Raw genomic sequence first — 72,089 nt, 5'->3', positions numbered from 1 at the left:
GATAATTATGATAAACTCATCAAATAATCTATCAAGAGCTTCCCTAATCCTTGATGCAATATGCTCCTCCCATATTTGCCCCTAGGCAATACCCAATCCATATACCATGCCATCTACCTAAAACTGGGGGTTAAGGACAACAACTACATATAACAAAATATTAGCCTTATCGAAATCTCCCCCCAATACTTGTCGCACTTCTCCCTCATCAACAATACAATCTCCCGCAGCCTAGTGTGTCCGCCCACGGAATCTCATCTAATTCTTCTTTTACGTTATATATTTGTTGACAAAAATGATGGGATTTAATATACAAAGAACCAGATAAAATTGTGATAATCTTGTAGAAAAGCCTAAGAAAATCTACGAAAGAATGTATAACATCTCAGTTCTCAGCCATAGGCTTCCCCAATCCCCCGTGATCATCAAAATATTTTACATATTGGATCTCTTCATCACCCAATAATGCAAATGCCAACTTATGCTCTTGGACCGCCTCCAACATAAAAGGCATTGAGTTCCATCGTGTAGTCAAATCAATATAAAACCCCTTATTTGATGTTAGGCCTACAGACCTTGCAGCCACCTTGAATTTATCCAATCTCATATGAGAAGATCTCACCCATCTCACAACAGTCCTGACCCGACCTGAGCAATCTGTGCCACATACCTCACATGCATATAATCACCACCCAAGATTGTCTTATTTACCTCTCTAAGAAAGATCTTAAAATATCCTAATGCGACATCGTTAGACGAGGCATTATCAACTGCGCATGTCACAATGCATATCAACCCCTACGCCTTTATAGCAGCCTCCAAGGCCATTCCAATCTTCTTACTCTTGTGATCAATAATTTGACAAACTATAAGAATTTTCTTATGCAATGTCCAATCATAATCAACAAAATAACAAGTCAAAGACATATAATTAAAATTTTGGACCGATGTTCAACTATCAATGGGGAGGCAAATAAACTGACTCACCAAAAAACCCTTCAACTTCTCTTTTTCAGATCGGTAATATTTTTTTACATCCTTTGCCATTGTGTGACGAGAATGAAGTTTAAACCTTGGTTCCAAGTAGTAAGAATATGCTTGGAACCCTTTCCCATCCATAATTTGAAAAGGTAGCTTGTTCATGATGACCATACGAGCTAGGTGTATCCTACACTCCTCAATATCATATTTCGTGTACCCCTTCGATGTTGTACCCTCACTACTCCCATTCGCCATTTTTTTAAGTCCAATTTTTAGCCTAGATTGGCTTTTCTTTTGCAAAGATCTTAGAATTTGACTTTTTTTTACATTACTCTTCTAAGTGTACCTTTAATTGTGAGGTGCCATGTTTTCTATAGTGACATCTATAAATTTTACCACAATAGTTACACTTGGCTTGGGGATTATTGGAGTCACCACCCTCTAGTTTGGTGAAGTGAGACCAAACTATAGAAGCGGATTTCTAAACCAGGTTTTATACAAGTTTTAAAACAGGTTATATTTTATAAAATAGGTGTTAATGAGTACATGACTAAAACAGGTTATAAGCCAACAACAAACTACTAAATAATTTCTTTATAGTCAAATTTTCAATCTTCACAATATTTATGTACATACAGGTATATATCTGTATCATATATAGATATATGTATTATATACAATCTAGGCCAGGAAAATTAAATAATAAATATATATTTGTAGGCCAGGAAAATCTAGGCCAAATATAGCAACATTTGTCATTTTATACAAGTTTTATACAAGCTGTGGTGTGAAAATTAAATAATAAATATATCAAGAAAATTAAAAAAAAAATCAACATTTTATACAAGTTTTATACATTCATAACTATAAGTAATTATTCTCTTCAATGTCTTCATCAAACTAGTAAATCCAAAACCCTAATAAATCACAATCACAATCCAAACATTCAATCATAATCGGCTTCATCACACACATTCACAATTAATAATCCACAGCACACAATTCACAATCATATCCTCCATCTCCATTAATATCATCCTCTATTTAATTCCATAAAAATATAAAATTACAAAATGAAAAAGAAAAAAGAAAAAAGAGATGAGAATCGAGATATTCAGATTTCGGAGTCTCGGACTTAGCTTTAGGCGATGACGGCGAACACAGACGGCGATGAGGTTAGTTGCAACGGCGACTAGACAAGGTCACGAGGCGTCAAGGGCTGTGATGATGGCAAGCGACAACTGAAGGCTTTGGAAAGGGGGGGAGAATGATGGGCACATGGTGGACCGAGTCTTAAAGATCCCTTACAAGTTTTAGATAGGCCAATCATAAGGTCAAGAGCTAAGAAGATCAAGAAAGTAATATAAGGATTAGTGCAATCCACTGGGGCCGAGTTTGCAAATGTATCGAGCAAAACTCCAATATTCAATATGAGTTTGAAAGAAGAAGAATCAGTTTTAATCAATGTGATACAAGCTATAGTGGGGGGCAGCATAGCTTAGTGGTTTTGTGCAAACATTTTATTTCATTAAGTATAGACGTGTGGGCCTATTTTATGTTTCTATGGTTGCAGGCGTTTTGACCTATTTAATTCATTAAGTGGACTTCTTTATTAGCTATAGGCGTGTAGTTTATGATGTTCTGGGGTTGAAAATGTTCAGCCCATGTCTTTTAATTGCTGTAGGCCTTATTCGGCCCTAGGGGGAGGGGTTCAAAAACAGTTGTAGCCACATTTTGAGGGTTGTTGAACTTGAATGAAGTTTCCTTCATAGAGAATTTTCAGTTTTCTCTACTTGTTCTTAATTGAACTAAGAACTTATCAAAAGCAAAGCGTTTGTGGTGTTCTCACCGAATCTAGGTTCTTGAAACAAAATTTCAATGTGTCTAGATCATCTTGACTTGATTCTTGGATTTATTGGGTAAGTTTTCAATTTGATTGTGGGTTCAAAGAATTTCATTCTCACGAGTTCACATCACTTCAGATCGAGGGGGGATTTAAGTCAATAAGTGTCCTTTTGGGTTTACTAACTTAATTAAAAAAAATCCCGAGTGCCAAAATCAAAATGATGCAAGTAGAACTGTGGGGACATAGTAAGTTCTAAGTTGCTTCTTTCTGTTTGGATTATCAAAACGGATTTGTCAATGTCATCTTATGTACGCCTTTAGGCCTAGCCGTCAGCAGCTCAGGTCTTTGGTCTTGGGCCTGTGAACACAAAGAGAGTACCGAGAGCCAATGGTCATGGTAGTGGCAGGGGAGTCTCTGATGCCAAATTCAGTATCGTCTTTTGAAGTATATGAAAGAGTAGAGAGAGTTTCAAGAATCTAGAGAGTTTTCTAATACTTGGGAGTTATATTTTATACCTAGCCTCAATGATCAGGCGACTATGCCCTGTGGCTGGGGGGATGTCCTCTCGCAGCCCCTTCCGCCATGCCCATTTAATGTGGTGTGGCCCTCTGGGGGATACATTCAATGCTGCATGATCCTCTGTTTCATCCTAGGGTTCAGTCCCGTCAATTTCTCGCGCTTCTTGGGTAGTAGACCGGTCCCTACTTCGAGGCATCAAATCCTTTTAACCTGGTCGAAAGCCCTTTAGTCGAGTTGGCAAATAGCTTGGCTGATATGGGCCCCTATGGATTGGGCTTGGCCTCTGGGCTTTTGGTCCGGGGAAAAAATCTCTTAACAATTATCCCATCAATTCTCATAGGGTTAGGCCGATAAGAATTTCTTCTTCTTCCCTTTCCTTTTATTGTTGCTACCAACTTAGAGGGTCCGAGGGCCCATGGGCACCCCACCAGCCCTCGGTTTTAGCTCTTGTACATAGTACTCTCGCGCCAAGACTTGTTCTCCCTGAATTTTCCTACCCCTTGAGCGGTCAGGAACTTTATCTTCATATGGTAGATGGAGGTGATTGCCTTAAAATTATTGAGCGTCGGCTAGCTGATGATGGCATTGTAAAAGGAAGTGGCCTTCACGACTAGGAAGTCAATCGTGACGGATAGAGTGTAGGGAGCGCTACCCGCCAGGGCGGATAGAGTGATCGTCCTGACTGGCTGAACCATCTCCCCAGATAAGCCCTTGAGTGGCATCGGTGCCGGTTGGAGTCGGGCAGCGTCTATTCCCATGCGAGCGAAGGCTTTCTAGAATAGGATATCCATTGAGCTGCCACTGCCGATGAGGATCCTCCTTATGGTGAAGTTGGCAACTTGGGTAGAAAACTCATTCCTCGTTGCCTTCTTCAGAGGAGATTACAGGGGCAGGCTCGCCCCTTCTGTACTTGGTCGGGCGGTATTAGGCCGAATACACCTCTCGATATCAAGCCTCCCTTGCCTTCATTTTCCTCCTAGACGAGGTCGTGCCATCGCTGGCAAACCCCCCTGTTATGGTTATGATTTGCCCTAGTAGGGGTCCTTCTCGGCGTGGCAACTAGGGGGGACGGGGCAGAGGTCTTCTTCACTCAGTTTCCCTTCATTGCGGGCTCTCTACTCTCTTTTTCATCTCACCCCTATCGGAGCTTCTTTCCCAGGACCACCTCCTCCACCCTCGCTCTTCCCATCAGGTAGGGGGATATCCCAATGCTCCCCAATCTATCAAATCCCTTCCTCCCCGAGTGGAGTGGCAATCTTCCATGTTGTGGGTGGTCAAATGGTGGTAGCTTTAGTAACGGCACACTAGCTGGTTATCCTTATAGGTGGGCTAGCGTTCGTCTTTTTGGATAGCGAGCCCCGATCCGTCTATCCTAAATCCCATACTCTTCAGTGAAGGTTCATCCCTCCTTCCATCACACAACCTCCTTTTTGCCTTCTCGTGAGTGGGGCCCCTAGCAAGTGCCATCACTTTCTTGTTGGTTCGCTTTACCTCTTTCTTCCTTGGTTCGATCAATGGGCGAAGTGTGTCCTAGGCGTTGATGAAGTTATCTATTTAGTCCATGAACTCTCCCAATGTAGCGAGGCTTTTTCTGGCCAACTCTGCCATGAACTGGGACCTGAGCCATACCTCCTAGAAGCACTGCTAGGATGATCTTCTTATCCTGGTCTTCTATTGTCATATGCTCTTTATTGAACCTGGTTAGGTATGCTTTTAATCTCTCATCCTCCCCTTGCTTGACAGTGAGGAGGAAAATAGCAGGAGGCCTCCTCCTCTTGTTGCCATAAATTGCGTAAGGAATAGGTGGGCTAGTTTTGCGAAACTATCTACAGAGTCAAGCACCAAGGAACCAAACCACACTCTCGTCGATCCCTTCAAAGTCAACAAGAAGGATCTGCAAGCCACTTCTTAGGGAAAACCACGCAAGGTCATGTGTGCCTTGAAAGTTTCGAAGTGCTCAACTAGGTCCCAAGTCCCATCATACATTTCCATAGGGGCACCTGAAATTTTAGTGGCAGGGGAACCGCCATCACTTCCGTGCTGTATGGCAAGCCTAAGCTAACGACTAGCTGGTCTACTAACGTTGAGGTGCCAATTTTCCTCGCCATCTCCTCATACTTTCCCCTGAGGTTACACAGTTTGTTCAGCATGTTCTTCCTTTCCTTATTTGCGTCACCGTCCTCCCCAACATTTTTGGACCAATGATGCTCGTTGTTGCTGGGTTCCTCATCATATCCCCATTCTTGGGCATTATCCTTGAGGGCCCAGTTTTCCTCTCTGAGGGCACCCACCTCAATGGTCAATTTCTCCACTAGTTTTTCCATCTCTACTAATCTCAACTCCATGTTCGTTGATGTTGCTTCCTCCTGGCCCCGAGTTGTCTGAGAATGGGTTCTTGTAAGCATATGAAGGACACGTAAAATTTTTCAGAGTCTTACAGAAGGCACTACTGTTAACATTGTGTTTCGTATGCCTTTGGATTGGACCCTCAGCAGCCCTAGTCTTCAGTCTTGGGCCTGTGAATATAAAAAGAGCACCGAGAGATGGTGGCCGTGGCCGTGGCCGAGAGAGTCACCGATGCCAAAGTCAGTATTGTCTTTTGAAGTATATGAGAGAGTAGAGAGAGTTTCGAGAATCTAGAGTCTTCTGATACCTAGAAGTTATATTTTAAACTTGGCCTCGAGGATCAGGCGACCATGCCCTATGGCTAGGGGGATGTCTTCTCTCTGTCCCTTCTACCATACTCATTTAATGCGGTGTGGCCATCTAGGAATGCATTTAATACAGCGTGATCCTCTATTTCGTCATAGTCTCATCGAGATTGCATATTCCTCCTTGCTTTGCAATGGGGTGAATTTCCCGCACTTCCTGGTTAGGAGGCTGACCTCTGCTTCGAGGCCCCGAATCCTATTAACCAGGTGGGGAGCCCTTTAGTCGGGTTGGCGGATGGCTTGGTCGATATGGGCCCTGTCTATTCGGCTCGGGGGGAAAAATCCCCTAACAAGATTCATTCAACTACAAGACATAATTAAGGATAAATAAATAGTAAGTCAATGGTCATTCTAAAACTTTGATCTCAAGAAACATATGCCATAGCCTTCCTATGTCTTTTAGTAACACTGCTATGTTTTTGGTGCTGCTTTGTAACAGTTACATGGCTCCAGAGTATGCAATGCTCGGGGAATTTTTTGCGAAATCTTATGTGTATAGTTTTGGTGTCATAGTCCTAGAGATCATCAGTGGGAAGAAGAACAATAGTTTTGAATCAGAGCATGTTGATGACCTCTTTAGCTATGCGAGTATAAACCAGATATTTGTTTTTTTTTTATCATACCCTCCAAGTGCAAGGAGATATTCTGACCAATAGTACTTGATACAACATCCAGGCTTGAATACATTGGAGAGACGAAAGCGGCCTGAAATTGTTGGATCCAACAATGGAAGACTCTTATTTGAAAGAGGAAGTCATTAGATGCATCCATATCTAGGGGTGCTACCCGCATATGCGGGTGCGGGGGCACCCCTTCCCCGCACCCCGCCCCTGCATATGCGGGGGGATGGAATTCCATCCCGCACCCCTCCCCGGTGCCGGGGGGGAGGGGCGAACCGCCCATTGCTCAAGTAAGACTCTTGTATGGCATTGGAGTTCTATATAATGTGGCCTAGGGTGCCCATGCCATTTGCAATCTTGTGAACAAGTCTCACTCTCTTGTGACTCTTGTGAACAAGTCTAACAAATTGTAATATATATTTATATATATACAATTTGTAAAATATAAATATGTATTTATAAATATAAATATATATTTATAAATATAAACTAAAGTGCGGGGCGGGGGAAAAGCAGGGCGGGGTTGAGCCCTGCCCGCCCCCCGCCCCCGCTTAGTATATTTCTTGCGGGGCGGGGGACCCCGCCCAGGCATGTGCAGTGCAGGGTACCCAGTTCGCCCATGCGGAGGCGGGGCAGACGGGGGCGGGCCCCCGCTGCCCACCCCTATCCATATCGCCTTATTATGGGTTGAGAAAGATCCAGCGGATCGACCCACCATAGCATCAGCCGTTCTCATGCTTAATAGCTACTCTGTCACTCTTCCATCACCTCAGCAGCCTGCATTTTTCCTTGGCAGTAGAACTGACGCGAACATACCTACAATGGGGATGGAGTCTACTCAATCTATTGGCATGACAATGCCATGGTCTGTTGATGACGCGCCCATTACCGAACCACAGCCTCGATAGTTGTGAGGAAACAAGGCATACGCAAATATCGTGAAAACGTGTCAGCTTGAGTGCAGATGTATGTAGTTTAGAAAACTCAAGTAGCCTTCTGATGGTATTTGTCCGTCTCTTAAGAAAAACAAGCCTAGCTAGAAGCAGTCCGGCTCTTCCCTAAGACAAATTAGGCAATTGCTTAACGCCCAAAGAAGAGGCCCCCTTCAAAAAAGTCTCAAATAATTTTTTTTTAATAGAAAAAATATTTAATTAAAAAATTAATTAATCTAATAAGATAACATTAAAAGTATTAAATAGATGTTATGTCATTATTAGTTTTAAAAGTATCCCAAATAATAATTATTTCAAATATTCTTCTGCTAAGAAAACACTTCTTTTTTATCATTATTAGTTTAATAAATAATGTAAAAATTATAAATAGAAAAATCTAATTTTTGAGTGTTGATAAAAAATTTAGTATGATCTTTGAAAAGGCAAGGGCCTACTTTTTCCCAAATGTGTAGGTTATTTATAGAATTTTATTGACAATTATAATTATACTTGCTTTTAGGGCTTGTTTATATATTAAAAATATATGTGAATAGTAGTGAAATAGTTAGAGTTAAGATGTTTTATTTGGTTTTGAGAAATGAGCAAGAAAATTTTGAATTTGAGAATATCTAATAATACTTGAGAGTAGTTGTGTTCCCAAACGGCCCCTAATAATCTAAAGCACGTCTTGTTAAACTAGATTTGATAAAATTCTCTTTCAATAAAAAATTTTCTAATAAAAATTAAGTCTGTTGTTAGTTGAAAATGTAGTATAAAATCTTAAACAGTAATTTTACTTAACAAACAATTAAAATTATTTATAAATAAAAATATAATATAAAAATTAAAATAATTTTATTTAATTTAATTTTTTAAAATAAAAAATAGCCACAATAAAAATTTTGGCCTTAGGCCTTCATTTCTATTTAGCCGACCCGACATCTATGTCTTGGAACCGTACTGTTGTGAACAGGCGTGATAATGGATGAATTAAATCCCCCCATTACCCATCTGAAAAAATGGATACTGTTGTGATTTTGTAAGTTGGCATGTCCGGTCAAAATGTTAAGTTGGATTGAAATAAAAGTTTAAAATTTAATAAAATATTATTAAAATATTATTTTTTAATATTATTATTATTTTAAAATTTAAAAAAATAATTAATTTATTATATTTTATGTTAAAATTTTAAAAAATTATAATAATTAGATAAGATGAATTGAGATAGAATAGGAAACTAAATTGGTCTGGGTAAGAGAGAAACAAGGTATGAAATTATCACTATTTAAAGAAATACAAGTAATATCTAACAAATATCGACTCTGAGCGTGAGTTTCATTGCATACAATTTACATATCTTAAATAATAATATTTAATTTGTAAATTTTAAATTTTAATTTTTTTAAAAATTAAATTATGACATGTAAATATTATGCTAAATGTGTTATCACAACTGTTTACAAATAGCAAAAATCTATATTAAATAATATTTATGTGGGTTATTTTTTTTAAATATGATTTTTTCGTGTATTTGACATAAAATTCAACCATAATTATTATTCTTTTAAAATTATTAGATTAGTTAAGTAAAATCATCAAATTATCTTATATATTTTATGCGAATTACCCCTTTTCCTCGCAGTCACTCTTACCTTATTACGATCCACACACCATAAATATGGCTCTAGTAACAAGTTTGTTATAGCTCTCTAGAGTAGCTCTAACTTATTAATACCCGACCTAGGGTATTGATCAGCCTCCAATATTTCAACCTATGTTTTTGTTTTTTTCTAATCAAATCTGAAATCACCAATATGTCAACCTATGTTATCTCATCACCCACGTATTTTGAATAGGAATATCTTAGTCAGCTGCTTGCTTTAATATCGGACCATCTTTTCCGCTGGTTTTGAAATGGATCCACAGTGATGCAGCCATTTTAGAACTATGCTAACAAGACGTTCCTCGGTAAATACATACATACATACGTACACGCTGCTTTCCAGCTCCCCGGAAGACGCCAAAAATCAAAAGCATGGCTCTGAAATCTGAATTATGAGCCTTGATTGCGACCCAAGAAAAGTAGGCTCTTTGAATTACGGGAATGGGAAAATCTTTAGAGAAGCCCCTATTTCACAGCAGCCGGAATACACCCAACGTGGCTTAATGTGAATTTTTCTTTCTGTCCCTGCCACTTCCCACGCTTCCTTCTCTGGTCTCAAGTTTTCAACATTTGAAATCCTCTCTCCCCCCAACTCGTCGCCCAGCCCCGTCTCCCCGAAATCCTCTCTTCCCTCAACATTTAAAATCCTCTCTGGTATTCACTCCCAACCCCCCTCGGCATCTCCTGCACCCTAACCTGTCGGCATCTCCCCAACCCCCCATCATCTCTGTACCCCAACCCGTCTGCATCATGTCCCCAACCCCCCATCATCTCCCGCACCCCAACCCGTTACGCATCTTCTCCCCCCTCCAACCCGTTAGGCATTCACTAATCCTCACAAACCCCCATCCTCTCCCGCACCCCAACCCCGTTAGGTATTCACTCATCCTGTAAAACCCCATCCTCTCCCCCACCCCCGCGTCGCCCATCATCTCCCCCAATCCAACCCGTTGTCCAGCCCATTCTCTCTGCCATCTGCCTTTCTCTTACTTGCCGTCGACCCTCCCTCTACTGAAGGCGAATGTATTTATTCATCTCCATCTTTATGAAATTGCTTTGGCATTTTAATGTTTTGCATGAATTGATTTTATATACTCTGTAATGCAAGTATACGGTGGGAATTTTGGTTTAGTTAGGATAAAACTGGTATACACTTTTAGTGGGCATTAGGAGGGATAACACAATGAACTGCTTCGGATAACAATTGTGTGGAGATCATGAATAATTGTCCTCAAGGAGTATTTTATGAGCACGTATTTTCTGGAAATTTCCTGTACACGTGAACTTGTTAGATTAGTTAGTTGAAAGTCTTGTGAGATCGCAACTTAGCTAGACTTGTTAGATCAGTTACTTGCCTTCTTTGCCAGACTGTTTATTTGCTAGACTTGTTAGACAATTAACTGCTTGAAACTGTCAAGTGCAGTAACCACTGTTATTGAGAAGCCAATATTGCCCAATCTAGTCCTGGAAGCAGAGGTTAAGTTGTTATTTAATAAAGAATTCTGCAACTTAAGCCATAAGTTGTAAATAATTTGGTACAAATTGTGTGACACCGTGTCAGTTACTATGTTGCTTATTGAGTAAAGTTACAGTTATACTTCTTGGGATTTTTTTGCTCACATGAAGCACTGGTTTGGTAAAGGATTTATCATCATTTAACAAGCTTATGAGTTGCACTAATTGGCTTCCTTGAAATCCAATTATATTTAAATTTTCCTCAATCTTAGTTGGTCAGACATTCACTACGCTTTATTAACATGTATTCAATTATGTAAATGAGACAGACTCTTGTGTTTGAACTTATCTTTCATTTTTCAGAATCGCACATGGCATCATCTCAATCTTCATCATCAATTAATGATTTTGTAATAGAATCACCAACTTGTTGGTGTGAGTTGAAAACAACTGTAAAGACGTCCCACACATCAAAAAAACTTGGAAGGAGATTTTTTGCTTGCCCGAAATATGATACGGTAAAGCTGGTATATATTTGTTATATAAACTAATCTATACTTTTTTTGCTTCGTGTACTTTATAATGGTAATTGGTGATCGGTACTTTGTGCAGCGAGATGCAAGGTGTGAATTCTTCATTTGGATGGATATATACCATTTGTTAGATGAAAACATTTGTACAAGAGAGAATAAAGTTTGGAAGATGTGGGATGATGTAGTGATGCACGAGTATGAAGTTCGGAAAAGAGAAGATAAAGTAATAGAGAGAGAGAGAGAGAGAGAGAACTCTTCAAAACCAAAGTCGTAAATTATTGTGTTTGTATTGGGTTGTCACAATTATAATAGTTTTGGTTTGGTTTGAATAAATTGTATGTAAATTTATTCGAACCAAACAATAGATAGTTTGTATTGGGTTGTCACAATTGTAATAGTTTTGTAACGGTTTGGTTAAATTGTATGTAAATTTTCCGAACCATATGGAGTAGATCGTTTTTAAATGTCTCCAAATGTAATTGTACTCCCTCTATGTTTTGATAATGAGGAGGAGATGGTGGGAGACCCTTCTTAGTTGTTTTGGTTCATAGTTGAGTTCCTTCACTGTTATGATGTATAGAACGTGGAAGAATTCAAGGCTGTAAAAACTCATCAGAAAATGTAAATGGTTCTAGTTTTTCAATCTAATTTTTTTTTTTTTGGTCATTAAAAACTATAGATTATTCTCCAGGTATTAATTTTGACCAGCTTATTCTCCATGCCCAAAGTTAAGATTTTAGGTATCAAATCTTCAGCACATTAATAATGCAACTTTCTGTATAGACTGAAAATAAAATGAAGACTAAAATCCCCTTGTAGAACCTTATAAAGTTCTTTACGCTGAAATTCCTGGAAGAATGTTACAAATGCAACGCCAAAGTAAGGCTCACCAAAAATCAACCAAATTCTCACTACATGACAATGAGATTAAACTTAAAATATTCAGGTGTCACAATAGAAATTCAAGGGCTTCTATCTCTCGACATATACAAATGATACTGCATGCTTAGCATGCACTAATCTATACAAATATTTGTTGGTGATTCAAGGACTGCGTAATTTACATGAACTAAATAATAAATATGGTGCAAATTTAAACTGCCCGGGGTCTTCACTTCCAATCTTGTCAATCTTGTATCGAAATAGCTAGCTGTTTGCACCACAAAGACATTCACGACCAGATTTGGAAATTGACGTCAGAAACATACACATCAGATTTGTAGGTAACACATCTTTCTCTTCCCCCATCTTTATCTAAAACTGAGAATAAAGCACTTAATACATCATCTTAAAAGTGAAAAAAAGAAAAATAGTATAAAATATAGAGAAATTCTACAGGCAATCGGCCTGCGTCCCCACCGCGGCCTCGTTGCTGATGTGGCAACTGAATATTTAAAGAATAAAAAAATAAAAGACAGAAACCCAAATATTTTGCAAGTGTTGAAGAACCAGTTCTCCCCTATCTTCCATTACAAAGCTATCTTCCATTATAGGGTTGAAGAACCCCTTTGACTGCCTGTCTGCCTCTATGAATTTGAGCCCAAAGACAAACTCAGGTTGTTGCCAAGTGCTATTGGAAGGAGCAAAAGAGAGAGCTTCTCCGTTTCAAAGATTTGGCTCAGAGGGAAGAAGGAGAAGTCGAATGCATCAGCAGATGCATCAAGGATGGTGGTCCCGTTCTGGTTTCCGATGCACCGGATTGTTGTACTTGAAGAAGATTTGAAGGCCAAGAATGGAGATGGGGGTGCAAGGAGGAGTATTTCTGAGATTAAAATTGGGACGTGCGAGAATGGAGGGAATGAATTTTGTTGTGACGAGGAAAAGCAGAGCTGTAACAATTTGGATTCTCAAGCAAAGGTACCATCTTTTGTGAGGCGGACATTGCTTTGGCTCTCTGGAAAACAGAACAAGGTCGTTCACTCGTCCTCGGCATCAAATGTCTAGTTTCATTCTATTTCTTCTTCGATTTTCTTTCTTAGATTAATTTAAATTTGATTGCCTAATCATAGAAGGTATAATTAGAACATCTGCAGTTGAGAATAGAAATAAGAGATTTCAAGCATGTAAGAGATCTGAAGCACTAAACTGGACACAAGACTCTCTACATTTCACTGATAATTTTTTTCTCTGTTTTTTTTTTAATGTTCTCCCAAACTCAGAAACAAAAAAGTCTCTGCCATGGAAAGTGTGCAAATAATATTTTTTTTAAATATTCTTTCAGTTCTATTTAGAATTATTTGTCTCCATTATTGTATTGTATCTGTTCTTTGAGTTCATCGGTTGAACACATCTAACTTTTTGCAAGTATTTTCTATAATTATGGAATAACTAGGAAATACTTGCCAACATTCTTTAATGGTGATAGAAGTCGTCATCCTTTGTTTTAATGAATGAAGTTCTGAGCTTTATTCCGTCTTCATTCTATCATCCCGAGCAGCTTTATAGACGAAGAGTTTTATACTGAGCAGCTTTCGTTGTTTCTGTCTTTTATATTTTTTATTTTTTAAATCATTTGACTGCCACGTCAGCCGCGAGGCCGCAGTGGGGACGCAGGCCGGTTGCCTGTAGAATTTCTCTAAAATATAACAGTATAAATATAACAGTGCATAGATATGTTGTTTCAGCACATTAAAATTGTACAAGAAGCAAAAGATACACTTCGGTGGCATGTTATATGGAAATACAGTCTCTCTTGAAGCCACAACTGGTCAAAGAATTACAATAGCACTTTCCTCAGATTTTGGTTGGTTGACAAGAAAGTACGAGAATAAACCATGATCAAACCACATTAAATTCAGTTTTTTCAAATATTATAAGCTTATTCATTTACAAATTTAATAGCAATTTAACCAATACAAGTTTAACAACTCTTCAAAAAAAGTCAATACATTATTGAGAAGCTTCTTCATGACAGTGTTGGACCAATTTATTCAAGTTGTTTAACAATTTTAACATGCTTCTTCATGGCATTATTAACTATGATTAATTGGTTATGGGAATAGTTAAAACATGGAGCCTAAATGCAGATCCGCATCAATTCAATACTTTAAATAAGTATAAACTGCACTAAAGTGACTATCAAATACTAATTTATTAACCATAAAAACTTCACGTAATTTTTGCCAAGATTTGGATAAATTCGATCTAATTAATGGTTGACCAAAGAATCAAAGACAGCTAAGTAATGCATGCATCAACCAGAGAGAGAGGAGAAGACTCATCCTGGAGGCTGGAAGGTAATCTTTATAATAACTAAGCATAATTGATTTATTCTTTACAAAAAATAAGAATTTTGCAAAAAAAAAAAAAAAAAAATTCCACAAAGTTGATTCTACACGCTTTCCTTTAAAAAAAAAAAAAAACCTTCAAATGACATAAGTTACAACAATAGATGGAAATCATTTTTTTTTTTTTTTTTTCAATTTTGCTAGACTCAGCAGGTTGATGGCAGGTTGAGCAAATGTATGATACTCAAAAATTACACAATCAACTAAGTAAACACCAACATAACTTTATAAAGCTAAAGCCAAAAAAATGAGAGCCATTCAACTAAAGCCAAGAAAACACCAACATAAGAACGAGAGCCAAAAAATAAAAAATAAAAACTAAAGCCTCCAAACGTGATTTATTTAGTCCCAGTGAATCAAAATGAAGCATTCAACTTTCTATAATGGGATTCAATCCCTCTTAGGGAAGCATTGAATATGAAATATACAAAAGTAAAAGAACTAACTAAAAGGAAATCTAGAGACATTCGCAAGGTCTATTATCATCGAAAGCTTAAAAAGATGAAAGCTTAATCAAAATGTTACAGCATTCAGTCATATTTTTTATAGATCAAATAGTAGTATCATATACCTCTTGGGAATTCGTTGTTGCCCTCAAGGTTTGAAAGACTTGTTAGATCAATTTGACCTATTGTTGCCCAGATGACTAACACAAGAGGGGGGGTGAATTGAGTTGTATTAAAAAAATAACAATTATAAATCAAATATATAATATAAAATATAAACAAAATATGAAATAGCAATAAATATAAAGAATAAGGGTAAGAGAGAAGCAAACTCAGTATGTTAACGAGATTCGGCCCCACTGCCTACGTCCTCGCCTCAAGCTACCCCTTGAGGATTCCCGAATTCACTATTCAATCTCCTTCAGGTGGCGATAGAAACCTATTACACCTTTGAACAACACCGCTACAAAGGATCCGTGTAGAACACCTTCTACACTTGCAATCACCTTACACGTGGTGATTCAACTATTCCCCGTGTAGAATACTTTCTACACGCACAAGGGTTATACACACCCTTTTTCTTATACAAGAGCTGATAGTGGGTAGGTTATCAGAAAACACTCCTCAATGAGTGAAATAAGAACAATACAGCGCAAACTATATCTCTCAAAATGAACAAGAATTAAGGCTCAATCCTTAGAAAAGAGAGAATGAAAGTTTTGAATGAATGTTGTATGCTCTGGATGATGTAAATGTGAAGCTCTCAAATGATCTATTTATAGGCATATAAGACTTCATATTCAAATTTAAAAAGATTCACATGTCAAACACAACATCATTAACTTTTTCAAAAAATTCAAATAAAAGGCCCTTCTTTTTCAATTGTCAAAGACAACATCATTTATTTTTCAAAAACTTCAAACCTAATCTTTTACTTTTGGCATATGACAAAAGGAGCACACTTTACTTTTCAAATATTTCAAACCTAATCTTTTACTTTTTGCATATGACAAAAGGAGCACACTTTACTTTTCAAATATTTCAAACAAAAACATCTACCTTTTGCATAAGTCTAAAAAAACATCAATCACTTTTGAAAATATTCAAATAAAACATGCACATGTGAAAGATGACAATCAATCATCTTTAATATTTTCAAAGTTCAACCCTTTAATCAAAGTATGCACATGTGAAAGATGACAATCAATTATCTTTCAAAATTTTCAAATTTAATTTTCAAAATATTCATGCACATGTTGAAAATGTATTTTAATGCTTTATGATAAAATATTAATTTTGAGCCTTAATCCTAATTTTGAATTTAAGAGATTTACAACATTACTCTATGACTTTAATGTGAACTTGTTCCCTTCTTGCTCATACTTATTTCCTTGATGTGCTTGACTCCATTGTGTAGACAACTTGAGCTTGAGACTCCTTTATTCTTTGAATTCATTTGTTATCATCAAAATCCATGTGTAGATATATAATTACACAAAACTTGAAACCTTGGGTTCAACAATCTCCCCCTTTTTGATGATGACAAATACTTGATAGAACCTGAAACCTGTATTAATACTTAAGCTCCCCCTGAGAATGTGCATTAGTTTTTCAAGCAAAAGTATGAATATAATTCCAAGCACATATAACAAATTTAGCAATTCAAACAATGTTAATGTTCTAGTTTAACACTTCTCCCCCTTTTGGCATCATTAAAAAGGATCCGCAACAAGTAAATGGACTGAAGAAAACGGTGTGTTAGTAAACACTGTATATAGTTGAAAAAAAAAAGGAGCCGTCCGTGACCCGACAAGTGCTGCAAAGGCTTAAGGCCTAACTTTATGAATTTAGTGCGGCTGGAGATTTAAACAATCGCCTGATGTTGTTGACAAAAGGCTCTGAGTTTCTATATAAAAAAAAAAATGATCATTTTTACCCATCGGATACCAAAAAGAAATACATCACTTCTTGACCTGAGTTCTGTTTTTCCATAACGATAGAATGGCCGAATAATTCTCTTCCACTAATGTTCCAGACTTGAATCAGGAACCCTTGACACATCAACCATCAATCTTCTCTCCTGAGGCTGTCAATACCATGATAGGAGCAGAGAACCGTTTTTCTAGTAGGGCTGATTCTGAGATTATTGCAAAATCAAGAATGCTCAGTAGTCAATATGCTGCCTCTGTTACGATCATGTCTAAGAGGTTAATGGCGAGGGTGAGTGAGATTGATCATCTTGACATCCAAATATCTGAGTTACGACAGAAGCTTGCTAATAAGGATAGAGAGAATAAAAGGCTAAAGTTAGAAAACAAAGAGTTGAAAAAATTTGCAGATTGGTATGCTCATGATCTACAACCACGAATAGAGGAGCTGGAACGAGAAATGGTTCAAATACAAGGTCAACATCGGCAGATAACAGCAGAGGTTCATCGTTTACTAGAAAAATAGGGACAATCTACTGTTAATCTCGCTGGCTTAGTAAGAAAACTTTTGACAATGTGTGTCCAGCATATATTGTATTTCTTTTGACTAAATAAGATTTGAAGAGATAATAGTTTGTCTTATTCTTTATGCTATTTCTATAAAATCAGTCTTAAAGTTTATCCGATTTGCATCAAATCTTATTCTCATCTCTATAACTCATCTGCATTCCTTCAACATTCTCACTTTAAGTTTTCAATTCTTTTCTCAATGGCTCATTCTTCTAACATTCCTCTAGATCCATCCACGAGGTATTCTACACCTCAATCTCCTGTCCTTTCTACAGCTACCATTGGTGCCATGTTGCAGCAAGAGAATAATAGTTTGGCTAATAAGTCAGACTCCGATGCTATCTATGACTTGGTGAGTCTTGGGACTCGCTACTCATCCTCTATTGTTGTTTTTTCCCAGCGGGTACAAGCCAAAAACCATGAGGTTGAAAGGCTTAAAGAACAAATTGTTGTACTTCAACGAATTGTTCAAGAGTCTCATACAAGGGAATGAATCATTCGGCAGAAGAATAAACAGTTAAAATCTCTATTAGATTCTTCATTCCGCTTGCCAGTTCCCACGGATAGGGATGACATGATATTGTATGAAGAGAATGAGCGTCTCAAACATGAGGCTAAGAACCTCAAGTTTATGTAAAAGTACTTAAAAAAAAAAATATCTCTCTATTTTTATGAACTTTGGTCTACCTTTTAAGAGATATTCATAACATGCATCATACCTATTTCTCTTCTAATCATACACAATCTATCTTCCGATAAAGGTTTTGTGAATATATCTGCTAACTGATTGTGTGTATTTGTGAACTCTAGTACTATATCACCTTTCTGCACATGATCTCGAAGAAAATGATATCTTATTTCAATATGCTTAGTTCTAGAATGTTGTATTGGGTTCTTTGAAAGATTTATAGCAGTTGTATTATCACATTTGATTGGAATGTGAATATACATGAGTTTAAAATCTTCAAGTTGTTGCTTCATATAAAGAACTTGAGCACAACAACTACCCGCAGCAACATATTCTGCCTCAGCAGTAGATAGTGCAACAGAATTTTATTTTTTTACTAAACCAGGAAACTAGTGCATGACCTAAGAAGTGACATGCTCCACTAGTGCTTTTTCGATCTATTTTACAGCCAGCATAATCTGCATCTGTGTAGTCGATTAGATCGAAAGATGTGTGCTTAGGGTACCATAACCCTAAGTTAATTGTACCACTAAGATATCTAAAAATGCGCTTAACTGCAATTAAATGTGATTCTTTTGGAGATGATTGAAAGCGTGCACATAAGCACACACTAAACATAATATCTGGTCTACTGGCTGTTAAATATAATAAGCTACCAATCATATCTCGATATATTTTCGAATCAACTGGCTTACCGGATTCATCTTTATCAAGTTTAGTTGATGGGCTCATTGGTGTTCCAATTTCCTTAGCACTTTCCATCCCAAACTTCTTCAGTAATTCCTTAATATATTTTGATTGATTGATGAATGTCCCACTTTTTGCTTGCTTAATTTGCAATCCGAGAAAGAATGTAAGTTCTCCCATCATGCTCATCTCAAATTCTTCCTGCATAGTCTTAGCAAAAACTTGACACATATTTTCATTAGTAGCACCGAATATTATATCATCAACATAAATCTGAATCAAAAGAATATCATTATTTTCATATTTAATGAAAAGAGTTGTGTCGATTTTTCTTCTTGAAAAACCTTTTTCAATCAAGAAACCATTGAGTCTCTCGTACCAAGCTCTAGGAGCTTGTTTGAGTCCATATAGTGATTTTGTGAGTTTGAAAACATGATTTGGGGAAATATGATTTTTAAAACCTGGAGGTTGCTCAACATATACCTCTTCATTTATAAAACCATTTAAGAAAGCACTTTTAACATCCATTTGAAAAAGTTTGAAATCTTTATAACAAGCATATGCAAGTAGCATTCGAATAGCTTCTAATCTTGCGACTGGTGCATATGTCTCATCATAATCGATTCATTCTTCTTGATTAAAACCTTGGGCTACAAGTAGAGCCTTATTTCTAGTAATGATTCCGGACTCATCTTTCTTGTTTCTAAAAACCCATTTTGTTTTAATAATGGTATGATTTTTGGGTCTAGGAATAAGTGTCCAAACATCATTTCTTTCAAATTGATTCAACTCTTCTTGCATAGCTAGAATCCAAGATTCATCAAGAAGTGTTTCATCAATATTTTTGGGTTCAATCTGAGATAGAAAAGCAGTATGATTGCAAATATTTCTAAGAGATGATCGAGTACTTATACCTCGTGAAGGTTCTCCCAAAATTTGTTCCACTGGATGATCTTTCACAAATTTTCACTGTTTGGTTGCATCTTGTATTAAATTTTGATGATCTTTCCTGATGGCTCCATGTTGAACTTCCTCTATTGTGTTCTCTTTGTTGAGATTGAGACTTTCCGTATTATTTATACCTCTTGTTTCTTCATCAATAGATTTCTTGGAGAGTGGAGAATTAGATTCATCAAATACTACATGCATAGATTCTTGTATAGTCAAAGTCTTTTTATTGAATACTCTATAAGCTTTACTATTAGTAGAATACCCAAGAAAGATACCTTAATCAGATTTTGCATCAAACTTGCGTAAATTATCCCTGTCATTCAAAATAAAACATTTGCATCCAAATACATGAAAGTAACCAATGTTGGGCTTTTTCTCATTCCAAAGCTCATAGGGGGTTTTATCTAATTTAGACCTTAGCATAACTCTATTTATAACATAACATACAGTACTTACCGCTTCGGCCCAAAAATAACTAGGCAAGTTGTTCTCATTGAGCATTGTTCTTGCCATCTCTTGAAGAGATCTATTTTTCCTCTCTACTACCCCATTTTCTTGAGGAGTTCGAAGAGCAGAAAAATTATGCACAAAACCATTTTCATCACAAAATGTTTCAATATTTTTATTAACAAACTCTTTTCCCCTATCACTTCGGATACTTGAAATAGTATATTAGCCCTTTTCATTTTGAATTCTCTTGCATAACTTGGTAAAAGCATTATGTGTCTCATCTTTATGAGCAAGAAAGATGACCCAAGTATATCTAGAGAAATCATCAACAATAACAAATGCATAATATTTTCCTCCTGGACTTGCAACTCTATTTGGTCCAAAAAGATCCATGTGTATCAGTTGCAATGGTCTAGTAGTGGAAATATGTTTCTTGGTTTTAAAAGAAGTTTTTGTTTGTTTACTGACTCGTCGTCAACGTCGCCAAAAACTTGGCTCGTTTCGAGAGTTGTATGCTTCCAAGTGCAGAAGTGTCAAGTTGTATCAAGGATAAGTCCAGGATCGTATTCCACAGGGACAATGGGTTATCAGAGCGTACATGAGCGATTTGTGGGTGACAGTTGTATCGGTTTTGAGAGATGAAAACAAAATCAAATTGCAATAAAAAGATAAGTGAAATTGAAATTGGAAAAACAAACAAATTAACGAACACTTGGGTTGGGTTTGAGACTCTCTTTATTTCGGATTCTAAATAATTTTCTCGATTAACAATCCAGTCAAGGCATTGCTAAACGGAAGATAAAAAGATTAAGCTCGAGTTTTTGTTGCAATATTTTCCTAAGGGATTTTCTATTTTACTAGCCGAACACACATTAACAAACAATCGAGAGAAGCCTTGATAATTTTCAAGCTTTTGATGTGCCTTACGTCAACAACAAAACAAGAGCAAGAGCTTCAATCTATTGTTTTTGAATCCTAAACAAATCACGTTCCGTTCAAGCTTTTGCTGTGCCTTACGTCTACAACAAAACAAGAGCAAGAGCCGTAATCTATTTTTAATTTAAATCCGACTAGTAATACAGTGAAATCATTAATCAATCACAAAATCTTGCAACGATCTAGAATCTAAAATAAATTAAATCTCATTCCACAACCCAAGGAAAATGCGTAAAAGTTAAACTTACGAGAAACAATAGAACAAACACTTGGGACGCAATTTTCGCTCATTTCTAATTTGAAATTGGCTTTACCTCGAAGGTGCTCGACAGATCTTATATCAAGTGTAAAAATGCAAGAAAGCTATCAAAATCTTGTTACAAGTTCAAGCATCAATCGTGCCTTCACGTCTACGACTGATCAAGTTCGAGAACATAGAATTTCAATCCTTCCCAATTGTAAAATGAAATATAATCTATCAAGTTAATCATTTAAAATCCATAATCTTGAAGAAAATCCAACCCCAAACAGTTATGAACTACTCATTGAATCCCAAGCTAAAAATCAATTAGACATAATGCTTCTAGCGATAAAAATAAAACGAAGAGCAAACAGAAAATAGAATGAAAGTCAACCATGAAAAATAAAGCGAATAAATAGCCGAATAATAAAAACTGAAACGTAATTTGCAGAAAATTAGAATAAAGAGTAAGCATGAAAAATAAAGCGAATAAATAGCCGAATGAAAATAAAGATACTGTCTGAAACGAAAATGATATAAAAATAAAACTGTTGCAATTAAACCATACAATAACATAAAACGAAAGAGAATAAAATAAAATTCAAACTTATTTAATACAAATACTCTAGAAATATTGTTCCGGATAAAATTAAAATCAAATACAATGAAACCACACAATAACATAAAACGAAAGACAATAAAATAAAATTCAAACATTCTAAGCTTAAACACTCTAAGAAAATAAAATTCAAAACCAAACACTCTAAGCTTAAAAAAAAAAACAATTGAAAGAACATAAAAAAAACTAAACTACACTACTCTACAAAGTGAAAGAAAAATAAAAACAACTCAAAACTTAAAAACTAACTACTCGGCTCTTCCTTGCTTAAACAACAAAAGAAAACAATTGAAAAATAAAAAGAACCTAAACTACACTACTCTACAAAATGAAATAAAAACAACTTCAAACTAAAAAACTTGCTAATCTACACGGCTCCCCCCTCCTCTTTTCTGCTTCTGCCCCGAACTCCCTTTTATAGCCATGTTATTGATCTTCAGCTGTTGTGTTCTGTAGGTTTCTTGCTGCTGTCCGAGAGCTTGGTGTATGTGGTCTGCTGCAAAGTTGTCTGCTGCATGTTGTTGCTGTCGGCTGTTTGTTGTGATGCATGTGCTTGATGTGCTGTTGTATCCGAATGAGTGCTGCAAGGTGTCATGAATTGCATTTCTGCTTTGCTGTCCAAGTGAAAGGTCTGAAATGAAGCTGTCCATGTTGCTGCACGTGAGCTTTCCTTGCTGCAGGTTCTGGCCGAAACTTGTTTTTTTGTTGTGCATGTGCTGCTGCTTTATTTGCTGTCATGCATGTTTGCTTTCTATATGAAGCTGTCGAGTGAAGTTCCTGCATGTGCAAGTGCAGTTCTTGTCCAGCTGGTTGCATGTGTGAATGAGTTCTGCATGTGGCTGTGGGTCCCATGCATGGTTGCTGTCCGAATGATGTCTGAATGCATGTGTGAGTGCTGCAGGTTGTTGTGCAGGTTTCTGCTTTGCTGTCCAGCTGCTGTCCTTGAGTGCATGTGTAGTCCGAGTGGTGTTCTTTCTGCTGTGTTGCTTGTTGTTGCTGCAGGTTGCATGTGCATGTGAGTCCTGCTGTCCGAATCTTGTGTGCTGTGATTGTCATGAGTCCGAAAACTTCTGCAGGTTGTTGTGCGAAAGTTTCTGCTGCACGTGAGCTGGATGCTTTGCTTGAGTTGAGTTTCCAGCGTGTGTTGTCCATGTGTGTGTGAGCTGGTTCTTGCATGTGAGAGTATTGTCCGAATAATGCTTGTGTGAGTGTTGTATGTCCATGTGTCCAGGTTGCTGCATGTGAGATGTTGTCGGCCAGCTTGCTTTGATTGCTTAGTTCCTTTTCACCTTTTCACCCTTCAATCGGCTGCATCATCATTTCTTTAATGAGGCACTAACATCTTTTCTTTAAGGCACTAACAACCGGTCACTTCATCACCCCTTCAATCACTCAAATTAATGAGGGCCCCTTAGCTAACACACTTCCACTTTCCGTGTCTTCCCCCATGTGCTCAATGTGTCGTCCTCCTCAGAAAAATCAATAGCCCCACTTGCTCTTCCCGTATGCTTTCCTAATCTCTTTGTCCAGCATTATATATTTATATATATATATATATATGCCTCACACATCAGTGGATTATACTTTTCAATACAACACCAAAGCAAACACCCACTCTCCTTACGGCACCTATCTTCATTTCTAATAAAAATTAATTCATTTCTCCACAAGTCACCCATACGTCCACTTTAACTGCACAGCACCGAAATGTTGAAACCACGTGATCCAAGAGATGTGAAGATGTGAATTTCCGTATACGTCCAGCTCTATTTCCTTCACTTTTGCAATTGGATTATTTGAATTTTATTTGAACTGAAAATAGAAATAACACTCAAAATTAAAAGGAAAATAAATGATCACAAATGAACTATATATGTGAGGAAATATTGTCCCATTAAATCATAGTTATAAAATTAAGCATAAACATGATATTAATCTATTAAAAATCACAACTCGTATTTATGCTTATTAACTATTTTTCCATCTAAAACCAATAATAATGTCATGAAGAATTTAAAATATATTGGTTTTAAATAACTAAAACATGCAATATTTCGGCTCAATCATTTACCAAATTGGCATGCATCACAAATTTTGTCTTTAAGAAAAAATGTTTTTGGTAAACCTCTCACAAGATCATTTTTTGAAAGTTTGGAAATAAGTTCCATGTTGGCATGACCTAATCTTCTATGCCATAGCCAACTAGTTTCATTTTGAACTGAAAAGCAAATAGCATCTTGTGAGGTAATTTCTTCAAAATCGATTGTATAAACATTATTGTTTCTAAAAGCAATAAAACAAATATTACAATCATGATCATTCAAAATAATGCACTTATCCATTTTGAAAGTAACTGTAAATCCTTTATCACATAATTGACTTATGCTCAAAAGATTATGTTTTAGACCTTCAACAAGTAGAACATCTTCAATTATGAGAGAAGATTCATTACCAATTTTACCTATTCCCACGATCTTCCCTTTCGAGTTGTCTCCAAATGTCACGTGTCCTTCTTCTTTAGATCTAAGATCAAAGAATTTAGTCTTGTCTCCCGTCATGTGTCTTGAACATCCACTATCTAAAAACCACTTGTTTTTGCTTGTGGATGACTTCATGCATACCTATAAAAACAATTAAAATGATTTTTCTTGGTACCCAAGTTCTTTGGGTCCTTTATTTATTAGTATTAGAAGAAACAAGATTTTTAGGTACCCATATGGCCCTAATAGTCATTGTATGATTTCTTCTAATAGGACAAGTATGATAATTATGACCATTTTCTATTACAGAAATTGCAAATAGCATGTGACATATATGAAGAACTTGAATGATTATAATAATATCTTTTTTTGACAAAATTATTTTTATGAAAAGAATTTTGAATATTGGTCTTTGATGTAGAAGGATTATCAAAGAAATTTTTATAAGGTTTGTATTTTTGTTTTGGTATATATCCCAAACCTGCCTTGTCAAAAACACATCTTTGACTACCAAGAAGTTTTTCAAAATTTCTTTTTCCATTCGTAAAGTTTTCAACAATATTTTCTAAATCGGTTTTCTTCTTATTCAACTCAAGATTTTCATCTTTCAAAATGATACTTTCTTTTCTTAAAATATCAATTTCGTTTGTTAAAGAAGAATTTTTCTTTTTCAAAGCAGTATATTTGATACCCAATTTTTCAAATTCCTCATAAACCTCTTCTAAAACATTTTGTAATTCTTCATATGAAAGATCTTCAATATTATCAAGATTTGTTACCTCAATGTCATCTTTAGCCATAAGACAAAGATTTGCTAATTCTCCATTGCTTGCTTCACTATCTGAGCTACTTGAATCATCATCCCATGTAACTTTCATTGTTTTCTTGCCCTTGTTTCGATCTTTCTTTAGCAGAGGACAATCTGACTTGATATGATCAGGCTTATTGCATTTATAACAAATTAAGGTGTCATTTTTACCTGAATCTTTCTTAGAAAACTTTTTGAAGGATTTCCTCGGAGGAGTTTTATTTTTCTTTAAGAACCTCTGAATTCTTCTTGTTATCATCGCAACTTCTTCATCTTTGTCTTCATTTTCCTCATCGTCATCGCTTTCACTTTCATGAGGAACAGCTTTTAGTGCCAAGCTCTTCTTTGGCTTTCCTTCTTCTTCTCCTCTTTTCAATGTGTACTCATGGGTGATAAGTGACCCGATGAGTTCATTCACTTCGAGCTTCTTGAGGTCTCTAGCTTCAAGAATCGCTCTCACTTTTGATTCCCAGCGTTTTGGTAGAGAGTTGAGAATTTTTCTTACTATCTCCACCTTGGAATAAACTTTGCCAAGAGCTGTCAAGCTGTTTATGATGCTAGTAAAACGAGTGTGCATACTAGAAATAGATTCATCATCATTCATCTTAAACATTTCATATTCATGAGTAAAAATATAAATTTTTGATTCTTTGACTTGCGAAGTTCCTTCATAAGTAACTTCCAAGTTATCCCAAATTTCTTTTGCCATAGCACAAGTCATTATTCTATTAAACTCATTTCCATTGAGAGCATTAAATAATAAATTCATAGCAGTTAAATTCAAAGTATAAAGTCTATCGTCTTCACGATCAAACTCTTATTCTTCCTTTTTGACCTTTACTCCATCAACCACTTTTGTTGGAATATAAGGTCCATTTACAATACATTTTCAGATTTCTCGACCTTGAGCCTGAAAGAATATTCTCATTCTAACTTTCCAGAATGAGTAATTATCTCCACAAAAGAGTGGAGGCCGACTGCTAGATTGACCTTCACCAAATGAAGCTGAAATGTTAGCCATAAGATCTTAACTCAAAAGATAATTAATCTTATAATAGAGCTCTTAGCTCTGATACCAATTGTTGCCCAGATGACTAACACAAGAGGGGGGGTGAATTGAGTTGTATTAAAAAAATAACAATTATAAATCAAATATATAATATAAAATATAAACAAAATATGAAATAGCAATAAATATAAAGAGTAAGGGTAAGAGAGAAGCAAACTCAGTATGTTAACGAGGTTCGGCCCCACTGCCTACGTCCTCGCCTCAAGCTACCCCTTGAGGATTCCCGAATTCACTATTCAATCTCCTTCAGGTGGAGATAGAAACCTATTACACCTTTGAACAACACCGCTACAAAGGATCCGTGTAGAACACCCTCTACACTTGCAATCACCTTACACGTGGTGATTCAACTATTCCCCGTGTAGAATACTTTCTACACGCACAAGGGTTATACACACCCTTTTTCTGATACAAGAGCTGATAGTGGGTAGGTTATCAGAAAACACTCCTCAATGAGTGAAATAAGAACAATACAGCGCAAACTATATCTCTCAAAATGAACAAGAATTAAGGCTCAATCCTTAGAGAAGAGAGAATGAAAGTTTTGAATGAATGTTGTATGCTCTGGATGATGTAAATGTGAAGCTCTCAAATGATCTATTTATAGGCATATAAGACTTCATATTCAAATTTAAAAAGATTCACATGTCAAACACAACATCATTAACTTTTTCAAAAAATTCAAATAAAAGGCCCTTCTTTTTCAATTGTCAAAGACAACATCATTTATTTTTCAAAAACTTCAAACCTAATCTTTTACTTTTGGCATATGACAAAAGGAGCACACTTTACTTTTCAAATATTTCAAACCTAATCTTTTACTTTTTGCATATGACAAAAGGAGCACACTTTACTTTTCAAATATTTCAAACAAAAACATCTACCTTTTGCATAAGTCTAAAAAAACATCAATCACTTTTGAAAATATTCAAATAAAACATGCACATGTGAAAGATGACAATCAATCATCTTTAATATTTTCAAAGTTCAACCCTTTAATCAAGATATGCACATGTGAAAGATGACAATCAATTATCTTTCAAAATTTTCAAATTTAATTTTCAAAATATTCATGCACATGTTGAAAATGTATTTTAATGTTTTATGATAAAATATTAATTTTGAGCCTTAATCCTAATTTCGAATTTAAGAGATTTACAACATTACTCTATGACTTTAATGTGAACTTGTTCCCTTCTTGCTCATGCTTATTTCCTTGATGTGCTTGACTCCATTGTGTGGACAACTTGAGTTTGAGACTCCTTTATTCTTTAAATTCATTTGTTATCATCAAAATCCATGTGTAGATATATAATTACACAAAACTTGAAACCTTGGGTTCAACACCTATCAACAACGTCAAGAAGCTGCAACTGAGAAACAATCAAGAATTCCCAAGCTGAAAAACAATCAAGAAACAAGTAAACTATAATCAACAGAAAGGAATTCACTTTGTAAAAACAGAGGTCAAAAGCAGAGGTCTTATGCAGAAAGCATTGTTTTTCCTCCATGCCCTAAGCCACAATACCTATCTCAAAAAACCCAAAGCTCACCTCTCTCAGTACACAAGAAGAACGTAATCAAGACGGAAAATTGGTCATTTAAATGTTTCCTACAAACCTGAGCAGGGGCGGCGGCGAAACAGAGCTCGACCGGAGCGGAGCAATGTCACTAATTTTACGTTAAATGAGCTCGTGGGAGGGGCGGCGCTGGGCACACGGATGAGCTTCTCGGGGTGGTGTTGAAGAGAAGAACGGTGTCGCGTGGTGGCACTCACCAGAGGTCAAAAGCGTTGCAGGTTGATTGGCGATGGAGGAGGGGGATCTTCGCGAGATGTTAATCTCATTTGCTCCGTCGGAGTCGCACTCAGGGAGTGGTAGTGCTGTGCAGAAGGAGGAACGTCGCTTGGCGTCGCTGGACAGAGAGACGGCGTCGCTAGGTGGCACTGGGCAGAGGAAGGTGGTGCACGACGCGGGCGAGGGAGCAGGTCTTTCCCGAGTCACGGGACAAATTCGAATGTGAAAGAGGAAAACCAAATGAACTGACGTCCAAATCAAAATGCACGTTTTGACTAAAAAAAAAATAGCAGCAGCCACGTAGGGTGTGCGATGTGTACACTACTACAGTGGCTGCTCTATAGCATTCCTCTTACGGGAATTCATGGTAAGTAGGGTTATTACTTTTTTACTACTTATTCACTATTTTTTTTTTTATATTTGATTTTTAAAAAAAAAAAATTATTTTACTTAATAGTTAAAGAAGTGAATATTAATAAAATTATATACTTTTTAAATTTTTTCTGAATTGTTAAGGATGTTAAAAAAATACTTAAAAAAATGATAAAAAATAAAAAATTTCTAATACTTGATAATTAGTAAATAGTAAGCCTATCACTACCCGCTCCATAAATGTTCGGAAAATGATTGAGTGCCGCCCACATTTTTTAATTTTTTTAATTTCATAATTAAATAAGTATTTTCTAATAATATTAAAAAATTAAAAATATATTTAAAAAACACACTTAAAAAAACCTCACTCATACCTAACGGTAGCTCTAATGGCAGTTAAGAGCAGTGGACATGACACGGTCCTAAACGTTTTTGTCTATCTCTAAGAAAATACTTAGGTTTTGATTTAGAGTAGTGATTAAATGAAATAGTTTTAGATAAAAAATAAAAATAAAATAAAGTATTATTATTATAATTTTAAAATAATAAAAAATTAAATTATTATGATATTTTATATTAAAAATTTAATAAAATTATAATAATAAAATGAGATAATACCATACCATTTTCCAATCCGAATCACGCTTAAATCTTTTTGGGCTTGGTAATTTGGTTACGGCGTATTATTTATTATTTTACTTTTTATAAAATATTTAACATCATCTCACCGTTCAAACCTAACTGATTCTATAACAAACTTTCTAACGCCCATCCATCCATGATCCATCTATCAACGATATCTTATCTCCTATCCCACGATATCTTATTTTTATTTTCTGATTCCACCTGATCTCCTTTGCTACGAAGAGAGAGAGACATAAAGGTTGTCTTGTCCTGCACCAGCTCGGTTGACTTGGATTAACAAGGCCCCAATTCCCGACGGCAAATGCCCTGCGTTTTCACCGCTCTATTCCAGGCTTTGGCTTATATCTATTCTGTTTCCTGTTTGATTACACAATTAGTACTACAAATTTTGCACAACTTCAGAGTGGAAGAGATTCTTTCATCAAAATGCTTCCCTTCAATCCTTTCTTTCTTTCCGTCGTGTTAATTCTCATGCTTGGCTCCCTCAACCTGACCACACATGCCGCCGACCCAGTTCCTCTCTACCACTTCTGTCGAAACACTACCTTCTCCCAAAATAGCCTCTACAATTCCAGTCTCAACTCCCTCCTCTCTTCCCTCTCCTCCAACGTCACAAAGAGCTCGCCACTAAGTGTTCCAAGGAAAAGGCTGCGGTTATTTGGTACGACGAGTGCATGATTCGCTACTCCAACGAGTCTATCTTCTCCAACGTGACTGTATGGCCTGGAGTTTATCTGTTGAACACGCAGAACATTACGGAGCAGGACCGATTTAACCGGCTGGTGAACACGACGATGACTGACTTAACAAGTCGGGGCCTCGAAATTTCCAATCGGTGTAAAAAAATTTGGAACCAATCAAACGAAATTTACCGAGTTTCAAAGACTGTACAACCTTTTACAGTGGACGCCGGACCTGTCTAGCGCCGATTGCAACCGGTGTCTCCAGATAGCTATCAGCCGTCTTCCGATATGTTGTGATGGGAAGCAAGTGGGAAGGGTTCTGTTTCCTAGTTGTAACGTTAGGTACGAATTGTACCAATTTTACACGGATGGATCGACGGCGCCCCCTCCTGCGCCAGGGCCTGCATCTCCGCCTCCACCTACGGGCTCTGCGCCTGAATCAAAAGGTAAATTAGAGAACCCGTTCGGCTGCTTTTCATTCTCCTATTATTATTATTATTATTATTATTATTATTATTAAGCTGAGGGATGTCTAGTAGTCTACAATTCGCTCGACGGCGTCGACGCTGCATTTTTTGGGCCGTTTGGGTGTCAAAATTATCTAATTCATTCGATTTCATCTTATTTTATTTTAATATTATAATTTTTTAAAACTTTTTATATAAAAAGTAATTTAATTTTTTTAAAATTTTAAAATAATATTTTATTCAACTTTTTAATTTTATTAAAAATCATTGCATTTTATTTTACGGATGAAACGAAAACTTGGAAGTATTGTATCACTTTTTTATTTTGGCCTAATTTTTTAGGAGGAAGCTACCCTCGTTATTTACGTAAAGTCTAAGCACTAAGAGTATTTTTATTGGATTTTATAAATGTAAATTTAATGAGGTGTCTGGCTAATAGGGTCTCAAAATATATTGTATTAAATTATGTAAATATAAAAATTGATGGTTTTTTGCTACAAAAAGTTAGTATTATGGGTTAAATTCATAATTAGTTAAAAATATTTTTTTTTTCAACTAAAGTGCTTTCCTCTTTTGTGTTTGTGTTTGTTTGTGCTTGATGGTCTGGAGCAGTCCGGCCCACATGCTCATTCACCAAGACTCCCAGCTAGTGTTTATAACTTTATGCAGGAAAAAGAAAAATCTCAAAAGCCACGATAGTCGCCATTGAAATTCATTGTGGGCTGCTGTTTCCCAATTAGGAGACGTAGAAAGAAGTTCGATGCAGGAAAAGGACACAATGGTAAATATATATATATTTATCTGTTTCTTAGCTATGATCAGCTTCTATGTTTTCCTGTTTGTAATTTTACATGCTGCTCTTTGAATTTCAATCTCTTACGTTTATTGTTTGCATTGGTAGCTTTAAATGATATTAACACCGTAGAGTCCTTGCAATTTGATTTTAGAACAATTGAAGCTGCGACGAACAAATGCTCCGACAACAGCAAGCTAGGTGAAGGTGGATTTGGTGTGGTTTTACAAGGTATGGAATTGCTTTACATTGCTTGGTTTCTTTCTTTTCAGTAACACCATTGTCACTTTGTCAGGATAATACTTCATCAAGTATAGTAAATTAAACTCTTGCAACTATGAGCGATTTGGAGTTCACATTTTTTTTATTGGTATTCTATAAATTGCGCAAAGTAAATTGTTGTAAAGATTGACCGTTCAACATTTTCAGGGTACACTTTCTAATGGACAAGAAATAGCTGTGGAGAGGCTTTCAAAAAGATCTGGACAAGGTGCAGAACAACTTAAGAATGAGGTTGTATTGGTAGCTAAGCTTCAACACAGAAACTTAGCGAGGTAATTGGGATTTTGCATCGAAGGAGAAGAAAAGGTACTCGTCTATGAATTCATACCCAACAAAAGTCTGAGACAATTTCCTATATGGTATGCCCAACCGTACGTGCATATGTCAAATGTTCTCGTGACATGTTGATTAAATTGTATCTTCTGAAAGATATAAATTAAATAAAAAAATTATTAATTGAATAATATTTTATTGTTATATAGAGAATAAATGGCTAATCCAATGTGGGGATTAAATTTAGATGAAATAGGTAAATGCTAATAAGTGTTGATATTGACCAAATTTGAAGATGAATTTGGCTAAACCAATGCCAATACTCTAACACGAGTAATTTTTCTGATGAACTTATAGACCCTATAAGACAAAGACAGCTAGATTGGTCCAAGCGTTACAAGATAATAGATGGAATTGCTCGAGGAATTCAATATCTTCATGAAGATTCTTGACTCAAAATTATACATCGTGATCTCAAAGTCAGCAACATCTTGTTAGATGCCAACATGAATCCAAAAATCTGAGATTTTGGCATGGCGAGGATTTTTGGAGTTGACCAACGCAGGGAAACACAAGTAGGGTTGTTGGAACATAGTAAGCTGTGAACCTTTTCTTTTGTTTTTCATAATCAGAGCTACATGTAAATTCATTGTTTTTCCCAACATATATATATATCGCATAAATCTAACAATGTAGGTAAAAAGTGGATCATTCGTTAAAACCATAATAAATAGTATTATTGGAGTAAGGTTAAAAGAACTGTAGTTGTCTTTTAACAGAACCGTATTTTTGGTGCTGGTTTGCAGTGGCTACATGTCTCCAGAGTATGCAATGCATGGAGAATTTTCTGTGAAGTCAGATGTTTATAGTTTTGGTGTCTTGATTCTAGAAATTATCAGTGGCAAGAAGAACAGTACTTTCTATGAATCAGGAGGTGCTGAGGACCTCTTGAGCTATGTGAGTTTGAACTAATTGTAATTTTTTTCCTTTTCTTTAATATCATCTTTGCACTGCATTATAACAAAAACTGATGCAGGCATGGATACATTGGAGGGATGGTACGCCCATGGAATTGTTGGATCCAGTTTTGGGAGATTCTTATGCAAGAGACGAAGTCATGAGGTGTATCCATATTGGGTTATTATGTGTTCAGGAAGATCCGGCGGACAGACCCTCCATGGCGTCAATAGTTCTCACACTCGATAGCCACTCTGTTACACTGCAAGCACCTCAGCAGCCTGCATTTTTCCTTCGCAGTAAAACAGACATGCCAACAAAGGTTCTGGAATCTGGTCAATCCACGACCGCATCAATACCACTAATGTCAGTCAATGAAGCATCCATTACTGAACTACACCCTCGATAGTTATATATATACATCCGAGTTTAGGGATCTTTTGCTTGTGGAATAGGAACTGAAGAAAATTACGTTCAATGGTTCCAAGTGGTGTAGGTCGAACATGATCATGAGTCCAAACCCTTTTGTATGTTTGGGGTATGTATGCTATGCTAATTAGTCATCCATGGCGTTGAGCATGAATAAGTGGGGGGTGGGCTTCTGTCATGCATGCTTGCCAACTTAATCTTGTTTACTTTAATTTATATATATATATATATGTATGTATATATATGTGGTCTATGATAATTTGATTGCACATTTAATATGGCTACCTACTGTGCAAATGGATGTTGAAGAATAGAGCATGGCGATCGATTGCAACTTCAATGAGTATCAGTTTATCCAAAGGAATTCAAAACTTAAAGTTCAAAGAGTAATTTTGTTTAGGAGTAAGGAGAGAATACATAAATTTATTTATTTTTCTTTCATGGCAACTTATTAGATAATTAATGAAATATATTGTAAATTTTTTTTTTCACAATATGAATAAATTAAACTAGAAACTTTAAAGTAAATACATCTACATAAATTATAGGTCAAAATCATGCTAGGCAAAGTTGCTTGATTGTGAAATATATACATAAGATTTACAGTATAATTAATGAATATTTTCAAGTTTTTAAGTTAATTTTTTAACATAATTATGGCTAAATGCCAGTTATAATGCGTTCAATTTTTGTTTTCTTCAACCATTTTTGTAAGTTCCACTTGTTGACGGCATGTTTTGTACACTTAAGGGTCAGGCTCTCAGCAGTCTGGGGCCAGCGATGACGAAGAAAAGGCAGAGATGGGGTGGCCCTGGGGGGGCCCGTGAGGCCTCCAATGCCTAAGTTAGTGATAACTCCTTAGTGTGTAGTGAAATAAAGTGTGTAGCAGATAAGGATGCTTAATTGAGAGGATTTGGGTTTTGATCCCTTTACCTGAGGACCCGAGGGTCCTTATATACCCAGGCTTGGGGGCCCAAGGGCCATACCTGCGACCTAGGGGGAAGGGATATCCTCCCGGAAACACAAGTAGGGTTGTTGGAACATAGTAAACTCCGAACCTTTTCTTTTGTTTTTCATGATCAGAACTATAAGTAAATTCATTGTTTTTCCCAACATATATATATATATATATATATATATATATCGCTTAAATCTAACAACATAGGTAAAAAGCAGATCATTCGTTAAAACCATAATAAATAGTATTATGAGAGTGATGTTAAAAGAACTCTCGTTGTCTTTTAACACAACCGTATATTTGGTCCTGGTTTGTAGTGGCTACATGTTTCCAGAGTATGCAATGCATGGAGAATTTTCTATGAAGTCAGATGTTTATAGTTTTGGTGTCTTGATTCTAGAAATTATCAGTGGCAAGAAGAACAATACTTTCTATGAATCAGATGGTGTTGAGGACCTCTTGAGCGATGTGAGTTTGAACTAATTGTAATTTTTTTTTTCCTTTTCTTTAGTATCATCTTTGCACTACATTATAACAAAAACTGATGCAGGCATGGATACATTGGAGGGATGGTATGCCCCATGGAATTGTTGGATCCAATTTTGGGAGATTCTAATTCAAGAGACGGAGTCATGAGGTGTATCCATATTTGGTTATTATGTGTTCAGGAAGATCCAGCGGACAGACCCTCCATGGCGTCAATAGTTCTCACACTCAATAGCCACTCTGTTACACTGCAAGCACCTCAGCAGCCTGCATTTTTCCTTCGCAGTAAAACAGACATGCCAACAAAGGTTCTGGAATCAGGTCAATCCACAAGCGCATCAATACCGTTGTCAGTCAATGAAGCATCCATTACGGAACTACACCCTCGATAGTTACATATATACATCCAACTTGAGGGATCTTTTGCTTGTAGAATATGAACTGAAGAAAATTATGGTCAATGGTTCGAAATGGTGTAGGTCGAACATGATCATGAGTTCAAACGTCCCTTCTGTATGTTTGGGGTATGTTATTTTTGGAGTATAGCATCCAAGATTGAACAAATGGAATTGAAGTCTAAAGTAGCATGTGTTAAAATGAAAGAAGAAGAGAGTTAGTTAGTTAGTTTATTTCCTTCTTGTAGTTATATAAATACAGAGTTCTATTTGTAATTAATTAATTTAGTCAATACATGATATTTTTCTCAATTTCTAAGTCTCTCTGCTTCATCCCGAGTTCCATTTTCTTAGCTTCAACTGAACTTTAACATGGTATCAGATTGAGAACAATTTTGCTTCTGCAACTTCCACTTCTTGCTACGATTACAAAGTTTTTTTGCTCCGAAATCTTTGTAATCTCCAGAAATTTTCTCTTGCATTTCTTGAAAATTTCCAGAAATGAGTTCTTTTGATGATGATGTTTTTGTTCATTCCTCTCATCTTCTTCAAAATCCTTCGGACTTCTAGTCCATACTATTTGCATCCAAGTGATAATCCTGGTGTGCTGCTTGTTTTGGAAATCTTTGCTGGTGATAATTACATCGCAAGGAGTCGATTGATTGCCATTGCGTTAACTGTTAAGAACAAAGTTATATTTATTGATGGATCAATTCTTGCTCCTCCTGCTGATTAATGTGTTCTTCACACTGCTTGATTGCGAGCCAATAATTTGGTACTTTCTTGGCTCATGAACTCTATATCAAAAGAAATATGAAATAGTCTACTTTATGTTGCCTCTGCTGTCAATTTATGGATTGAATTGAAGACCAGATATTTGAGAAGTGATGGTCCTAGAGTTTTTCATCTTGAAAAATCTCTAAGTTCCATTGCTCAAGGTTCTTTAACGATTACTGAGTACTTCAGTTCATTCAAGACACTATGGGATGAATATCTTAATTATAGACCATTTCCAACTTGTAGCTGTGGGAAGATGGCTTCATGCACCTGCAATCTATTTGATTTTTTGCTAATGAGACAACAGTCTGACTATGTCTTAAAATTTTTAGTTGGTTTAAATGACTTTTATGCTTCAATAAGGAGTCAATTACTTCTGTGTTCTCCATTGCCTAGCATGACAAAGGTATTTTCCTTGCTGATTCAGGATGAGAGTCAACGATAATTGCATAACTTTGTTGAGCATGAAACTCATACTTTGTTGGTCAAGCAAACTAATTACCAGCCTAAATTCTCGAAAGACAAGCCAAAGAGATCCTCTTTATATTGTACTCATTGTGGGTACAATGGACACACTGTGGAGAAATGTTTCCAGTTGCATGGCTATCCCTCTGGTTGGACTGGACCTAAAGGAAAGTGCCATTCACCTACTACAAATGCAACTATTTCCAATGAAGAGGTCTACATTTCCAATAGTAATGAGAACCAAAAGTTTTCTTTAACTTATGAGGAATTTACCAAACTTCTAGCACTTGCTAATTCGAATACTCTACCTACTCAAACAAATCCCACACCAGTTGTGAATCTTGCTACTTCTCACTTCTCTGGTAAACCCTCTAACCTCGTCTTGTTTTTCTGTTTCTTCAATCCTAGAGCATGAAATTTCATGGATATTAGACACTGGTGCAACAGATCATATGATCTATTCACCTCTTCTGTATTCTTTTACACCTAAGCCCATTAATACTCTCATTAACCTACCTAATGGTCAGTCAGTTTTTGCCAATTACACTGGTACCATTTGCCTTTCTGACACATTATCTTTAAATAATGTGTTATGTGTTCCTAGCTTTTCCTTCAATTTGCTTTCTATTTCAAAACTAACCAAAGATACTAATATCTTTGTCTATTTCTTTAACTCTTATTGCCTTTTACAAGACAAATCAGCAAAGAGAATGATTGAGATTGCTCATGAAAAACATGGACTTTACCACTTCAAACAAGTTACTGCTTGCACCAAGAATAAGTTTCATTTTTTACCTTTTGCTTCAGCTATTACCCAACACCATTTAGATATCTGGCAGAACAGATTAGGTCATGTTTCTGCTTCTAGATTACCTTTTCGTAGAAAATTAGAACCTTTCATATTTCTTGATTCAAATAATGTTTGTGATACATGTCATTTTGCAAAGCAAAGAAAGCTTTCTTTCCCTGTTTCTCAGACAAATTCAAATAATATGTTTGATTTGATACATTGTGACAAATGGGGCCCTCTTGGTGTTGTCTCTTATTCTGACTTAAGATTTTTCCTTACAATAGTTGATGATTTCACACGTTGTGTTTGGGTATATATGCTCAAGGCATAATCTGAAGTTTGCTCCATCTTAAAAATGTTCTGTAAAATGGTGGAAACACAATTTAATGTTTCTGTCAAAATTCTCAGGTCAGACAATGGGTCTGAATTTCTTCTTCCTCAATTCTATCATGATAATGTCATATTACACCAAAGGAGTTGTGTGGAAACTCCACAACAAAATGGTGTTGTGGAGAGAAAACATCAACACCTACTAAACACTGCTCGAGCTCTAATGTTTCAAGCAAACATCCCTTTAAGTTTTTGGAGTGATTGTGTGTTGATAGCAGCACACATCATAAACAGAATACCTACTCCTCTCCTTAAAAATAAAACACCTTTTGAAATGCTCTTCCATAAAGCTCCTAATCTTTCTCACCTCAAAGTATTCGGATGTCTTTGCTTTGCATCAACACTTTTAAATCACAGGCATAAATTTGATTCAAGAGCTTCAAAGTGCTTATTCTTAGGATATCCCCCTGATATCAAAGGATACAAATTGCTAGATCTAAACACAAACAGAATATTCATTTCAAGAAATGTAATATTCTATGAAAGCAATTTTCCTTTCAAAGCCCTCCCGCCTAATTTTGAAGCTAATTCCTTTTTATTTCCACCAAATACTTCTGCTTTAGAATTTTCTTTCTTTTTTTTTGAAACTCCCTCAAATCCATCTTCTAATGAATCAAATCCACCAATTGAACAAATGCCAAGCACTGAAACACAGATTGAACCAAATGGTCCAAATGCTATGCCAGAACCAAACTTTTTCTTCTATTGAATCAACTGTAAATACTGAATCCTCTGGTGATCAACATCCTCAAAATGTTGAGCATTCTCAGCAGCTTAGAAGATCCTCAAGAATTAAACAAGCACCTATATACTTGCAGGATTATTTTTGTGGTTCTGTCCAAAATGTTATACATGCAAATTCTTCATCTCCTCATGCTGCTTGTTCTTTTAACAAAGGTATTCTCTATCCCATCTCTGACTTTATATCTACAAGTAGACTGTCTTCATGTCATAGAGCTTTTTTAGCATCAATTTCAGCCTCCCAAGAACCCAAAACTTTAAAACAATCTGTCCAAATACCTGAATGGCAAGTTGCTATGCAAAAAGAAATAAATGCCTTAGAGTTACATAAGACTTGGGAACTTGCTACTCTTCCTAAACACAAACATACCATAGGTTGCAAGTGGGTATTTCGAATTAAATATAGAGTAGATGGTACTATAGAGAGACACAAGGCTAGGTTGGTAGCTAAAGGCTACAATCAACAAGAGGGATTGGATTTTTTTGACACTGTTTCTCCAGTAGCAAAGGTTAATTCCATTCAGTTGATCCTAGCCATAGCTGCCATTAGAAATTGGCATCTTCACCAACTAGATGTCAATAATGCTTTTTTACGTGGTTACTTACATGAGAAAGTTGATATGGAATTACCTCCTGGTATGGCTCAAAAGGGAGAAAACAAAGTTTGCAAACTTCTTAAGAGTCTTTATGGTTTAAAACAAGCTAGTAGACAATGGTTTGAAAAACTGTAAAGGGCCTTGCTTCAATATGGTTTTGTCCAAGGTAATTCAGATTCTTCTTTGTTCATCAAGAGGTCTGAATCATCTTTCATAGCTATACTGGTTTATGTGGTTGATGTTCTATTGGCTAGTGACAGTTTGATTGAAATTCAATTGCTCAAAGATTTTTTACATAACAAGTTCACAATTAAAGACTTGGGAGAACTCAAATATTTCCTCAGCTTGGAAGTGGCAAGGTCCAAGAATGGCATCTCAATATGTCAAAAGAAATATGCTCTTGATATACTTCAAGATACTAGGGTACTTGCTACCAAGCCTGCTGCATTTCCAATGGAATCCAACCTTAAGCTCACTGGAACAGATTCTGCCTTGTATGATGATCCACTAGCTTACAGAAGAATGGTTGGACAATTGCTATACTTAACCCTCACCAAACCTGATCTTGCCTATTCAGTTCAAGTTTTAAGCCAGTTCCTTGCCAAGCTAGCAATCAATCATTATCAAGAAGCCACTAGAATTCTTATATATCTGAAGGCAACACAAGGACAAAGATTATTTTTTTCCTCATCATCAGAATTGTAATTGAAGGCCTTTTCAGATAGTGATTGGGCAGGGTGCATTGACACTCGAAAAAGTGTAACAGGGTTTGCTATTTTTCTAGGCAACTCACTGTTTCATGGAAAAGTAAGAAGCATGCAACACTAAGTAGGTCATCTGCAGAGGCATAATATAGGGCCATTGCATCAACAACATGTGAAATCCAATGGCTTCTTTATACCTTGCAAGACTTGGGCATTAATCACTCTCAACCAACTATGCTTTATACAGAGAGCAAAGCAGCCTTATCCATAGCAACCAATCATGTTCAGCATGAGAGGACAAAACACATAGAAATAGACTGTCATCTTATCTGAGAAAAACTGCAGCAAAAAGTCATCAAGTTATTTCACATTCTTTCAAGATTGCAGTTGGCAGATATATTGACAAAACCCCTTGGTTCTCTCTCATTTCACCATATTTTACACAAGATGAATATCATTAATATCCATGTTCATCTAGAGGGGGGGTGTTGGAGTATAACATCCAAGATTGAACAAATGGAATTGAAGTCTAAAGCAGCACGTGTTAAAATGAAAGAAGAAGAGAGTTAGTTAGTTAGTTAGTTAGTTTATTTCCTTCTTGTACTTATATAAATACAGAGTTCTATTTGTAATTAATTCATTTAGTCAATACATGATATTTTTCTCAGTTTCTAAGTTTCTCTGCTTCATCCCAAGTTCCATTTTCTTAGCTTCATCTGAAACTTAACAGTTATGCGCATGGTGTTGAGCATGAATAAGTGGGGGCTGGGCTTCTGTCATGCATGCATGCCAACTTAATCTTGTTTACTTTAATTAAAAATATATATGCTCCATGATAATTTTGATTGCAAATGTAATTTGGCTACCAAATTAATGTTGAAGAATAGAGCATGGTGATCGATTGCAACTTCAATCAATATCAGTTCATCAGAAGGAAATCAAAAATTAAACTTTGACGAGTCATTTTGTTTACGAGTAAGCGCTGAGAAATATATCGTAAAAAATTTTTTCACAAGTATTTTTAAATATTTGCTTTTTAAACATCATTTAGACATAAAAATAGTTTCAATTTCAAGTTTTTAACTTTTTCATCTAATCATTGCCTAATTTACAATTTTTTCAAACTCTCAAGCAAAATATAAAAAACAATACAATTTTTTTCAAAATTTTAAAATAAAATTAATATTAAAAAATAATATTCAAATGATTTTTTAATTTTTTAATATTTTTATTCAATTTTTTCACTCATATTTTTTAAATTTTAATAAAAAATTTTAACCCAAATTATTTTATTAATATTTACTTATATTTTAAAATATTAGAATCTTGTTTATAAAAAGATTTTAGGTGGGTCTGGCTCATGGGAACCTAAACTTAAGGATTTGTATGGGATGAAGTATTATTTAATATTTTATTATTTTTTATTATTATTATTTAATATTTTATTATTATTATTTATGTATCTCTAGTCAAACCTAACCTTAAAAGGTGAATAACGCGTCCCAATCTTTATATAATATTGTGAACATTGGTCATGTGTGTAAATTATTTTACAATCACTATGTTATACCAACTGATGTATATACAGCAAATAAATGGTACACTCGACGATAAACAGCAGCTCTTATATATGCAGTGATGAGAACATGTGCAGGGCACATAAGTATTAAACGGTGGCATCTCATATAAAGATGAAAGGTGAAGGAAAGCCATTTGATCTAGCCACGTGTTGTAATCTGTTGGGTATGTATATATATGTAAGGTTCCTGTGCTAGGGCTGTGGTGGGTTATTCATTTGTGCATTCTGCCATTTCAGAAGGATTTTGGTGAGTTTGAGAGAAAGAGAGGTATGGTTTTAACGAGGGAATAAGAAAGCCATTTCTTGTAGCTTGTTTTGGCTCGATATTGGTTCAATATTGTATATTGAGATATTGGCTTTGAAGGTTCATCAATAAAATGATCTCTGAGGCTGTTCCTGCCATGGATGTAGGCCATTAGGGCCAAACCACGTAATCTCTGTGTGTATTTCTGATTTCTTTAATCTTTTCTTATTTCTTGTTGATTTACTGATTAATCTTGCTAATCTTGTTATCTTTATCTCGTTTTATGGTATTTCTTTGGATTGGATTTTGATATTGAGTCCTTAAGATTATAAGGGACTCTGGTTGTATTCATAACAAGTGGTATCAGAGCCAGGTTCTATGAGGACCACAAAATTTGATGTTGAGAAATTTACTGCAAAAAACGACTTCGGGTTGTGGTGAATTAAAATTAGGGCTTTGTTAGTCCAATAGAGCTTACAGGATGCTCTCACTTGTGATAAAAAGGGCTCTTCCTCGAAAGAGGAAGGGAAGGTGGAGGTCTAGAAGGACATTCTCCAAAAGGCCCACAGTGTACTTATTCTCTCCCTATGAGATAAAGTTTTGAGGGAAGTAGCTAGTGAGGAAACTGTCGCTAGTATCTGGCTAAAGCTAGAACACCTCTATATGACAAAATCCCTGGCTAATAGACTCTGCAAGAAAACTAGGCTATATACTCTTAAGATGACCTCTCGAACTTCGATAGGGGAACATCTGGTCACTTTTAACAAGATTATATTAGACCTAGCCAATATAGACATTAAGGTGGAGGATGAGGATAAAGCAATCCTCTTACTGAGTTCTTTGGACTCCTCATACCAGAACCTTAAGGGGACCATGATGTATGGTAGAGATACCCTATCTCTAGATGAAGTGCAGTCTGTGCTTCATGCTAGGGAATTACAAAATCAAGAAAATACCAAACAAGAACATGGTGAGGGCCTGTCTATTAGGGGAAGACTAGAAAAGAGAGGCAAGAAAGGTAAAACTGATAACAAGAAAGGTAGGTCTAAGTCTAAAGGAAAATAGTTAAAGTGTTTCCTATGTCACAAAGAATGACATTTCAAAAAAGATTGTCCTGATAGGAAAACTAAGGCAGGAAACAAAAACAAAGGGGATGGGCATGTGGCTGTGGTGTTAGATGGGTATGAAAGTGCTGAGGTACTGAATTTATCTGAGGCAGGTCATGGAAAAGAGTGGATTTTAGATTTAGGCTACTCTTTTCACGTGTCCCAATATGGACTAGTTTGAAAGCTTTTCAGAATTGGATGGTGGGCATGTAATTCTAGGGAACAATAAATCCTGTAAGATCATGGGTATTGGGTGTATAAGGCTAAATTTACATGACTGGATGGAGAGACTTTTGAGGGAGGTCAGATTTATACCTGACCTAAAGAGAAATTTAATTTCTCTTGGTATGCTTGATAATTCAGGTTATTCCTTTAAGTCTGAAGCAGGGGTCCTTAGAGTTACTAAAGGCTCACTCACAATTATGAAATGGGTAATTAAGAATGGCCTTTATACCTTAGTTGGTAAAACCACTGTAGGGCAAGCATCCCCTGTACAGAATGCTATTGAGAAAAAAATCCGTACTCTTGCACAGGAGGTTAGGGCATGTTAGTCAAAAGGGACTTTTAGAACTACACAAACAAGGCTTGCTAAAAGATGCAGGCATGGATAATTTATCTTTCTGTGAGGACTGTGTTTATGGAAAGGCTAAAAGGGTTAGTTTTAAAAGGGCAACTCATATGACTACTCAGACCCTAGATTATGTACATGCTGGCCTTTGGGGACCTTCTAGAGTAACTTCTCATGGTGGAGGGAATTATTTCCTCTCCATCATTGATGACTAATCTAGGAAGGTATGGATTTACATTCTTAAACATAAGAGTGACACATTTGGAAAGTTTAAGGAATGGAAATCTTTAGTTGAAAATCAGGTAGACAAAAAATTGAAAACCTTAAGAAATGACAATGGGCTAGAGTTTTTGTCAATAGAATTTAATATCTTTGTCAAAAGGAGGGGATTCTAAGACACAAAACTGTGAGGGAAACTCCTCAACAGAATGGTCTAGCTGAAAGAAATGAATAGGACCATTCTAGAGAGGGTGAGATGTATGTTGTCTAATGCTCGGTTACCTAAGACTTTCTGGGCTGAAGCTGCTGCCACAGTTGTCCATTTAATTAACTGGTGTCCATCTTCTGCCATTGATTTTAAAACACCACAAGAAATGTGAACTGGGAAACCTCCTAGTTATGATTACCTCAGAATTTTTGGGTGCACATCTTATGCACACTCAAAAACTGATAAGTTAGACCCTAGGGCTCTTAAGTGCATTTTTATGGGATACCCTGAGGGAGTTAAGGGGTATAAACTATGGATAGATGAACCTGGCAGAAATAAATGTATAATTAGCAGGGATGTGATCTTTAATGAATCCCAAATGGCTCGGGTACAGAAGATAGATGCAGAACATAGACCTAGTGACTCTGAGGGAAATGTACAGGTTGAGGTGGAGAGAAAAAACACCTCAACAGATAGGAATACTGAAGAAGTCAGTAACTATAAGGACCCAATTTCAAAGGACTTAGATAAACCAGGTTCTGACTCTTACAATTTGGTAAGAGACAAGAAGAAAAGAACTATAAAACCACCTATTAGGTATGGTGAAGCAGAGCTTACAGCTTTTGCCTTGACTATTGCTGATGAATTTGTTTATCAAGAACCAAGGACCTATAAAGAGGCTATGGCTAGCAAGGATGCCACTAAGTGGATACTTGCTATGCATGAGGAAATGGAGTCTTTAAATAAAAATAAAACTTGGGATCTAGTTACAAAGCTTGATGGGGTTAAGTTGGTTGGATCCAAGTGGATTTATAAAAGGAAAGAAGGCATACCAGGGGTAGAAGGTACTAGGTTTAAGGCAAGGCTAGTGGCTAAAGGTTTCACTCAAAGAGATGGAATAGATTTTAATGAGATATTCTCTTCTGTGGTTAAGCATAGTTCCATTAGATTACTTTTGTCTTTCATTGCATATCATGATCTGCACTTAGAACAGCTGGATGTAAGAACTGCTTTTTTACATGGAGAATTGGAAGAGGTAATTTACATGCAACCCCCTGAGGGGTTTATAAAAGACGATAACTCTGATCAAGTTTGTTTGCTTAAAAAATCTTTATATGGTCTAAAACAATCTCTAGGCAATGGTATAAGAGATTTGATACTTATATGCTTGAAAATGATTTTAAAAGAAGCTGTTATGCCAGTTGTGTATACTACAAGGATGTTAATAGAATATTAATATATCTTTTGCTATATGTAGATGATATGTTGGTAGTATGTAAAGACCCTGGTTTCATTAAACAGGCTAAGTGTATGTTGAAATCTGAGTTTTACATGAAAGAACTAGGACCAACCAATAGAATTTTAGGAATGGACATTATAAGGAATAGGTCAGAGAGGTATGGACCAAGTTAAACCTGTAAGCACACCTTTAGGCCAATATTTTAAGTTGTCCATTAGTCAGGCCCCAGAAACATAATCATAAATGAAGTTTATGCATCAAATCCCCTATGCTAGCATGGTGGGAAGTGTGATGTATGCAATGGTCTGTACAAGACCTGATCTTACCTTTGCTGTCAGTGTTGTTAGTAGGTTTATGAGTAACCATGGTAAGGCACACTGGTAGGCCATAAATGGTTATTAAGGTATATTTCTGGAATTATGGATTTGGGCTTGAAATATGGGACTAATGTTAAGGAAGGTTGTGAGTTAGAAGGTTTTGTAGATGCGGATTATGTTGGTAATGTGGATACCAGAAAATCTCTAACAGGATATGTTTTTACTGCTTATGGGGGGGCTATTAGTTGGAAGTCAAACTTGCAATCTGTTGTAGCTTTGTCTACAACAGAGGCTGAGTATATAGCTATGACAAAGGCCATAAAAGAAGCCTTATGGCTAAATGGTATATCACATGAATTAGGTATTTTTAAAGGAAATATTATTGTACATTGTGATAACCAGAGTTCAATATATTTGGCTAAAAACCACATATATTATGAAAGGTCTAAGCATATAGATGTTAGGCTTCATTTTGTAAGGGATGTAATTGAGTTTAGGGAAGTTGGAGTGGAGAAAATTCCAACTGAGGAAAATCCCTCAAACATGATGACTAAATCCCTACAATTAGCAAAGTTCAAACACTGTTTGAACTTAATTAATATGCAATCTGTTAGGGGTCCCAAATAGGGGGACATAGCAGGAACAGCCAAGATGAGAGTAGGATAGAAGTTATGGTTAAAATATTGTCAAGGTGGAGAATTGTGAACATTGGTCATGCATGTGTGTCAATTATTTTACAATCACTATGTTATACTAACTGATGTATATGCAGCAAATAAATGGTACACTCAGCGATAAGCAGTAGCTTTTATATATGCAGTGACGAGAACATGTGTAGGGCACATGAGTATTAAGCGGTGGCGTCTCAGATAAAGATGAAAGGTGAAGGAGAGCCATTCGATCTAGCCACGTGTTGTAATTTGTTGGGCACGTATATATATGTAAGGTTTCTGTGTTAGGGCTACGGTGGATTATTCATTTGTGCATTCTGCCATTTCAGAGGGATTTTGGTGAGTCTGAGAGAGAGAGAGCTAGGGTTTTATAGAGGGAATAAGAAAGCCGTTTCTTGCGGCTTGTTTTGGCTTGATATTGGTTCAATCTTGTATATTGAGACACTGGCTTTGAAAGTTCATCAATAAAATGATCTCTGAGGTTGTTCCTGCTGTGGATGTAGGCCATTAGGGCCGAACCACATAATCTCTGTATGTATTTCTGATTTTTTTAATCTTTTCGTATTTCTTGTTGATTTACTGATTAATCTTACTAATCTTGTTATCTTTATCTCGTTTTATTGTATTTCTTTGGATTGGATTTCGATATTGAGTCTTTAAGATTATAAGGGACTCTCGTCGTATTCATAAGAAATATACTATAAAAATTAAGGTCATGAATCCTTAATTTTACTAAACTTTTGCAAAAGCCGTTGTCGAGAAGGTGTTAATTTCTTATGTTAGATTTTTCAGCACACGAGGACAGAAAATTCAAGAAGCCTTAAGTCATCGCATGCGCCAAGCTTGGTCCCCATCATTAAATGTAATTTCCTCCCCTTATCTTCATCTCCGACCTCACTTATGGTATGAGTTTAATTGAAACAAAAGACAAAATGGGAGAAAATTGGTAAACTGAACCTGCCAATGGCTTCAAAGTGCAAACTTTTATTTGGGAGTAACAGTGTGAGAAAACCATAGCCAAGAAAAAAAAAAATGGCTTCTTTCAAGTTTTCCTCATGCCTTGTGTGTCTAATATCCATCGTAATGACCTTGTTGAGCCTCACCATTGAAGCAGCTCCTACTTACGCATCTCACCACTGCCAAAATACAACCTTTTTCACTCCCAACAGCAACTACCAAGCCAACCTCGACTTCCTCCTCTCCGCTCTTTCTTCGAACTCCACCCTTCCCGAGGGATTCTATAGAATGAATTCCGGAAAGAACCCTCCCGACGCGATCATCGGCCGGTTTCTCTGCCGTGGTGATCTGACCCCGGACCTCTGTCAAAACTGCATCTCTACTGCAATGGAAGATGTACGGAAACGCTGTCCGTTTGACAAAGTGACCCTTATCTGGTACGATGAGTGCACGCTACAGTACTCCAATGATTCCCTCCTGGACAACATGGTACCATTTGATAATATTGCCAGCAGCAACCAGAGCGTCGTAGAGCAGGGCCGCTTCGACAGTTTGTTGTCCAGCACAATGAAGTCGTTGGCGGCACGAGCGGCCAATTCTCAGTCGGACAAGAAGTTTGCGACAGAGGAAGTTAAATTTACGAGCTCACAGACTCTGTACGCCCTGGCGCAGTGCGCGCCCGAGCTGTCTGTCGAATCGTGCATGACATGCTTGGAAAGTGCCATCGGCTCTATTCCTCAGTGCTGCGCTGGAGTACAGGGCGGAAAGGTTATGCTTCCGAGCTCTAATATCAGATATGAATTGTACCCATTTTACAATCATACTGCTGGACTTCCTGTTCCAGGTAAGGCATACAAGTTCGTTCTTCTACTTGAAAAAGAAATTAATTTCTCCAACAAATGAAGTCTGGGCATATAACGAAGAAATGAAATTTACAATATGGTTGTGCAAGAACCGAATAACTTTTTGAAAAAAGTGAATTAATACGGGACTCATATGAAAAAAATAAAATTTTTAATTGGGAATTTTACTCTTTTTCAAAGCGATAGCGCAACATTTACACACTTCATAACGACATATAGCATTACTTTTTCTTTTTTTTCTTTTTTCAGAAAAGAAAAAGTCAACGTCATCTTCAACCATCATCGCCGTTACAGTCCCAATAGCTGGCTCTATGATACTTTTCTTAGTAGGCTTGTACTTCCTGCGTAGAAGAACAAGGGAGAAATACAATAATTCACGGGGAGATAAAGGTAAACAATAAAAATTTTAGTTGTCATCATCATCTGTAATTAATCTTTGAACTTCTTGCCGCTGCCAACCATTTTGCTATGGTAATTTTTTCTCTCTCACCGTTTGGTTGTGTAGTTGCCATGGAAATTATATCTGCAGAGTCCTTGCAATTTGACTTGGCTACAATTGACGCTGCCACAAACAATTTCTCTGACGATAACAAGATTGGTAAAGGTGGTTTTGGTTCGGTTTACAAGGTAAGGATACAATATTATAAAAACGATTCATATACATATACACACGAGAATGGAATGTTCTAACCTTGTTCCAACTATATTCTTAGGGTGTTCTTTACAACGGACAAGAAATAGCAGTCAAGAGGCTATCCAGAACCTCCGGGCAGGGTCCAATAGAATTTAAGAACGAGATTGTGCTAGTTTCCAAACTTCAACATAGAAATCTAGTAAGGCTCTTGGGATTTTGCTTGGAAGGAGGAGAAAAGATACTCATTTACGAATATGTGCCCAACAGAAGCCTTGATTACTTTTTATTCGGTTTGGCCATCTGAACTCATGCCTAGTTCTTTGATTTATAATTTATGGTGCCCAGTAGGTTGCATGATAAGCATTTCTCTTTAAATAACATGACATCTCCAAAGGCAGTACCAATGATTCGAACCACTTGTCATTAACTTTTTACAAGTGGAATCACTGCTTATAAGACACTGAAAGTTTTAAAAAGTAATGAAAGTAAAGTTAATCTTTCCAAATGAGTTCAACTCTGTCGTCATCTCTATGATAATTACCGAATTCTAATATTTGATTTTGCCAAATTTATAGACTCTGAAAGGCAACGGCAATTGGATTGGTCAAGCCGTTACAAAATTATTGGAGGGATTGCCAGAGGGCTTCTTTATCTTCATGAAGATTCTCGGCTTAGAATTATACATCGTGATCTCAAAGCTAGCAATGTTTTATTAGATGCAAATATGAATGCAAAAATTTCAGATTTTGGCATGGCAAGGATAGTTGTAGTTGATCAAACTCAAGCAAATACAAATAGAATCGTTGGGACATAGTAAGTATTCAATCACTATATCTGTCTTTGCATGATCTGAATTGTCAAGTTTATTTATTGTCTTACAGAATGTGGAAATTATTGAGAAGGGAAAGATAGGCTGTACTTGTTTCAGAGTTCTGTTTGAATTCATATTAATGGTGATAAATTGATCCATGAGCTTCCTCCGATTGCCGATCTATTTTCTGGCGAGGGCTGTATGAAACCTTTTGTGCATTTCATATTTTAAGCTGAATATTGACCTTAAATATCATGACATATTTTAACAGATTTACTTATATGATTGGATTTCCAAATTTTACTTGTTATATTTCCTTGGTATAGGCATATAACTTCAGCATTGGTTTGTAGTGGTTATATGTCTCCAGAGTACGCGATGCATGGAAGATTCTCGGTGAAATCCGATGTGTTTAGCTTTGGGGTCCTACTTCTTGAGATTATAAGTGGAAAGATGAACAACTGTTTCTTTCAATCAGAACACAATAAGGACCTCTTAGGCTACGTGAGTCATGTTTCAATAATGTGTTAATTTGTGAATACTAGTATAGCTAATCCGCTTCAAGTACTGAAGCAAAAAACATAATTGGGGTGAATCTAATACTGCAGGTTTGGAAAAAATGGAAGGATGGAAGACCCTTGGAATTGTTGGATCCAATTATTAGGGGTTCTTTCGTGAAAAATGAAGTAATTAGATGCATTCATATTGGATTATTGTGTGTTCAGGAAGATCCAGCCAACCGACCTACAATGGCAGCAATAGTTCTCATGCTCGACAGTCACTCTGTTAGCCTCCAATTACCTCAGCAGCCAGCATTTCTACTCTGGAGTAGGGCAAGGAAGAACATGGCGCCAGATGAGGTGGCGCTTGATAGTTCTACAAACCAGCCAGTGCCATGGTCTGTTGATGAAGCATCAATCACTCAACTACACCCACGTTAGTGCTAGGAAGCGAGGTGCTGTCCATACTATTTACTTGTTCGTTGTCTCCAAATAATGAAACTAGCACTTGTGTTTGGCTATAGTTTTTGTTTAAGGAATGTGAAGTTAGGGCAGTATTTCTGATCCCGGAGTCTTTTACTTTGGAGAGATGCACAAACATGGATCTTGTGGTCATAACATTTTGCGAGTACTACTCATTGGGCTAAGTTATATCAGAATACAAATGGGAGTTTAGAGACTGGTATGAATGATGAAGTAAACTCTTGAAAGAGAGAATACCAGGATTTGGGAATAACTATTTCTTGTTCTCATATATAAAAAGTGGTTTTACATATTAGGTCCAGGCATGTGAAAAATAATAATAAGATCTTCACTCAAAACATTGACTCTTGGTGCTAAATGTTGTTACTAATTGATAACCATGAAACAAGGTGTTCGATAGAGATTCTCTGTGATTGCATGATTATATTGAATGGTCTCGTTATGGAGAGACAGCTCCTACACATATCATCCTTTTATTATTTTTCAACACCATGCTAAATGGTTAAAAATGATTCATTTTCGTTTGATGCCCCGTTAAAACGATGAAAATAATATTTAAAAAATCAATAATATTTTTTATTTAAATTTTCTTTTCAAGTCTAGTACTCGTGAATTATTTTTATTGTTATTATTTTTTTGTGTGAAAAGTGAAACTTAAAAAGAAAGTTACAAAAATAGGCGGCATGTTCTTTCCAACTTCCATCCCGAGTTTTGCTAGGTACAAGTACACTGTGCACCAATTTGAGTTCCGATGACATTTTTTTATTTAAAAAAATATAAAAAGAAAAATTTTAAAAAGAAGAAAGTCTTATATCTCATGAAAATTATTTTTGTCTTCAATTCACATAATTTTGTTAAACATATGTCTTACATATCAATATAGGTGCGCAAGTTGGTACACAAAGTGTGGTTGCAAAAAGATTTTTCCATTTCCAATAACTATTTCCAATAGGAAAATATAGTTGCAAGCACAATTGTGCACTAATCTGTGCACTAATATGATGTGATTGGTCAAAAAGTAGATTTTATTGAAAACAGTGTTAATTTAAATTTTAAGTATGAATAAATTAGTATTGGTACACAGATTAGTGCGCGACTGTGCTTGTACGTAGCAAAACTCTTTCCAATAGGAAAACTCTTGGTATAAGTGGTTTCAGTGCACCGATGCGCACCGATATCCTACGTGGCCGTTTATTTAAACGGTGCGTTGGGAGTAAAAAGCAGGCGAGAATGAATTTTGTTTGGAACTGGGAATGAATTTCGCTCGAGTTTTGCTACATACAAGCACGGTTGTGCACTAATCTGTGCACCAACACTGATTTATTCATACTTAAAATTTAAATTAACACTGTTTTCAATAAAATCTACTTTTTGACCAATCACATCACATTAGTACACAGATTAGTGCACAATTATGCTTGCAAGTATACTTTTTCATTTCGCTCGCATCCCCCCGTCTGGTGTCCTCTCCCAGTTTTTGTCTATCACTAGTCACTACCGCCGTGGAGTGCCTCTTCTCAAGTTAAACCCCTATATTTGGGTTCCGAACCCTAACCCAAAAGAGGAGTGTTGTTGCTGCTTCTTCTCCGTGATTTACTGTACTTGACAGGTTCTCTCTCTCTCTCTCTCTCTCTCTTTTTCTCTCCATTGCTTCATACTTCATCTTCTTCTTGGATTCCAAATACCCTGCGAACGGAAATTCCTTGGCAGTTAATCCGTTTCGCTGGGTAGCGGAGTATGGAATCTGAAGTCTCTAGTCCCTGTCCGATTTTTCATTTGGAATCAACACCTGAAGGTGAGTTTCCGATTTAATTTTTTCTTCTTTTTGAATCTCTATATTGCTGAAGTTTTAATGAAGATCGAGGAACAGTGGAGTATGTATTGTTTTTAATCTATGTTTAATTACGAGAAGCTTGTATTGCAGCTCTGTGGACTTAATTCTGATTCTTTTGAAAGGGGAATATTTCTGATCTTGTGGAAATGGCTGTTCAGGCATATTTTTCTATTACTAATTATCATGTATTTACGAGGTTCATATTGGTATCTAAATGCTTGTACGCATAGAAATGAGAAGGATATGTGACTGATTATGAAGTCATATTGACTTGTAAAAATTAACACTTTTTCCGGTCACAAAAGGCAGGGAATGGGTGGATTTGGTTGAAAAAGCCAAAAATGGTAGTCTTTTGCTTTGGAATTTACTTGTAGAGAGTGGTATCTTTTTTTTTTTTTTTTATAAGTAATAAGATATTTCATTGATATAAAGGTAGGCATAGCCTAAGTACACTAGAGGTATACGAAAGCATACACCTGTTTAAGAATTAGAAACCGTTACAAGGAAATCATGGAAGCTAAGACCATTTAGATCTAAAGCAATGGCCCACATAAACAAATTCTTCCAAAAAAAGCTCCTAAACTCTTCCAAGGAACGCTCATGATCCTAAAAAAGTCTCTCATTACATTCACTCCAAATACACCAAAGGATACAAATAGGGGCCATCTTCCATACAGCTGCAATTTGTGGTGTCCCAGTGAGTCCTCTGCAATATGCCAAAAGATCAACCACACGGCCAGCATCACCCATGCTATTCCCACCTTGCTGAAAAAATAGTTCTAGATATCTCTAGCAAACTCACAATGTAAAAGTAGATGATCCGTCGTTTTCCCACTCTTACAACACAAACAGCACCAGTCCGTTATTATAAGGCCACGTCTTCTAATATTATCATTAGTCAATATCTTCCCTAGGGCTGCTGTCCAGACAAAAAAGGCAGCCTTGGTGGGTGCTTTACTCCAAATTTCTTCCAAGGGAAAGAATGTCCTTATTGCCTGGTAAAAGAGTCATAAAAAGAGCATACTGTAAATTTCCCATTCCTAGAGGGTCTCCAAATCATCTCATCTTCAGTTGTGGCAGCAAAAGGAATGTTATACAGCAAGTTAAAGAAATCCACTAGAATATTCACTTTCTAGTCATGTGCATCCCGAGTAAGGCTGATATTCTACTCTTGTGAACCTTGGAGAATTACCCGCAAATCAGCCACCATGGCTTCTAGTTCCCTTGCAATGCTGAAACTAGAGGGGTAAGCATCCATCAAAGCCGTGTCTCCCACCCAGGTATCCTTCCAAAAGCTAATCCTCCTTCCATCCCCCAAGCACAACCGAGTATTACTAGCAAAAGAATCCCATCCTTTTCGTATGAACTTCCATAACCCCACTCCATAGGACCCCCTTCCCTCTTTTGAGCACCAAACCTTCATTTAACAACCATATATCAAGTCAATCACCCCTTTCCATAAAGCTCCCATCTCATAGTTATAACGTCACAACCATTTACCTAGTAATGCCCTATTGAGAAAGGATTGGGAGTTTTCAATTCATAAGTAGCATACACTCAGGCTTCATGCTTATTAATTGGCATAACATATTTTTGCTAAGTGGTTTGGTTGTGCAAACCGAGCACTAGATATGCAATCATGTCTATAGATAGCGGATATGCGATTAAATTAACTGCTAATGATGAGGAGAATTTACTATGGGATATTTGACTTGAGTCTTGCCTCTATTTTACTTGTCATTTAAAATTAGAATTCCCGAGTTCAAGATATGATTGAGAAATGGTGACTCTCCTCTTTGTCACTCTCTCCCAACCTATCCTATCCTACCCATGTTACCAATATAGAAAAGGATGGTTGGGGTCTATCACGAATAGTTTCTGTGGGAGATTGCCATTGGATTGTGTGCTATTGTAAGCCAGTGTTGTCAAACATTGTTCACAGCAATGCACTTTTGTTTAGAATGGAACATGCACTTGCTGGGTCCAATTAATTGGTTCGTTCATATTAGTTTTTCTCTCTTCAATTAGGTATTATTAATCACACTTGTGGGGATGTGTATATGTGAACTTGCATTTGGTGGAATTTCCCTTTTGGGACAGAGAAGTCTACTGACTACATTAAAAGAAACCAGGAAAATGTTTTTTTTTTCTCCCTGTTTTTTTTTCTATTAACATGCAACTTGAAGCTACTAAGTGTTTTAGTAGAATTTCCCTTTGTTTTTTCATGTTGGAGCAGGTAAGGAAGCCCTACACCATTGTAAAACAAAGAGAAAAATGGACAGAGGATGAGCACCAGAAGTTTATTGAAGCCTTAAGGCTTTTTGGTCGTGGTTGGTGTCAAATCGAAGGTAAGATTGGCAATTGGTGATTTGGGATAGTTTATTCATATCTATTGGCCGTCCAATCAAAGTGAGGTTTCTCTCATTTTATGCAGCACATGTAGGCACCAAAACTGCAGTTCAAATTCGAAGTCATGCTCAAAAATTCTTCTCTAAGGTTTAATGCCTATATTCACGGTCTAATTCCTATTATAAAGCATACACGGAATTGTAAAACTACTTCTAGATCAATTAAAATCATATAGAGTGCATTTTTTTGTGGGTTTGTCTAGTTATATCTTTCCTCTGCATTAACCTTTTTTTACTTACGGCTTTCAGGTGGTTTGGGCATCCAGTAAAAGCATTGAAAACTCCATTAATGAACCAGTTGAGATACCTTCTCCATAGCCAAAGAAGAAAAGCTCGCATCATTATCCTCGTAAATCGCTTGATTCTCCTAATGGAATATCATTAACAAATCAAACTGAGAGGTCTCCATTGCCATATTTATTGGTGGCCAAGGAAGGCACCAAATCAACTTGCAGTTGTGATGACAAAGTTGTGTATTTTGTTGTAATGGATGTAGCCAGTTGTATTTTGATTTAATGGACGCGTAGTAATGTGTATTTTGTTGTAAAGGACATAGCCATGTGTATTTTGATTTAATGGACGTAGTCATGTGTATTTTTTTGTAATGGATGTAGCCATGGCTATTTTGATTTAATGGACGTAGTCGTGTATTTTCTTCACTTTGATTTAATGGATGTGCAGTTGGATCAGATTTGGAAGACAACTTTTTCTCTAATGATCATAGATCACTCATGTTTGGAACAGGTTTTACTTGGAAATTATTTAGGTGGACCTAATTGGGAGGAACTTCTCTTTGAGCTCCAAGGTATGAATTTTAGGGTAGTGCATCAATATCGAGAAGGAAATCAAGCAGCTGATTATTTGGCTAAACAGGGCAAGCTTCAACGAAATGTCATCCACAATGATACAAACCAATTGCCGAGGTATTTAAAAGGCCTTATTCGTACTGATTTTTTGGGATTGTCGTACATTAGAGCTTGAGTTTCGTTTTTGGTTTTTTTGTTTGTTTGTTCTGTTCCGTGTCTTTAGGCCTGTTTAGAGGTTTTGATTTTTATTTATTTATGCATGTTTAGCTCTCTATAGGCTTGTTTAGTTTTGTTTATTCTGGTTTTTTGGTCTTTGTTTGGTTTGGCTTTTGGGAGGTCTTGGAGTTCCTTATTTGTTAATCTCCCAGTTGCTTTGTGTGTAACCACGGTTTTCCTCCGCCATAAATGAGAGCTTATTAATAAACTTGGGACGAGGCTGCTATGAGGGTAGCTACCCGCTCTTTGGAAAAAAAAACTACAACCAAGGCTCTACCACTACTCATCAATGCACAACCACTGCCCCTAAAGAAAATAATTCTTAATTATAACACATAAAAAAGTTTTAAATCGATTACAAATATGATGAAAAATAAGCGCACTACTTAACGAATAAACTTTTCACCTGACTAGTCCATGTAGATGGGTTGGCATCAGTATGAGGAACAAATGGTGGTAATCATGCATGTGGCATTGGTGGATGGCGATCATGCATATAGTTTGAGAAATTCAGAAAAAAATGGTATTGGCCGGTATCACCTAATATATAAACCAATAATTATTATGAAACAAATATGTACTAATATATTTATGCTCACGTCATTTGATTGAGTTATTTGTTCCTTTTGTTATATGCGAAAGAAGGAAAATTAAATTTAGAAAATAAGCAACACAAAGTATAAACATTATTAGAACAATCAAATGAAGTTGATTTAATATTTACTTCACCTGGGTTGTTAGATTGGTTGATGGATTTGCAGTAGGAGACGTTGATCCAAGTGGATAGAATGGAATTGGTATCACCTACGGAACAAAACCAGTCATGATAATAAAAAAAATGCAATTTTAAATTTTGTTCTAATGAATACCTAGGTTGCTAGATTTATTGATGGATTTGTTGCTGGATCTGCGGTAGGAGGTGTTATAGGAGATGCATGCTCATTCCCTTTCTCCATCTAGAGAATATTTTAGAACCTTAAAAATCATCTAAAACCAACCAGAACAAATCATTCATATAATTCGAAACAAATCCAACTTTATTGAAAACCCTAGTGTAAGGGTTGCGACAAGCTGTAAAAAGAAAACAAAATGTGAAAATGTGAAAAAAAAAATTGTTCTGGTCTAAATTGTAGTTTGAGCTGTTATTGTGCTTGTGTGTGGGTACACAGTTGTGACATTTAAATCAATCTTTGAAGTCATTGAAATGTACACATTAGTAACTGTGGCTTGATCTTTAATTTTTTTCAGCAATTTTTTTTTTTCTCAACTACACAATTTGATGCATTGCATGAGAGTAGTCCTATAATATAAATGAACTGTATAAAAAAGAGTTGTATTACTTGTCTTGAAGTTCATACAAAGATTTAGCAGAAAATTCCAAGTAAATTACCAAAAGAAGAAATCAACAACACTTGCTTTTACATACTCATCATACACCAATGGCATGTGAAAGTCATGCATCTGTCCTATAACCAACCCCACCTCCTCCTAGACTTAAAAAAAAAAAAAAAAAAAAAAAAAAAAAAAAAAAAAAGAGAGAGAGAGGGAGAGAGAGAGAGAGAGAGAGAGAGAGAGAGAGCCAAAACTCCCCCAACTCAACCATTCAATCCCAAATTAACATGCAATGCAGTTAAACTAAACATGCTAATGCACAACACCAAAAAACTTGTTTTCCACAAAACTCTCCCCTGGTTAAACTAAAAATGCTACTGCAAAACTACATATTTTAATCCAATTGATAATTATTCCAAACATCTCATTTCATAGAGTCGGTAAATTCTTCAAACTATCTCAATCACATCCTTTGCACACCCTCTCGAAAAGCTCACCACCATCTTAGTAGATAACAGCAGCACATAAAGAAAATTGTAATCAGCTCTATCAAAAATTTAAAATAATAAAGTATTTAAATTTAATAATTTATTTAATAGTCCAACCGTTTATGTTTCAAGTTAGAGAAACTTTATCTATCAGCTTTCTTTATATATCAAATTACAATTTTTATAATAGTCTATAAATGTATAGGACAGGTGTCCTCCAATCCTACCATTGAGGAAATCTGATTGTAGCCACAGTAGTCTATAAATAGTCTATAAATATCCAATACCTGAGACAAGAAAAGAAGGTGAATACGAATTCCTCATATGCTTTTGGGCAAACTCTCAAACACTTGCTATACATACTGAGAACTAATCTCAATATGGTATCAAGAGCCTGATAAGACCATCGTCTTCTACAATTTCCTTTCCTTTTTTCTTTCTCTTCTCTTTCACAATCCAATGGCCTCAGAAGACTCTTCTCCCATTTTTACTACACAAAACACGGCACCAAATCTACTTCCTACACTACTTCACTCTGCAAGTAGCTCTGTTACCATGAAACTTACTATATAGAACTTTCTCCTATGAAAATCTCAAATGGTTCCCTTCTTAAAGGGCTATCAGGTGTTCGGTCATGTGGATGGTTCTCTTGAAATACCTCCCTCCATGATAAACCAACAGCCCAATCCCGAGTATACACAATGGTTACTTATGGATCAACGTGTTCTTTTTGCAATAAACTCATCCTTGTCCTCGCCTATCCTTGCTCAAGTTCTTGAATGTGCGTCTGCGCGAGAGGTTTGGGACACTCTGAATTCAATGTTTGTTTCCCAATCCTCTGCACATGTTATGCAGACCCAATACCGGTTGGCCACTATAAAAAAAGGTCCTGAGTCTATAACCAAGTACAATAACAAGGTTAAAGCCCTTTCTACATCATTGGGTGTGGCTGGTCATCCACTATCCAACTCTGAGTTCTCGGTCTATTTACTTGCAGGCCTTTGATCGGAGTACAATGCTTTAGTTACTTCTCTTACAACCCGTGGTGAACCTCTTACTCCTCAGCAGATTTATAGTTTTCGTTTAAACCATGAATCTCGCCTTCAACATCAGACCAATACACTTCTGAGTGGATCTCTTTTAGCTGCTGATGTCACTACCTTGAAACCTGCCTCCACTTTTAATTCTAATAATCGTGGAAGGGGTACTAGGGGCTCTCGGGATCGTCGTGGAGGAAGCAGACCAAATGCTAACTCCTTCCCCACCCGTCCTGAGAATCATCCATTTTGTCAAGTTTGTAGTAAGCCTAGGCAGACTGCACTATCATGTTATCACAGATTTGATCATAGCTACCAAAAGGCTTCTCCCTAATCTTTATTCGCAAATCTGACCACCACAGCACCTCCCTCACCTTATGTCAACTCTTGGTTTCCTGACACTACAGCCACACATCATTTCACTTCAAATTTCAGCAACCTAAATTTGGATTCCTCTACATATAAGGGCTCCGATCAAGTGAGCATTGGAGATGGATCGTCTATGCCCATACAGCACACTGGTTCTGTCAATCTTCAAATGCCCTCTGGCAATTTTCTTCTTTCAAAAATTTTGCATGTTCCCTTAATCACAAAAATTTTGCATGTTTATTTTGAATTTCACTCTGACTATTTCCTTGTGAAGGATTTACATACTCGGGGGGTTCTACTTTAGGGTACTGTTAAAGATGGACTGTATGTCTGACCTGTGGAGGCCACCACTTCGTCCTCAGAATCCATCTCTCCTAAAGCTTTCGTTGGTGAAAGAACCACTCCCTTTCAATGGCATCTTCGGCCTGGACACCCCTCTCAATGAACCACTACTTTTACTGTTCGTAGATTTAATCTTCCCACTAGCTTGCACGCACCTGTTCATCACTGCACAGCTTGTTTACAAGCAAAAACTCATGCTCTTCCTCACCCTTTATCTCCCTCATGCTCCATACAACCCTTTGAGTTGCTATTTCTAGATGTATGGGGTCTAGCCCCACTTTTATCCACAAACACTTGCAGGTTTTATTTTTCTATTGTTGATGACCACTCAAAATATATCTGGCTATTTCCTATTCAATCAAAATTAGATGTTTATGCTATTTTTCTTGCCTTTTTGCTCTATGTGTGTAATTATTTTTCTTCAAAAGTAATGGCTGTACAATTCGATTGGGGTGGTGAATTCTGACCTTTTAAAAGAATTCTTCAATCTTTCAGCATTGTACATTGCATTACATGTCCCTATTCACATGAACAAAATGGGACCATTGAACGCCGTCACAGGCATATTGTGGAGACTGGTTTATCTCTTTTAACCCAAGACTCCATGCATTTTCAATATTGGTCAGAAGCATTTCAAACATCTGTTTTTCTTATTAATAGGATGCCTACACCAGTCTTACAAAATAAATCTCCCTTTCAAATTCTTTTCAACAAAATTCTGGATTATAATTTTCTCCTTACGTTTGGCACTACATGTTTGCCAATTTACGACCCTATAATAAACATAAAATGGCCCTTAGATCCACTCTTTTTGTCTTTATGGGCTACAGCCCAGATCACAAAGGATATAAATGCCTACATATTCCACCAGGCTGGATCTACACATTTAGAGATGTAACCTTCAATGAAACTCACTTTCCTTTTCATTCCCAGCCCAATCAAGTCACGGATTCACCACACTCCCAATCCACTGGCCTGCAGTCCAACACTCACACAAAGGCCCATTTTCTCACATCACTTCCGCCCCTCACTTTCTCTAATCAAACCCGCACCCAACCCTTTCTTACTCAGCCCACACTAGGCCCTTTGTCTCCAAATGTATCCCTCCCACCAGTTATTCCTGAAACATTCTCACATTCCTTAGATTCTCAAACTCTAGATCGTGCCTCTCCTGAAACAGAGCAACCTGCATCGTCCTCTCTTGCTGCTCCCGCTACGGCATCAACACAAAATACTCATCCCATGGTAACTCAAGCTAAGGTAAATAATTTGAAACCCCTCAATCGCACGGATGGCACCATGCCATGGCCTCCACATAAACATGCTCTCACTACACTTACACAATCCGCACCTACAATGGTTCCTGAGGAACCTATGAACTACACAGAGGCCTCTAGATTCCTTGAGTGGTGCGATGCCATGCAATTAGAATTTCACGCACTACTTCACAATCACACGAGGGATTTAGTTCCCCCATCTGATTCCTACAATGTGTTGGGACCTAAATGGATCCTCAAAACAAAAAGAAGAGTAGATGGTATTCTGGAAAGATGTAAAGCACGTCTAGTTGCAAAAGGATTTCACCAACAACCTGGTGTTTACTACAATGAGACTTTCTCTCCTGTAGTCAAACCAACTACCATTCAGATTTTACTCTCTTTGACTGTGTCATTCAAATGGCCTCTGCAGCAGTTAGACATACAAAATGCCTTCTTGCATGGTGAACTGGAGGAAGATGTCTATATGCGACAACCCTAAGGTTTTGTACATCCTGACTTTCCTCTTCATGTGTGTAAACTGAAAAAGGCCATTGATGGTCAAAAACAAGCCCCTCGGGCCCCATTTTCCAAACTCAGTTCCAAGTTATTTTCCCTTGATTTTCAAGAGTCGAAATCTAATACATCTCTCTTTATTTATCGTAATGCATCTCATATTATTTTTGTCTTGATATATGTAGATGACATTATCATAACTGGGTCCAATTTGAGCTTAATTTCTGAATTTGTATCAGAACTTGGAATGTCTTTTCCTGTGAAAGATTTGGGACAACTTCATTATTTCTTAGGAATTGAAATTTCTAGGAATAATCAAGGTTTGTACTTAAATCAATCCAAATATGTGTCTGATCTCCTCAAACGTACAAATATGCACAATGCCAAACCTGTGTCTAACCCTATGGCTACATCCCTCAAACTTTCAACTTTTGAAGGAAACTCTTTTGAGGATCCTCACCTTTATTGTTGGCAGCTTGCAATACTTGTCTTTCACTCATCCTGGCATTTCCTTTGCGGTTAATAAAGTTTGTCAATTCATGCATAATCCTAAAACTCCACACTGGCAAGCTGTCAAACGGATTCTCAGGTATCTTAGACAAACTTCTCATTTTGGACATCATTTCTCTCCATCTTCTAAATTAACTCTTTCTGCCTTCTCTGATGTTGACTGGGCTGGTAGTCCTGATGTTAGAAAATCCACAAGAGCATTCTGTGTCTTTTTTGGATCACACCTTGTCTCTTAGGGTTCTAAAAAGCAACCAACAATTGCTAGATCTTCCACTAAGGCTGAATATAAAACCGTGGCTAATACCACATGTGAACTACTTTGGATTCAAAATCTTTTGATGGAACTTGAAATTTTCTTGAAAAACCCACCAACACTTTGGTGTGATAACCTAGGTGCCACTTACTTGTCTGTTAATCCAGTCCTACATGCGCGCACCAAACATGTAGAATTGGATTACTACTTTGTTCGGGATAGGGAGGCTGCCAAAACTCTCACAGTTTCAATTGTTTCCAACAAAGATCAATTGGCTGATATCCTCACCAAACCATTATCTACAGCTCATTTTCTTTTTCTTCCATCAAGCCTCACAGTTTCACATGTGCCGCTTGCATCGAAGGGGGCTATTAAGCAGGATGAGAAGATAGTCAAAACAGAGGGACACAACCAAATGCAAGACAGAGACAATGTCGCACTACAAAGCACAGCAACAAGCAACCATGCACAGCTGCACAGCAACAAAAATACATCACAAATGGAACTATGTCAGAACAGCAAAGCAATGAAGAATATAATTAGTCTATAAATGTATAGGACATGTGTCCTCCAATCCTACCATTGAGGAAATCTAATTGTAGCTACAGAAGTCTATAAATATCCAATACCTGAGACAAGAAAAGAAGGTGAATACGAATTTCTCATATGCTTCTGGGCAATCTCTTCAAACACTTGCTATACAAACTGAGAACTAATCTCAATAAGTGAGAATGATTTTTTTCTTTAAGCTAAGCCAAATCATATTTTTTACTTGTTCAAATGCCATGCCTTTCAACCTTGAATATTTAATCTTGACAAACTTATAGACCCTACAAAGCAAGGAAAATTGGATTGGTCAAGACGTAATAGGATTATTGAAGGAATTGCTCGAGGAACTCTTTACCTTCATGAAGATTCTCGGCTAAGAATTATTCATTGTGATCTCAAAGCTACCAATATTCTGTTCGATGATGAATGCAAAGATTTCAGACTTTGGCATGGCAAAAATATTTGTAGTGGATCAAACTCAAGGAAATACAAGTAGAATTGTTGGAACATTGTAAGTTTTAGTCGCCATATCTGTTTTGCATGATCTAAATCAACGGTCATTTTAGTGGCATTCTTCATGTTAGCAAATGCTAGAAAGTGGAATACATGGTTACTTCAGCATGCCTACTCATGGTTTGATTAGTGTATTTCGTGATGCTCTATGTGTAGAACATTATCCCCTGAGACTGATTAGCTTGGAAAATAGTCCCCATATCTTTTTTTGCATGATCTAAATCAAAAGAATAATTTTATTATCATTTTCATGTTAGCATGTCACGAAACGCATCAAATGTAAGAAAGTAAAATAGGTGGTTACTTCAACATTGCCAATTCATACTCTGAGTGCAATTCATGATGCTATGTGCAAAACATTATCCCTTGAGATTGCTCGGCTTGGAGCACTCAAAATTGCATGAATATATTACCAGGATCAATTTTCAATTAAAAAGTCTTTATCTTTTTGATTAAATTGTTCTCTTCATACTCCCTTTGTGGTGGTTATATGTCTCCAGAGTATGCTATGCAAGGATGATATTCTGTAAAGTCGGACGTGTTTAGCTTCGGAGTCTTGGTTCTAGAGATCATAAGTGGACAGAAGAACCATTGTTCCAATCAATCAGATCATACCGAGGACCTCTTGAGTTATGTGAATATGGAAAAGATATCATAAGTATGTGTTGTTTTATTGGTGCAGGGGGCCATGAACAAAGAAAACAAAATCAAATTTTCTTGAACTATTGCAGGCTTGGAATCAATGGAGGAGTGGGACACCCTTGGAGTTGTTGGATCCGACTCTTAGACATTCTTATTTAAGAAATGAAGTATTAGGTGCATCCATATTGGGTTATTGTGCGTTCAAGAAGCTCCAGCAAGCCAACCTACAATGGCAACAATAGTTCTTATGCTTAACAGTTACTCTGTTACGCTACCATTAGCTCAGCAGCCAGCACTTTTGCCTCGAAGTAGAGAAAAGCTGGACAAGCCAACAATGGAGCTGGGCTCAGATCAATCTTCTTCAAGTCAAGTAATTTCAGGGTCTGTTAATGAAGTATCGCTTACTGAAATATACCCTCGATAATGTGATTAGATGAGGCGTTCTCCAAAACTAGTTGATGATGTTATGTTAGTAGTTGGTGGAAACGGTACTCTAATTTGCAAACACCAAGAACTAAAAGAGGGTTGGGACTGTAATATACTGTCTGTGGACAAATCATTTTCGTTGTTATACATGCAAGATAGGTAAAGTAAGAGAACCTAAGATTTGCTTGGAAAATTGGCAAGAAAACATATATTGTCTTGTTGTACGATATTTGTCATTAGCAGATGACATAGATGTTGGGAGAAATCTAAACAACGATTTGGAATAAGCAAATCAATTACCAAACAACGAAAATAATTCTCTCCCACTTTGTGTGAATCTGTTAGGAAGTAATTTAATAGAGAATAATCTAAAGCAAAATCACACACACAGAGAACCAAGAATTTTTACATGGAAAACCCTTCAATGCAAAGGAAAAAATCACAGGACCTAGTCCAGTTAAACCTTCCACTATCAATAATGATGTGTACACAAATATTTCTCTCTAGATAACACCAGAGGCATACAATCAACAATAATCTCAAAAAAACACTTTCTTAGCAATCAAATAGTGTGCAAAATTTCAGCTCGATCGGACCACGGACAACTCTGATCCAAGCGTTTGATTGAAACTGGATGAACTCTTCTATTTTTGGTTGTCTCTTCCTCTTCCCAATCTCTCACACGTTTGTTCTCTTTTTTCACATACTCTCTTTTGCTAATAGCAGCAACACTTAGGCTTTAATAAACCTAATTAAACTGGGCCTAAACCCTCTCTCCATGTGGGCTTAATGGACCCACATGGACCATCCTCCATATAGGAGGGAACCCACACAACAAATCTCCCCCTTCCCGACTATGCGGGGGGACTTACCATACCTGCTTTAACTTTGCATACTTCGAGTTTTTGCATAGGTAGTGGTTTTGTCATTATATCTTACCCATTCTCATCAGTATGGATTTTTTCAATCTGTAACAACTTCATATCCAATGCATTACGAATCCAGAGATAGCTTACATCAATATGCTTGGATCTTGAATGAAAGGTTGAGTTCTTACTACGATGGATGACACTCTGACTGTCACAATAGAGAGTATACCTCTCTTGTTTTTTACCCAGTTCTTCTAAGAACTTCTTCATCCATATCAACTATTTGCTTGCTTCATTTATGGCAATATACTTAGCTTCTATGGTAGACAAAGCAACACATTTTTATAGTTTGGATTGTCATGACACAGCTCCCCCTAAATAAGTAATCAAGTATCCTGAAGTGGACTTTCTAGAATCAATGTCACCAGCCATATCTGCACCTGTAAACCCTTCAAGTATAGTTTTACCATTTCCAAAGCACAAACACACCTTGGAAGTACCTCTAAGGTATCTCAAAATCCACTTAACTGCATTTCAATGCTCTTTTCCTGGATTTGAGAGAAAAAGGTTGACTACTCCAACTACATGAGCTATTGTGATACCCCGTTTTTACGTGTATTTTCACTGAAGGAGTATTTTAATTTAATTAAAATATTAGTTCTTTTATTTTAAATTATCGGATTTTAATTGGATTTTAATTATTGTTTTGAGTTTAAATTGCTGTTTAATTTATTTTAGCTCGTTTTTGGATTTAAAATTTAGTTGTTAGTTTTTACTAGTTATTTATTATAATTTAGCTTTATGTTGTATTTAAATTATTTTCCTTGTTTTATTGTTTTTAAAATTGTTTTCGTTGGATCAGTTTTTGGACTACAGAGGTGAGGATTGGACCTCATTTCTTTTCCCCCATCTTTTCTTTTTCTCTTTTTTTTTTCCTTTCTCTTTCTTTTCTTCTTTTTCTTTCTTTTTTCTTTCTCTTCCTCCCGGTTCCCTCCCGCGCGAACTCCCTCTCTCCCCTCTCATTTTCGGCGTTTTCTCTTTCCCCCAGAACCACCGCCCGCCGACGCCGTGACCTGCGCCACCCACCCAGATTTCTTCCCCTCCGTCCGGTGATCATCCCCACCAAGTTTCACCTCCATCCGAGCCGCCGTTTGCCCCCACGAGCTCCTCCAAGCCAAACGGCTTTTGGGCCATTTCTCCGCCGTCGCTCCACCTCCGGCCACCATCTCTTCACCACTTCATCACCGACCTCTTGCCGTCCTAAACCACCCATTTCCAGCTCCGATCCGTCACCGGAGCAGCCCCCACGAGCTCAACACCGTTTTACCCATTTTGTCCTTCCACCGTCATTTTCGCCGCCCTCCATAGCCAACTCTCATTTCCACTAGTTTCACAAACACCTCTAAGCTATTCTCTACCAATCCCAAGTCTTGGTTCGTCCCCATTCAAAAGTGGGTATTTTACAACCCACGACCACAGTGTTTTTACACTGTTAAGTTGCTTTTTCTTCACCATTTGCAGCTCGTTGATCCTTCAAAAATTATCATATAGCGCTGTAAGTATTTTTCAAACTTCATTTTAGATTTAAATATATTATTACTTTTACAATAAATATTTGTGACTGGTTGGTTATTCCGGACTGAGTCCGAGGAGTCGGGAGTCGGATGGATTTGAGGATGGAGTTAATTATGTTTTGGTTGACGTTGAGATTTATTGGATATCTTGTGTCTTGATGTTCACATTGCATAGTGCATGCATGTTCATGTTTGAAAAGGAAAATTGGGTTTTCGTGTAATTGCATGCATGTATATGTGTTGGAACTTGAAAACTGGGTTTTCAAGCGAGAAATGCTTTTTGGTATATGTGAACGATTGGATTGATTGGTTTGAGTCAGAGGCACATGTAGGGATGGTGGTAGAGTCCCGCCTGCGATTCCCACCTATGGTGCACACGGTGTAAGGATGGTGATAGAGTCCCGTCTGTGATTCCCGCCTACGGTGCACGCGTAGGGATGGTGGTAGAGTCCTGCCTGCGATTCCCACCTACAGTGCTCTGATGGTTTGGTTAATGGGCCATTTTCTGGAAAAATGATGGTTTCTTGGTTTGAGTCATTATCTGGGATAATGACAAGGACTTGTTTAAAGGAAATGTTTTGGGCCAAAATGGGATCTTTTGGCGTGCGTGGTAAAAGTGTGGATTTTTGGGACATGTGCATTTGGCATCTTTTCATGCATATTGTTGAGTGTAATTGATAAAGGGTTAGAATTGCATAATTAAGTTGTTTAAATGAGTGATTTATTTTATCAAATAAAGATTGAACACTTAATTATGCATCAAATTCTAATATTGAAGTCTGGAAGTCTGCCACAAAGTGTATGGAAGTAAATCGAAGTGTTTTCTAGCTACTAATCTGCATGCATTTTCCTCTGGCCATTAAGCATTTTTTTGATGGTGCATAAGGAATATATATTTTAGATTTTGCCTTCATTCAAGATGTATTTGGGAATATTAAGCATTTTTGATGGTGTAAAGGGAATATATATTCTTGGCAATTTATGGTGGCGTGAATTTTGATCATGGCATTACACTACACTCGGCATGCAGGACCCACTCGGCAATTCATGGCATTACACTACACTCGGCATGCAGCAACAACTTGGACAGCACGTTGCAACACAAACTCACATGCCAAACACCATGCAAGGGAATCACAGCACACATTAAACATGCAGAAATCATTCGGACAGCACACAGCCACTCACACAATGCACATGCAGCTCAAATGCAGCTCACACATTCAGAACACGGCAGCAAAGCAGGACCCACTCACACATGCAACACACGGACAGACCATGCACATGCAGAACACAGCAGCAAAGCAGGAACACTCACACATGCAACCATGCATGGGACCCACAGCCACTCAAACAAAAGAAAACCACATGCAGCTCACAGCAGACACACGGACCAACTTACACATGGACAGACCCTTGAACGTGCAGCTGCAAGAGATCACGCTGGCACCAAATAGAATACGATATGCTGACTGCTGAAGCATTGAGGATTCGGTTTTAACTTTTGCATAGAAGCACGTTGAAGACAGCAGCTGCAGCAGCAAAGCAAAACACATGACAGCAAGCATAGCATTCGGACATGCAGAAAACAAGCAGAACACATGACACCAAGCACCTCATTCGGACAGCAGGAAAAACACATGCACAACAGACCAGCTTTCGGCAACATGCAATGGACACATGCTTTGACAGCAAATCAAACCATCACTTGAGCAGCTCACAATCACACGGCTATAAAAGAGGGAGTTGTCTTTGTTTGAAAGAAAAAAGAGTCGGCAGTAGTTTAGTTTTGGCTTTGAAGTTTGTTTTCTTTCTTTCATTTCGTAGGGTAGCTTAGTTTAGGTTTTTTTTATTTTCTTTCATTTGTTTTCTTTTTTTGTTTAAGCTAAGAGTTGAGTAAGTTTAGTTTGTATTTTTATTCTTTCTTTCGTTTTAGTTTTTGCATAGCGAGTTTATTTTTCTTGCACTTTCTTTTGTTTTTTTTATTTTTATTCGGCTACAGTAGTAGCTTAGCTTGGAGTTCATTACTTTCTTTCATTTTCTTTCGGTATTGCAACAGTTTTATTTTTATTTCATTTTCGTTTCAGACAGTATCTTTATTTTTATTCGGCTGTTTCTTCGTTTTATTTTTCATGATTAATCTTCATTCTATTTTCTGCAATTTACGTTTCAGTTCTTATTTTAGTATTTGTCTCATTCGGATATTTTCTCAGGTTTTGTCATGACTCAACTTAGATTTATTTTTATCACTAGAAGCATCATGTGTAATTAATTTTTAAAGCTTGGGTTGTGGAATGAAGCTTGATTTGTTTTGGATGATTGTTGATTTCACTATATTACTAGTCGGATTTAAATTGAAAATAGATTGCGGCTCTTGCTCTTGTTTTGTTGTTGACGTAAGGCACAGCAAAAACTTGAATGGAACGTGATTTGTTTTGAATTCTAGATCGATGAAATATTCTGTTGATAGTTGTTGATTTCACTATGTTACTAGTCAGATTTAAATTGAAAATAGATTGCGGCTCTTGCTCTTGTTTTGTTGTTGACGTAAGGCACAGCAAAAGCTTGAATGGAACGTGATTTGTTTTGGATTCTAGATCAATGCAATATTTTGTGATTGATTGTTGATTTCACTATATTACTAGTCGAATTTAAATTAAAAATAGATTACGGTTCTTGCTCTTGTTTTGTTGTTGACGTAAGGCACAACAAAAGCTTGAATGGGACGTGATTTGTTTTGGATTCAAAAAAAATAGATTGAAGCTCTTGCTCTTGTTTGGTTGTTGACGTAAGGCACATCAAAAGCTTGAAAATTATCAAGGCTTCTCTCGATTGTTTGTTAATGTGTGTTCGGCTAGTAAAATAGAAAATCCCTTAGGAAAATATTGCAAAAACTTGAGCTTAACCTTTTTATCTTCCGTTTATCAATGCCTTGACTGGATTGTTAATCGAGAAAATTATCTAGAATCCGAAATAAAGAGAGTCTCAAACCCAACCCAAGTGTTCGTTAATTTGTTTGTTTTAGAAACTCTAAGTTCAACTTCAATTATTTTCTTGCATTGCATTTGAATTTTATTTTCATCTCTCATAATCGACACAATTGTTACCCAAAGATCTCTTGAACGCTCTGATAACCCATTGTCCCTGTGGAATACGATCCTGGACTTATCCTTGATACAACTTGACACTTCTACACTTGGAAGCACATTCGAAAACCGAGTCAGTAATATATTTTTATCTCGTGGTGTTTGGATTATTACTTACCTGCGGCACCATTTTTGGTACCGTAGATTTTGATGCAGAGGTTGAGGAGGAGGAGGAGGCTGAGCCCGAGGAGGCGGCTCCGCCAGAGTATTGACTTGGAGTTGTTTACCCTTGGATATTATCTTTATTTGTTTTATGTTATGTAGTTAGTATTTGAAACAATGTTGAACTTGTAATATTTTATTACGTGTGTTTTAAGCTAGTTTGTATTTAAACAAAATTCTGGTACTTAGTTATAAGACTTTATTATCCGTTGCGTGGTTTATTTGTACACATGTTGCATGTACACACACTTGGCACTAGGCGATGGAATGTGTGACCCGTATTGTCATCATCCCGACGTCTCGATTTCCACGTGTCCGTACGTGGGAGTTGGGGGTGTCACAGCTATATCTGGCCTCGTACATACCATTGCATACATTAAGCTACCCACTGCTGAGACATATGGGACTCTTTCCATAATTTCCTTCTCTCTATTTGTGGAAGGACTTTGCTTTGTGCTCAACTTAAAATGAGTAGCAAGAGGAGAGCTAACTGTCTTAGCTTTATTCATATTGAATTTGTCAAGTACTTTTTCAATATATCGCTCCTGTGACATACGCAACTTCTTCTCTTTTCTATCTTGGTAAATTCAAATACCAAGATTTGTCTTGTTGGCCCCAAGCCCTTCATGGCAAAGGATCGATTTAACTGCTTCTTCAGATTTTCAATTCTTGAAGAATTCCTACCAACAATCAACATGTCATCAACATAAAGCAGTAATATTATGAAGTCATCATCACAAAAGTTTTGCACAAATACACAATGGTCAGAGGTGGTCTTCTTGTAGCCTTGCTCTTCCATAACTGACTCAAATTTCTTATACCATTGTCTAGGTGCCTGCTTTAGACCATATAAACTTTTCTTTAGTCGACACACACAATCTTCTTTGGCTTTCACCCTGAAACCCTCTGGTTGCTCCATATAAATCTCTTCCTCTAAATCACCATGTAGGAAGGCAATTTTCACATCCATCTGTTCAATTTCTAAGTCCAAACTAGCTGCTAAACCAAGAACCACACGGATGGAGGACATCTTCACAACTGGAGAGAAGATCTCATCAAAGTCGATACCTTTTCGTTGACTAAATCCCTTAACAACAAGTCTAGCTTTGTATCATGGGTGGGAAGTGTGTTCATCTTGCTTCAATCTATAAACCCACTTGTTCTTCAAAGCTCTTTTGCCTTTGGGCAACTCTACCAGTTCAAAAGTGTGATTGTCATGCAGTGACTACATCTCATCTTGCATGGCATCAAGCCACTCTATCTTATGTTCGCTTCCATGGCTTCTGCATAACACTCGGGCTCTCCCCCGTCAGTCATTAAAACATACTTGTTTGTAGAATACCGAGTGGAAGGATGTTAGTCTTTGAAAGACCTCTTGAGTGGAACATCTAGTGTTATCTTTGGTTCTAGCAACTGATCAAGGATCTCATTCTGTAATGGAGCATCTGCATCACTTGGACTCTGTTGGTCATCTTGAGTAGCATGTTCAACCTGCACTGGCAAATCTGTCAATGGCACTGGCTCCAAGTCAATCGAACCATCATTGCACCAGATCACTACTTTTTCTATCTTCTCAATATCTCGTATGGTTTGATCTTCAATAAACACAACGTCTCGACTTCTCACTAGTTTCTTATCAACTAGATCATATAACCTATACCCAAACTCATCCAAGCCATAACCTAGAAAGATGCATTGTCGGGTCTTCACATCGAGCTTAGACCTCTCATCCTTTGGAATATGCACAAATGCTTTACAACCAAAGACATGTAAGTGATCATAGGTAACATCCTTCCCAGTCCAAACTTTGTCTGGTACATCAAGCTGAAGAGGAACACATGGTGTCATAGTAAGAACATGTACAACTGTATTCAAAGCCTCACCCCAAAAAGATCCAGGCAATTGTGCCTGTGAAAGCAAACATCTCACTCTCCCAATTAGTGTTCTATTCATTCTCTCAGCTAAACCATTCAACTGAAGAGTCTTCAGAGGTGTCTTTTGATGCCAAATACCTTGATGTCTGCAATAATCATCAAATGGGCCTGAATGCTCTCCCCCATAATCAATTTGGATGCACTTCAGCTTCTTTCGAGTCTGCCTCTCAACTAAGGCCTGAAACTGTTTAAACATTTCCAATACTTGGTCTTTTCTTTTCAAGGTGTAGACCCACGACTTTCTTGAATGATCATCTATAAAAGTCACAAAATACAAAGAGCTGCCAAGTGTTCTTGTCTTCATAGGACCACAAACACCCGAATGAACTAGATTAAGTATACCTGACTTTCTTGAAGGAGGAGAACTTTTGAAGGAAACTCTATTCTGCTTCCCTGGCAAATAGTGAGTACACTTTTTCAAAGATGCACTCTTCATTCCAAATAGAAAGTTCTTTTTAGCCAATATTTCCTAGCCTTTCTCACTCATGTGGGCAAATCTCTTATGCCACAATTGTACTGTGAGCTCATTCTCCATAACATTAATAATGTTACTGGAGAGCCTTGCTTGTAGCATGTACAAAGTTGAAACCTTCTTGCCTCGAGCTATAACCATAGCACCCCTTGTAAGTTTCCATTGCCCATTACAAAAGGTGTTGCAATACCCCTCATCATCAAGTTTACTTGAAGAAATCAAGTTCAAACGGATATCAGGAATGTGCTTCCATCTCTAAGAACAAGCACCGTGCCGTTATTAGTTTCCAAGCACACATCTCCAATGCCAATAATTTTAGCCAAGCTGCCATTGCCCATCTTTACAGTGCCAAAGTCACCAGGTACATAATTTGTGAAGAAATCATTTTTGGATGTAGCATGAATTGAGGCACCACTGTCAATCACCCAGCTAGTTTCATGAGAAACAATGTTTATAACATCATTATCATCATAAACAATGAAGAAGTCTCCGGTAGTAGTGGCGGCAACTTGATCATCCTTCTTTTCATCGACGTCCTTCTTCTCATTCCCTTTCTCCTTGTATTCTCTCTTCAATTTTCTACAATATTTCTTGATATGCCCTTTCATGCCACAAT

The 72,089-nt window shown here is 36.9% G+C and overlaps 1 protein-coding gene, 2 long non-coding RNA genes and 1 pseudogene across 6 annotated transcripts; all 4 read left to right on the top strand.

The window, feature by feature from the left end:
• Positions 1-9,707: 9,707 nt before the first annotated feature.
• Positions 9,708-11,908, top strand: LOC122277195. Its single transcript, XR_006228948.1, has 3 exons — positions 9,708-10,295; positions 11,091-11,245; positions 11,340-11,908. It is a non-coding gene; the product is annotated as an uncharacterized LOC122277195 (long non-coding RNA).
• A 17,455-nt stretch (positions 11,909-29,363) lies between these two features.
• On the top strand, positions 29,364-33,401 carry LOC122276758 (annotated as a pseudogene).
• A 13,071-nt stretch (positions 33,402-46,472) lies between these two features.
• On the top strand, positions 46,473-50,072 carry LOC122277188 (cysteine-rich receptor-like protein kinase 10). Of its 3 annotated transcripts, none has more exons than XM_043087093.1 (7): positions 46,473-47,372; positions 47,641-47,781; positions 47,897-48,018; positions 48,105-48,315; positions 48,601-48,838; positions 49,190-49,340; positions 49,562-50,072. In XM_043087093.1, the coding sequence occupies exons 1-7, from the start codon at positions 46,604-46,606 to the stop codon at positions 49,775-49,777; spliced, it is 1,848 nt and encodes a 615-aa protein (XP_042943027.1). In that variant the 5' UTR covers positions 46,473-46,603; the 3' UTR covers positions 49,778-50,072. The 3 variants fall into 3 exon arrangements, with proteins under 3 accessions (XP_042943027.1, XP_042943024.1, XP_042943028.1); XM_043087090.1 differs by having other exon boundaries at positions 46,474-47,372; positions 49,445-50,072; XM_043087094.1 differs by lacking the exons at positions 46,473-47,372; positions 47,641-47,781; positions 47,897-48,018; positions 48,105-48,315 and having other exon boundaries at positions 48,705-48,838; positions 49,163-49,340; positions 49,445-50,072.
• An 842-nt stretch (positions 50,073-50,914) lies between these two features.
• On the top strand, positions 50,915-54,742 carry LOC122277196. 2 transcript variants are annotated; one of them, XR_006228950.1, is made up of 4 exons: positions 50,915-51,614; positions 53,890-54,001; positions 54,088-54,149; positions 54,311-54,742. It is a non-coding gene; the product is annotated as an uncharacterized LOC122277196 (long non-coding RNA). The 2 variants fall into 2 exon arrangements; XR_006228949.1 differs by having other exon boundaries at positions 50,919-54,001.
• Positions 54,743-72,089: the final 17,347 nt, after the last annotated feature.

Source organism: Carya illinoinensis, chromosome 9 (assembly GCF_018687715.1).
Source record: "Carya illinoinensis cultivar Pawnee chromosome 9, C.illinoinensisPawnee_v1, whole genome shotgun sequence".
Lineage (NCBI taxonomy): Eukaryota > Viridiplantae > Streptophyta > Magnoliopsida > Fagales > Juglandaceae > Carya > Carya illinoinensis.
The sequence above is the reverse complement of the archived record's forward strand: the minus strand, read 5'-3'. Positions and strand labels throughout refer to the sequence as shown.

What these genes read in the sequence shown, in the direction of transcription:
- LOC122277188 (XM_043087090.1), top strand. Translation starts at nt 46,604, where the DNA reads ATGGCTTCTTTCAAGTTTTCCTCATGCCTTGTGTGTCTAATATCCATC. An exon ending in TAATTCACGGGGAGATAAAG is followed by an intron (nt 47,782 to 47,896) that starts GTAAACAATAAA and finishes TTGGTTGTGTAG; the next exon opens with TTGCCATGGAAATTATATCT. An exon ending in AATAGAATCGTTGGGACATA is followed by an intron (nt 48,839 to 49,189) that starts GTAAGTATTCAA and finishes ATTGGTTTGTAG; the next exon opens with TGGTTATATGTCTCCAGAGT.